Source organism: Dermacentor andersoni, chromosome 3 (assembly GCF_023375885.2).
Source record: "Dermacentor andersoni chromosome 3, qqDerAnde1_hic_scaffold, whole genome shotgun sequence".
Lineage (NCBI taxonomy): Eukaryota > Metazoa > Arthropoda > Arachnida > Ixodida > Ixodidae > Dermacentor > Dermacentor andersoni.
The window spans coordinates 148,436,108-148,508,196 of NC_092816.1; the positions used below are offsets into that span (position 1 = coordinate 148,436,108).

General features: G+C 46.9%; 1 protein-coding gene and 1 pseudogene across 1 annotated transcript; both read right to left on the reverse strand.

Moving 5' to 3' along the window:
* Positions 1-846: 846 nt before the first annotated feature.
* Positions 847-50,047, reverse strand: LOC129383112 (uncharacterized). Its single transcript, XM_055067415.2, has 4 exons — positions 49,976-50,047; positions 39,420-40,121; positions 7,161-7,877; positions 847-1,595 (listed from the first exon to the last, which is right to left on the reverse strand). The coding sequence occupies exons 1-4, from the start codon at positions 50,028-50,030 to the stop codon at positions 1,105-1,107; spliced, it is 1,965 nt and encodes a 654-aa protein (XP_054923390.1). The 5' UTR covers positions 50,031-50,047; the 3' UTR covers positions 847-1,104.
* Positions 50,048-64,506: 14,459 nt separating this feature from the next.
* LOC129382893 (uncharacterized) lies at positions 64,507-66,652 on the reverse strand (annotated as a pseudogene).
* Between the last annotated feature and the right edge of the window lie 5,437 nt (positions 66,653-72,089).

Genomic DNA, 72,089 nt, shown 5'->3' on the forward strand with positions numbered 1-72,089 from the left:
TTGTTGGGCTAGTCGGTTCATATTACTGAGTAGCCCATAAATATGATTGTTTTGGTGCAAACAAGGAAGCACGGAAGGGAACAGGGGGTGCGCCAACTGTAGATGAAATGTAATCCAGAAGTACGTGTTGTGGCCTAGTCGGTTGATATTGCTGAGTAGACGATAGCTATGATCTCTTTGGCGCAAACACGGAAGGATTGAAGGGAACAAAGGGAGCGCCAACTATAGGTCAAATGTAATCCAGAAGTACATGTTGCTGGTCTAGTCGGGTCATATTGCTGAGAAGACCATAAATATGATTGCTTTGGCGCAAACAAGGAAGGACGGAAGGTAACAAGGGGTGCGCCAACTGCAGAAGAAATGTAATCCAGAAGTATGTGTTGCTGGTTTAGTCGGTTCATATTGCTTAGTAGACCATAAATAAGATCTATTTGGCGCAAACAAGCAAGGACGTGAAGGAACAAGGGGAGCGCCAACTGTAGGAGAAATGTAATCCAGAAGTACGTGCTGTGGCCTAGTCGGTTGATATTGCTGAGTAGACCATAACTATGATCTCTTTGGCGCAAACAAGGAAGGGTGGAAGGGAACAAAGGGAGCGCCAACTGTAGGACAAATGTAATCCAGAAGTACATGTTGCTGGGTAATCGGTTCATATTGCTGAGAAGACCATAAATATGATGGCTTTGGCGCAAACAAGGAAGGATGGATGGGAACAAGGGAAGCGCCCCTTGTTCGTTTCTGTCCCTCCTTGTTTACGCTAAAGTGATCATGTTTATGGTTGACTCAGGAACTTTTCTTGTATTTTAAGGCCACGTCATTTATTGTAGTTCCCTGTAAAAGACACAATAAAAAGCAGAAAAGCTTTAGTTTATTATTTACATGATATGAAATACTTGAAAGCAATTTGAAAGGTGGAATCTATATAAATCGCCAAGGTATTCCCATGCTTCCGTTTTCCTGAAATAGGCGGAAATAAGCGCGTGTTGTTTATGCAACAAATGTAAATGAGTGCGTTACTCGCACATTTACGCTTTTAGAGCTCCATGAAAGTTTCCGTGAGGGCTTCTTATAGTAAATACGTTTTACCTTTCCAGTTTTACAATTCTATTTGGAATAATGTTTTACGCCAGACACTTCTTCTTTATCTTGAGATGGCGGCGAAATTTGACCCACACCGCCTTGACTTCCCAGTGGTCTAGTTGATTGTGATGCACCTGCTTGTGCATTCAGAAGAGGTAGCGCAGGTCCTGATGGCTTGACTTGCGTTGATTGGCTTTGACTTCCAGATGTGGTTTGTCCTTGCAAAGTTGTTGTTGCCCCTCCATATGTATGTCCTGCTGAGGAGGTTCGCAATATGCCAACTTCATGTGATCCAGCACTGAGTGCTCCTGATACCAAGGTACCACCCGCCGTACCTCCACCTCCACCTAGTGCACTGCTTCCCTGTGGGACCATTCCTTCAATACCCAGACCTGTCTGCACTGGTAGACCTGCTCTGATACTGGTCGAGGCAGCAGAGGAACCAAGGCCTGGACCTGTCTGTCGCGTGCCTAACGACGCTTCGCCTTGTGTGCTCGCCGCAGATGCTGCCCCTCCTAGGAAATATAAATGACCCCTTTGTCATTAAGCATGCTTTGAAACATAGGCAGAAACTATGTGCGTTAGATTTATAAAAGAACATGTCGCAGTTTTACTCACTGACTACCTAACACAATATTTTGTATTTCAACACCATTGACCATTTTCAGACGCGTAATACCACAGCTTATTTACAGAGACGTCTCTCTAATGACTCATATTTCTTGGTATATACATTTCTTATAGAAAACTTATCTGAATAGTCGAATTTCATTTACCAAAGTACTCACTGCACATAACTGCGCATATTCCGTGTAAGACATTTGTATGAAACTGAGCATAGCCCTAATTTATCTAATTATAATCTAAAACGGGCAATTCATCTCATAAGCACTGCAGATTACTAAAGGAAAAATACTAGACAATATATACAAAACCTAAATTTCTACAAGAAACCAGGAACAAAAATTTTCATGAACTTCCAATTTATCATCAGCTACGCTTGAGCAATATCGCCCTTTGTTCTGTTCCGCATCTTCAAATTTGACTTCATGCGCAGCTTTTCACCATAGCATCAGTGCTCCAGGGATATCTGTTACGCCGCTAGATTTCTACGTCAATCTTGACATCGCTGCAGTTCAGGGTCGCTGTAGTTCAAATCATTTATATATTTGGGGGGGGGGGGGGGGGGACTAACAGCCATATCTTGCGAGTGCTAGACCGTTTATTTTTTGTGCCATCCCGAAAACTGCATTGTGGTACGGTGGTAAGGGGAGCGTTCTCGCAATATTTTGTGACACCTAGAGGCTGGAGACGCTGTCGTAGAGACGGCGCCTACGGTCACAGTGTCTACCATCAGAGGCAGTCGCAGATAGTGCGCGTTAGTGTGCCTGGATTTACTCCTCGCCCACCGCTCCGTACTGGGTAGATACCATGAAGGAACGTGAAAATTTAGAGAGAACATTCCGTCACACATCCAGCCTTGGCAAGCGAACGTCGCGTGACGCCAGTCTCTTCGTTCAGTGTTGGGACAACACTTGATTCATGCGTCAAGATCACGGAGCAAGAGTCGAGATTTCCCGACCCGGAACAACTCTTTGCTTCCTCTATGCGAATGGGCATCGAAAAAAATCAAATGGGAGTGCTAAAAGTTACAGCGCACTCTGACGTACCCTTCGTGCTCTGACGTTTTCAACCGTGCCAGGACGACACTCTTGGCTTCAGTTGCGTTCCGGTATGCTGCCTCCTTTTTCCTTCCTTCATGATGTTGTATCTCTGACGGGGCGGTCGCCGCCAACGCCGCCATTGCAATGCCGAGCTCGCGTGCCGACACGGGAAAGCTTGCCGTGGTTCGATTTGCCTCACCGAGGTGCAGTTAGAAGACAGACTATAGTTTGTGCTGGAAGGAACGCGGGAAAAACGCAAGCAACTAGAGAACTTCTTCTACAAAAGGGAAAATCCTCTGAGCAGGACGCCTTGGAATGCAGGTGAGCGTGTCGGGTAAATAATGCCAGGAGAAAAGCGCAATATTTGCTTCATTTATAAAACACAATATTGGTGCTAAAAATAGCTTACTAGGGTGATTGCCATCGTGCGCGTGGAATTCTTTAGAGTTGCTGATCTCTTAAAATATGGCAGATTTAGTTTCAGGGGCAGAGTATAGGCTTTATAAGTAATGATTACAAAAAATGCCTCACGGCATATGAGAGTTCCGCACTGGAGAGATTAACTTAAATGCTGGAGTTTTACTTGCAAAAACCACGATATTATTCTGAGGCACGCTGCAGTGGTGGACTGCGCATTAACTTGGGCCACCTGGGCTTCTTTAACGAGCCCCGAATGCACAGGACACGGAAATGTTTCAGTGGAATGATTGTGCCCTAAAGCGGTGCTTCGGCACGGCGGTTGGTTAATTAAAAGAAAAAAATTCTGGTTCTGTACTTGACCCAGGGCCCCCTAACGTAAAACTATTCCCATATGTTTTTATTCCAATCTCCTGACGTCACATCTGCGTAAGAGCAGACGCAACCATCGGACAGTCACCCACACGGTCGTCTGAACAGACCATTCAAAAACGGTATCCTCGTTCATAGCAGGTAACTTTTGTTTGCTTGAAAAACAGTTACCATTGCCCACACTGAGCGGCTTGTCTTATCTAATTGGCTGGCAAGAGGTGAGGAGCACGGTGAAGTGGAGAGGGATTCGATGGGGCCGAGCCACTGCACTGAATATCGATAACCGGATGAAGAGGGTGGTGCCCGCGTCTGCGATTGGTCCGCTTTCCCTTACTTAGCTTGCAATGGTTCGTCGAAAATCGCGGTGGCGCATGCAACAGAAGCATAAGAATGACGCCAAAACCGATCCCCAGAAAGTAGAGTTGGCAAAACGAGGTCGTAAACGTGCCGAAAGTGCTCGAAAACGTTACAAGGCCACGAAAAAGTTTTATCACACGCAAATAAACTCATGCTCTGCGGTAGGTGCGAGTAGCCAGTGCCTGAGCGTTCGGCGGCAGCCAATTTTCATTCCTTTCGGAACAGGGCAGCCTGCGGCTATTCAGAAAATAGCTCAGTTTTGTTCGGCATAATAATGCATCTTTAACGCGTACACGTCACTTTGATGCGGTGAATTTCGTGGTTTTGTGACGTCTCGCGACAGGCAGGTGAATTTGGTGCAGCCCGAAAGCTCTTGATCAATAGCCGAGGGCTAATGGCGAAAAGGCGTCTAATCAGAAATAACTATATTTCTTTTATTCGGTCAAATCATGCATATTTAGTGTGTACCCCTCATATTAGATTGGGAGCTATCGCGGTTTTCGTGTCGTCGCGTGATAGACAGGTGAAATGGCGGTGGTCCAAAAAACTTTTCGACCAATCACGGAGGGCTGATTGCAGAATTGGAATAGAAACGTTTGGAATAGTTTTACGTTATAGCGCCCCAAGTACACATTTTTCTCGTCAGGTTCCCCTAAAAAGTGGTGTTTCGCGATGTTTCCAGTTCCTAACTTCAACACGCTACGTCGTAACGACAGTTTTGTATTAGGTAGTAAACAGGTAGCAAAAAGCTAGTAACAGTCCGAGAAACAGACGCCAGCGGGGTCGGTCTTGGAGCTGTCCTCGTGCAACGAAAGCCCGGCTACTCTGAATACGTGGTTGCCTATGCGAGCCGCACGCTGTCAGAGGCAGAAACCAATTAAAGCGTGACTGCAAAGGAGTGCTTGGCGTTGGTATGAGCGCTTGAAAAATTCCGCGCATACTTATACGGCTGCCCATCTGACCTTACAACGGATCACCACACTCCTTGCTGGCTTGCCACGTTGAAATATCCACCTGGCCACCTAGCACGCTGGGCACTCCGAATCCAGTAGTACCATATTCGCGTCATCTACCGCTGGGGCCGGAAGCAGTCTTACGCAGACGCCCTATCCCGTTCACCTCTACCTCCAGACTCGCCCTACGAAACCACTTGCACATACTCCATGTTATCTCTGGATTAAAGCGAACAACGCCGTGATCATTGGATCACTTCTCTTTTTGCCTGCCTTTACAGATCATCGGCCATCCCTTTATCTCGATGCCTCAGATGCCAAGTTGCTCATTTCCCCATGCGTGATCGGCTACTACGCTCCCGAAGACCGCACATAGTTACTGGTCATTGCCGCAGCTTAAGACCTCAAATATGTGCCCCCTTTTCGCCATCGCTTCTACTGGCGCGGAATGTACACTTTTGTACAAAAGTTTGTTCAGTGCTGCGCTAACTGGCAACGCCGCAAGTCGCCACATTCACACGCATCTGGCGCCTTGCGGCCGATTCCGTCCGTTGTCAAACCATTCGATCGCATTGGCGCTGACGTCCACGACCCGCTTCCAATAACAACGGATGTCAATCAATTGATCATAGTTGCTGTGGACAATTTTACACGCTACGCCACAACTGCTGCTTCACCAAATTCGACAGTGAGGTATGTGGCCTCTTTCGTCCTACACCGTTTCATCCTTCGTCATGGCGCATCTCGAGAACCCCTTAGCGATAGTGGTCACGCCTTCCTGTTTGAGGTCGCCGAGGCTCTGCTTTTGGAATGCCACGTTGTTCAGCAAATGACTACTGACTACCACCCGCATACTGGCAGGCTCACAGAACTGTTTACCCGCACGCTCAGTGATGTGCTCGCGATATGTGTGGCATCTGATTATGGTAAATGAGACCGCGTACTTTCATTTGTAACGTAACACAGCGTAGCACCGTCTTGCATGCTACTACGGGATCTTCAACTTTTTTCCTCCTGTACGGAATGGAGCCTTCGTATACGATCGACACTCCACTTCCATACCATCCTGTCGCTTCCAAGTGCCCACCTGTGTACGGAGGTCCACGACAAACCAAAGAGTGGCACCAGCTTGTGCGTACCCTCACAAGACAAGAAAAAGAGCGCTAGAAGGAACGCCGTTCCGTCTCACCTCCTATTCCCACCTATGCTTCATGGTCTTTTGTATGGCTGGCTGTTCCTTGCCAAATTCTCGGCTTTCCTCGAAGCTGGTCGTACGAAGGGCATTGCCGCGTCTTAGAGCCAACGCCGCCGTAGTGAACTTTCTCATGGAATCACTTTTTCCTTCTGACGACATGCGCCGGCGTGGACGTGACCTCGTTCACCTGACGCGTCTCAAGCCCTACTACGACCATATCCCTCAAACCTCTTAGGTAGCTAGGCTGGCTCTTTTTCCGCGGGGGCCGGTTGTGAAGAAGGCTCGCCTCGGTCCAGCAGCCTGACAAACGCTTGGCTCGCTCTGCTAGAGCTGCTGGCGGGTGGTATCTTTCGAGACAGTGCCTCTCACTCCCTCGCCGTTCGTACTCGTAGCGTCTCTGGACCGCAGGAACCACCTGCCAGTAAACCTCTTATCACCATAAACATCTTAGTGGAATGATCGCGACAGTTGCTGCGGAGAAATATTCCTTCTGTTATATTACTGGATGAAGAGTCTAAAATATTCTGGTCTCTTGCGTGCCGAAACCACGATCTGATTAGGAGGCATGCCAGTGTGAACGATTCCGGAATAATTTTAAGAATCCAGAGTTTTTTAACGTGCGTCTAAATCTAAATAGTAGGGTGTTTTTGCATTCGACCCGCTCAAAATGAAAGCGCCGTGGTCGGGATTACAGCCCGGACCTCGTGCTTGGCCCTGCAACAAAACCACTAAGCAACCGCGGCGGGTGGATGAAGAGTTTGTTTATCTCGCTGTTAAGTTTACATTACTTTTCTTTTCCACACAGCCCGCCGATTATTTGACGGATATTTTTTATGTACGTATCTTCCTCCGCTTTTTCTAATAGACATAGGTCACAGTCGTTTCTTTTATTCATCTTTATATTCTGCCCGTATTCCCGTATTCTGCCAATGCAGGCGTAACTCAACGCCTGCATTGTCTTACTTGTTCTAATTTATGCTCTTTGTTAGTGTTCCTGTGTTTTTTTCCTTCTTTGCAGTAAACCATACTTGGCGGTACACATGCACCGGTCTAGTGAATTCTACATGGATTACGTCAATTGTATTACGTGCAATTGTCACAGACAGGCTTCCGAGTATTTACCTTGAGTTCCTTGGCTTGTCTGTTGGAGCGTCTGCGATCCTTGGCCTTGTTGCAGCACGATCCCGACGGCACCGTTATGTTGGCCATGTTCTTGTTGGCCGTCTGACGGACCTACGGCTAAGTCATGTCCTGCGCTTCCTACCGTGACGTGTCTTGGGCCATTGGAACCACTGCCCGCTGATATCGCTGGTACTGATTGCAAGCCAGTCTCTGAGGACTGTCCGAGGACAGCTCCTTGTGCACGTGCTCCGTTGCCTACTTGTCTTGTTACTCCTGCTTGTAGACCTGCACCTACTGCCCCGCCTCTTGCTAGACCCCCTGCTTGTAGGTTTCCGCCTCCTGCGCCGCCGGTTCGTGTGTTTCCTACTCCTAGACGTGCGGCTCCAAAGCTACCTCCTCCTAAGCTTCCTGCTGCTTGGCCTGCTGCTCCCAGGCTACTTGCTACTCCTACGCCACCTCCTCTTGTGCCTCCTGCTACTAGGTTTCCTGATGCTGGCCCCGCGGCTCTTAAGCCTCCGGTGCTTAGGCTACCTGTTCTTGTAATTGAGCTTCCTGCTTCTTGACCGCTCGCTCCAGGCCTTCCTACTCCCGAGACTCCTGTTCCTACGAATACTGTACCGGGGCCTGCTGTTCCTGTCAATACTGTGTCTGGCGATCCTCCCAACTTGTTTCCGGTTTTAACTTCGCTCGGTAACTGTCCACTTGGTGCTGCATTAGCTGTAAAATGTGTGCAAAATGAATAAAGTATCAAGAATGCTTCGTATTACTAAGCATTTCATGCAAATAAGCTCACAGTACAGTATTGTCTTACTGTGTCACTCGCCAGCAAGTAAGTAACCGAGATCAGCACAGTGTATTTGGTGTTTTTCCGAAGTCTAAACTGGTTGCTTATCACAGTCGTGTTGTCCAACCACTCCTCCATTTCACTTTGTTTAATTTATTTATTGCATATTAAAGCATGGCGTGCATTGCATAAAGGGAGGCGTGCGATTGTGTTCACCGTGGCTTAAAAGCAAGAAAAAGAGGGCGGAAATGTTCCACGCTGCAAAGAAAACAAAAAGAAGCATTGGAGGCGAAATCATATTTCGCAGTGCCCGCAAATAGGCGGGAATCCGCCGTGGTTGCTCATTGGCTATGGTGTTGGGCTGCTGAGCACGAGGTCGCGGGATAGAATCGCGGCCACGGCGGCCGCATTTCGATGGGGCGAAATGCGAAAACACCCATGTACTTAGATTTAGGTGCATGTTAAAGAACCCCAGGTGGTGAAAATTTCCGGAGTCCTCCACTACGGCGTGCCTCATAATCAGAAAGTGGTTCTTGCACGTAAAACCCCATAATTAAAAAAAAAACACCGGCAGGATTTCGGAGGCTAGAATGGAGCGAATGCATCTTTATGAAAAATCATGGGTTCATTTTTGGATGAAGGCTACGTAATCAGTGAATAAAGCTACTTCATCTGGCTAGCAAATTCAAGTGCTTTGTTGCATACGAAAAATTGCAGATCTTAGTGCTAAATTGTGACAATTTATTCTTGCAATGGGATCAGTTTGACGCATGTGGGTTGCCTGTGTGGAACGTTTAGCAATGCTTTGCTGATACTGATGATTGCACCATGATACTGGATGACTGCAGGAAATCGAGGCGTGATAGGACACGGCGAGACAAGTAGAACTGACAGTTAGGTGAGTTTCTAAGGGTTAATTTTGTTAAAACGGCGCCACAGAAAAACAGGAACACGGAATGACATTTCTTTAAAATAGCGCGCCACAGAAACACGGGCGCTCTTATGTCGCCTTTGGGTTTTTCGGTGGCACCATTTCAAAGAAATCAAAATGCCTAGATGGAAACGTTAAGACGAATACGTGGATTGGATTAATTGGATGACGCTTACTTGGTTTGAAAACTGCGATGTGATAAAGCACACGGTGCGACTTTGGATTCCTTCAATATCCTGAGCAAGACGTGCTTGCGAAGGATATGAGACAGATGCACGTGCTCAAGTTTTGTTATAAACCATGCCTGACACACAAGGTTATTTGTGTCGGATAAGGCACATTTTAGAAGGCGTTGAAATTGCCCAAGTGTTTGTGAGGCCCCTGAACAAACGGTTTCAATATAGGTGGCCATGAAAGCGAGGTCTTAGGAAGCAAACAGGGGTATTTCTTTTGAGTTCTTCCATTTATAGTGAAATTTATTCAGTATGAGTGGCGAATAATGGGGTGTTTTTGGTAAATCGGAGATGCTTGCATTCGGTGAGGTTAAGAGGCACGTGTGCTTTCATACACCATTTGGCGACAAGGTTGACGCCATTCTCTAGGGTTTTGCAGTCCTCAGGAATTATGGGGTTACAGGCATCGCAATGGTAGGCAAGAAGTGTTAGTTTAGCTTTAGTTTTACAAAGCGAGGTATTCTAGAAGTAAAAATAGCAGGGGCGACAAGCCAGCCCCCTGGGGAACGACCTATAGCAGCTGCTTGGATTTAACTTTGGTATCACGGCGCTCTTGCACTTGCACATATCGCTCTTGCACATATGGAGAACGGTTAGGGGTCTTCGCTCATCTCCGCATCAAAGGAAGCCCTTTGCTGCTCTGGCCCTATACCAACTCCGCTCGGAACTTCAAGTGGCTGAAGAGTTCTGTGCAAGGGTTGCGGGGTCCGTGGCCATCATTACTGACGCAGCATTTAATGACATCCCTGAGGCACGTGTACCAGAAATGAATGTGCCCTTTTCACTCGAAGAGCTCCATGCTGCGTTGGCAACCTGCAGGCGTTCTTCGTCACCAGGGCCTGATGGCATCAAGTATGCTGCCCTATGCCACCTTGGACATGACGCACGTGATGAGCCGCTCAGCTACTACAATGAGTCTTGGCAGAACGGCTCCGTGCCTAGACAATGGAAAACGAGCCGCTTGATCCCCATTCTGAAACCTGGAAAGTCTCCGCTTGAGCTCTCATCATATCGTCCGATTGCGCTTTCGAGCTGCGTCGGTAAAGTAATGGAAAGAATGATTCTTGCTCGCTTGAAATGGTACCTAGAGCGATTCAACATCTATCCGGACGCCATGACGGGCTTTCGTCGAGGTCACTCGTCCATTGACAACGTCATTGACATCGTAACTTGGGTCCAGAATCAAAAACGCCTCAAGCGCCTATCAGTGGCTCTTTTTCTAGATATACAAGGAGCATACGACAACGTCGCCCATGAGGCCATACTGAACTCACTTGAGGCTCTTTGAGTTGGTGGCCGGATGTATCAATGAATTCGGGACTACTTGACTGAGAGGTGCTTTTTCTTACAGATTGAAGACGGCCCAACTTCGGAACATAACATCTGCCGTGGTGTGCCGCAGGGTGGAGTGTTGAGCCCCATTCTGTTCAACCTCGTCTTGGTAGGACTAGCGGAGTACCTACCTATGTCAGTCCACGTCTCAGTATACACCGACGACCTTTGCATCTGGGCTTCTGCGGTGACTCGCCCTCAGGTACGAGCCATGCTTCAGCGGGCGGCAACCATGACGGCGTCTTATCTCCGAGAACAAGGCCTCAGCTTTTCTACTGAAAAGTGCGCATTGGTTGGCTTTACGCGCAAACAAATGTCATCGTATCCTGTTTCAATCAATGAACAAGCTGTATCCTATGCTAAGACATCGCTTTCTGGGTGTAATCATTGACCGCAACCTCTCGTGGAGGCGTCACTGCGTCTATCTAAAGAAGAAATTAGTTGCAATTGCTCAGGTCTTTAAATTTTTCTGCGGGAAAAACTGGGCTACACCAGTTCGTTCTATGATGCAGCTCTACAGGGTACTGTTTCTCGGACTCCTACGTTACAGTCTACCAGTGTTGTCAAATGCATGCAAGACGAACTTTCGCGCTTTGGAGAGCATACAAGGTTAAGCCCTACGCATGTGTTTAGGGCTGCCTCGGTGCACGTCAACAGCAGCAACAATTGCCATCGCTGGGGACCATATGATCAAAACACACGTAGCTGTCGACTCTCAGAGAGCACATTCGCCATCTGTCAAGGACCCCCGACCATCATTTGGCCTCCCTACCAGCCGAGAGACCTCAAGCGACCTTTTCAAGAGTGATTAACGCTCATAAAGAGTGCATACCGTCATATTTTACACCGGCGACGAAGCCTTCATCACCCTTGTGGTGCCTACGACAGCCTCAAGTGAATTTTGCTATTCCTGGAATTACAAAGAAAGTCCGATCATCCATCGCCGGCTCTGAAGCAACTTACACTCCTATTACTGCAACAGACGTATCATGACCACATACATATATATACCGATGGTTCGACCGCCCGTACCAGCATCAGTCGTTCCAGACAAGAATGTTACAGTTAAATTCAAATTGTCGCATACGACTACATCTACATCGGCAGAGCTCTCCATGCCGGTATGATGTACGTCAGCGAATAGGCAACAGAGAAATGGGTCGTATTTTGTGACTCTAAGGCAGCTCTTCACAGCATCAAGTCTGCATTACGTCACAGGACTTACGAGCAGATGACATCTGACATCAGGGAAGTGCACCACCATGCTCTGGAAAGAGGGCACACCATCATATTTCAATGGATTCCTGCTCACTGTGGCATCGTCGGCAACAACCTTGCTGACAACGCTACCCGATCTACGCACGGAGATACCCAGACGCGTTCGATACCTTTGGAGAGGTCGGACGCTGCCAGGGAACTACGCCTACATGCACGCAGAAAGTCGCAAGATTTCTGTAGTTCAAGTGCCTTCAATCGCCGATTATATAAACTGGACGCCACGCTACGGCTACAACTGCCATCTAGCCTTTCCTGCGACGAAGCACCCTTGCTGTACCGCTTGTGGCTGGGAGTAGCGTTCACGAACTCATACTCCCATCGTTTGAGAATGGCCGAGAGCCCCATGTGCGATTCCTGTGGGTGCGAGGAGACCATCGAGCACCTATTGTGTACCTGCCCTCGCTACGATGTACAACGCCTTTCTCTGCGGGAAACTTTATACCGACTGGACTTAAGACCGTTCACCGAGTCAAAGATACTCGGACCGGGGCCACACCCGTCACTGGCACGAAATGCGAATCGTGCATTAGTGCAATACTTGAAGTGCACCGGCTTAGGAGACCGTTTATAGTGTCCCTGTGCATAGCGTCCCGCCCACACGCACTGTGCTCACGTTCTCCTCTTTTTTCTCTTTCTATTCCCCTTTCCTCCACCCCCATTGTAGGGTAGCAAACCGGATGCTCTTCTGGTTGACCTCGCTGCCTTTCCTGTCCTTGCTTTCTCTCTCTCTCTCTCGAAGCCTGAGGCTAGATCTGTGGTTGGTAATAGAAGTGAACAGCGCAGGCCCTGTAAAAATGTTCCAGCTGACTGATAAACAACGCGAAAGAGCGAATAGTGACATATTTAATAGCAGGTGAGCATGTAATGCGTGATTGATTGCACCTTGCAAATTATAAAAACATATCATCAATCTGATTAGCCTCCTTGCACATTAATCCTTGTCCTGAGTGAGTTCCGCTGGTTGGCTCACGGGCAAAAGGCATTCGCGAAAGCCATTTTGGTTGGTATAGAAGTTATTTGATTTCAGAAGTATCGATATGTTCGCTGTTATATTGTATTAAAGTATCTTGAAAGGAATTCTGATGAATGAGGTAAAATGATAGACACAAGTACCGCATTAGCCGATTTAAATATGGGACTAACATGAATATTTTTTCAAATCATTAGGAGTGTTTTCTATTTCCAAGGTAGTGCGTGAATCTTAGCTGACATATTGTGCTTCGTGGGGAGACGGTACTTTTTATTAGTTTAGCACCAATTGTGTCGCAACGATCTGATAGCGCATTTCTAAGGAAGCTAAATAAATAAATATATGTTCGTTGTTTATTTAAATTTCGAGCGTTATCTTTGCGCAGACTTTTGTTAAAGCACCAGCATCGCAATCGTTATTGGGAGAAAAGTCTGATATAGAGTAGTACATTCCTCAAAAAGGGTTGCTTTGCGTCGGGTATAGAAAGCTCTACATGACTCTATTGTGACTGTGTGGAGAGTTTCCCAGAATCGCCGGGGTTGGTTTGAAAGATTCCTTGTATACCAAACGAAAAGCATTTACCTTTCTCTTCTGCTCGTTCTTTTAGGTGTTCTCTTACACAAGCGCAATATTTTTCCTGCCTTACAGGGTTGCTATTTACCATCATTTCCTGTATGGGCGCTTTTGTTTTTGTTGTTCAAAAAAGATTTAAGCTCTTTGTTGAACAGTTCGGTATTGGAATCAGAATTGACGATGATATGGGAAACGTACTCAGGAATACACTTTCTTTTATAATTTCCAGCTTCTGTTCACTGAACAGCTAGGACATTTAAAGTTTTCGTCGAAACGCGCAAGTTTGTTAAAGTTGTCGAAGTCTGCTCTTCTGTTCTCTGTGATCTATTTTGTGGTCAGTGACCTCTTTCGTTAAGTTAAGTAAATGTCTCTATGATGTAAGAAATGATCGGTAAGCTACAATTGTGTAATTACGTTCCTAATGCCACCGCGACACGATGTGTATAGTCACCTCATGTTCTGCGTTTTATTACTTCGCAGAAGGTGAAATACAGTAACAAATTGAAGAATTGTTTTGAATTATCAGTTGCATTGGTCCTCACTTTCCGTAGGGGCAACTGTAGAGTATTCTAAAGGTTTTTATGCCTTCCTGACTACATCAAAATTCGGAACACTACACTTTTCTTATTTCCATGTTACATACAGGGTATTTCAGCGAATACTTTCAAGCATTTTAAAATTTACCTGTGTCCGACAGCACAATTCCCGTCCACGATATGGCGTACTCGAAGAGGCGGATTTTACTTGAACAAACATTGCAGATTCATAATCAACCAATTAGGAAAAACACATCAATTAATTCTAATCGATTTCTCTTTTAGTACATATCGAAAATCAAGAATGAGGCTGACAGAGGCCATAGCACACTGTGGTGTGAAAGCTATAAACAGAGATAAGGTGCCTCAGAAAGACCAGCCTTTCTGAGGCATCTTATCTTTTCTTAAAACTTTTATACCACTATGGCACATATTGCACTTCGAAAACTCTAGCCTCGGAGTTGCCCAGGTGTATCAGCTTGGAATGAGTTCTAAGGATCACACGAATTTCTAGACATTATTTGCCGAACTTCGTGAAAAAATTAATTGGCTGTCGAGTAACCTTTGTGCTTCAATGAATAAAATTGTGTTTCTTTAAGAAAGGAAGTGGAACAACAGTGCATTTTTACCACAACTTTCAGGTCTGATATCTAGTAAAGCGATCATCCAGCCAAAATTATTTCAGGTGGATATACCTCGTAGTCTCAACCACTAGAATTTGTACATACAATGTCTGTCATCGTAAGGTAATATGTCAAAAACTTAATTAGTAAATTTAGGTTAAGTAGTCGGTTAGGTTAAGACCGGAAAACTTACCCGGCGCGGACACTGGGAGGATTGACAGATTGAGAGCTCTTCCTTGATTCGGTGGATGGTGGTGCATGGCCGTTCTTAGTTGGTGGAGCGATTTGTCTGGTTAATTCCGATAACGAACGAGACTCTAGCCTATCAAATAGGTGCGGGGTTCCCAGCACCTTACAACCTTCTTAGAGGGACAAGCGGCTCCTAGCCGCACGAAACAGAGCAATAACAGGTCTGTGATGCTCTTAGATGTCCGGGGCCGCACGCGCGCTACACTGAAGGAAGCAGCGTGTCTTTATCCCTGTCTGAAAAGACTGGGTAACCCGTGGAACTTCTTTTGTGATTGGGATAGGGGCTTGCAATTGTTCCCCTTGAACGAGGAATTCCCAGTAAGCGCGAGTCATAAGCTCGTGTTGATTACGTCCCTGCCCTTTGTACACACCGCCCGTCGCTACTACCGATTCAATGATTTAGTGAGGTCTTCGGACCGATGTCCGGCGCGGCCTTTCGGTTGCGCCGGTCTGTTGGAAAGATGACCAAACTTGATCATTTAGAGGAAGTAAAAGTCGTATATATAACAATATATATATATATATATATTATAATACCGAGACCGATCAAGTTGTCCAGCGCTGTTTATTCCAAAAAAGGCAACGCCCGCAGCTCACGCGCGAAGAAGTCGAAGAAGAGGGAAGATGATGATGGCTATGTACAAATGAAAACGACGAAGTACGTTAATAGTGCTTACACTAACTTCCCCCCGTCATGGAAGCGGCCAGCCTGGCCGCAGATTAGAGATTATCTAAACGGGGAGTGAAGGGCTTCATCCGCGACACGTGAACAATTTCGGCATTCCGGCGGCGCCGGTCAGTGACGGAGTGTACTGGGCGGACGAGATAGTTCACTGCAGATGTTTGCTGCACAACGGTGTATGGACCAATGTAGCGTGGAAGGAACTTCTCACAGAGGCCTGGGGTGCGGACTGGAGTCCAAAGCAGGACTTGGTCTCCTGGGTGAAAACGTAGGTCACGGCGTTTGTTGTCGCAGTAACGCTTGCGCTCAGCTTGGGTAGCTTCTGTGCTTTGCTGGGCGATTTGACGGCAATGCGCAACTCGGGCAGCAAAATCTTCTGGAAGCGACGCGTCAGGCGAAGAAGGTGCGAAAAATAGTTCTCTGTCGAATATGGTGGAAGGAGATCGTCCATACACAAGGAAGAAAGGGCTGTAGCCGGTAGTCCGTTGAATAGCAGTATTATATGCGAATGTCACAAAAGGAAGAATTTTATCCCAGTCAGTGTGGTCAGGACGGATGTACATGGCAATCATGTCAGACAGCGTACGGTGGAAGCGCTCAGTAAGGCCATTGGTTTGCGGATGATAAGTAGAAGTAGATTTGTGGACGGTATTAGTGGCTCGAAGAACTTCCTCGAGAACTTGTGAAATGAAAGCCTTGCCGCGGTCACTGAGAAGAACGCGAGGAGCCCCGTGGCGCAAGACGATGGCGCGCAAGAAAAAGTCGGCGACCTCAGAAGCGGTGCCGGATCGCAGAGGGGCAGTCTCGGCATATCTTGTTAAATGGTCGACCGAAGTGACAATCCAACGGTGACCGGAGGGTGTCAACGGCAAGGGACCATATAAATCAATGCCAACAAATTCAAAAGGTGCGTCCGGGCAAGGGAGAGGTTGTAGTAAACCGGCAGGAGGGGATGTCGAGCGTTTGCGGTGCTGACATGATGCACAAGAGGCAATGTATTTGGCCACCGTTGTGGATAGGCCAGGCCAGAAGCAGCGGGTCTTTATGCGGTCGTAAGTCTTGTGGAAGCCTAAGTGGCCAGCCGATACATCGTCGTGAAGTGCCTCTAATACCCGCAAGCGAAGGCAGCGAGGTAGAACTGGGACCCACCGGTGACCTGTTGGGTGGTAAACGTAGCGGTGTAGCACGCCACTTTGAAGGCGGAATTGTCGAAGTTGGCGTCGCAAGCGGCTGTTGGGTGGTTCGGTGAAACCACTAAGGCGATCCATGAGAGCTCGACAGTAGGAGTCGGCCCGCTGAAGCGAGACGAAATCAGAGCGTGATGAAAGCGTAACTTGGTCCAGGGGCGTTATCGAGAGCTGGTGGGAGGCAAGCGTAGCATCGGAACGACGTGGTTGGGAAGACGACGGCGCGTTACCGGGAGAGAGTGAGAGTGGGCAGCGAGACAATGCGTCTGCATCATGATGGCGTTTTCCAGACTTGTATGTTATAGTGAAGTCATATTCCTGCAATCGCAGTATCCAGCGTCCTAAGCGTCCTGACATGTTTTTCATTGATGACAGCCAACACAGAGCATGATGGTCGGTGACGATGGTGAAGTGGCGGCCGTAAAGGTATGGGCGAAATTTCTGAATCGACCAAACGATAGCCAGGCACTCTTGCTCTGTAATGGTGTAGTTCCGCTCAGCTGGAGAAAGTGTTCGGCTGGCATATGCTATGACTTGCTCTTTAGATTCTGTATTACGTTGCAGAAGTACTGCGCCAATACCTTGTGCGCTTGCGTCAGTATGGAGTATGGTGGGGGCACGATTATCGAAGTGGCGAAGCACTGGTCCAGAAGTAAGATGCCGCTTAAGAGCTTGAAAAGCCGACTCGCAGTCGCTAGTCCACGTGAAAGAGGCACCGGTAACCAGTAGCTTGTGTAGAGGAGCTGCTATTGCTGCGAAGTTGCGTATAAATCTACGAAAATATGACGCCAAGCCGAGGAAACTACGTAGATCTTTCTGTTGCTGGGGGCGAGGAAACTGAAGAACGGCACTAATCTTTTCGGGGTCAGGCTGGATGCCAGCTTTTGAGACGACGTGACCCAATACTTTTATTGTTTTGCTTGCAAATTTGCATTTTTTTGTATTGATTTGGAGACCAGCATTCGCAAGGCACTTGAGAACTTCGTCTAATCGATGAAGATGTTGGCTGAAGTCAGACGAAAAGATGACAATATCGTCCAGATAACAGAGGCATGTCTTCCATTTTAGACCACGAAGGACGTTGTCTATCATGCGCTCAAATGTGGCAGGAGCATTACAAAGGCCAAAAGGCATCACGTTAAATTCATAAAGGCCATCCGGTGTAGCGAATGCGGTCTTTTCTTTGTCAGTCTCGTTCATCGGAATTTGCCAATATCCTGACCGAAGATCAAGGCTGGAGAAATACTCCGCCCCTTGTAGTGTGTCCAAAGCGTCGTCAATTCGAGGTATTGGATATACGTCCTTGCGTGTGATCTTATTGAGCGCTCGATAATCCACGCAAAAGCGAACTGAGCCATCTTTTTTCTTTACCAGGACCACGGGAGACGCCCATGGGCTAGATGAAGGTCGTATTATCTTCCGCGCAAGCATGTCAGCAACCTGTTGTTCAATGACCTTTCGTTCGGACGGCGATACACGATAGGGGCGTCGTCGTATAATAGCGGAACCATCGGTTTCGATGCGGTGTGTAGCCGCAGGAGTTTGGCTCAACACAGGGGAACAGCTATCGAAACAGGCTTTGTGTTTTGCCAAGACCACCATTAGGGCTTCGGACTGCGCGGCTGTTAGGTCAGAACCAAGGACGGCTGGAGGAGGGAAAGAATCATCCAAACCTGAGGTTGGGGCTGGCGATGAAGAAGGGCAAAGCGCGACTAGAGAGATAGGTTGAGTGTCGGCGAGGGTTGCCACAGTCATCCCTTTGGGCAGCATCACAGGATCTGGGGTCGTGTTGCAAGCAGACAGAAGGGCGCGGCCGCGTGAAAACCGGACGAGACAGGTGGCAATGAGAAATCCGCGAGAAGTACAGCGGGAAGAAGGGGCGACTAGGGCGTCTCCGTCGGCGATCTGACTGGACGTTACGGCTACAACGTCTTCGTGACCAGGACGCAGGACGTAGTCGGCAGCGATGGTCAAGTTCACGCATGAAAGTGAAGAGTCCGCAACAGGTTCAAGCTCTGTATCCGTGATGTGGACAACTTCCTCTCTACATGAAATGACGGCTGAAGCAGAATGTAGGAAGTCCCAACCCAGTATAAGTTCATGGATACACGTTGGAAGGATGATAAACTCGATGTGGTGGCGTATGCCGTCGATGAGAACACGAGCAGTACACTGTCCGTCAGGGTGAATGAATGCATTATTAGCACCACGCAAAATAGGTCCAAGATAAGGCGTTTTTACTTTACGGAGCCGCGAACACAGATCACTCCGAAGAACAGAAACGGCGGCACCGGTATCGATGAGAGCTGACGCGGGAGCACCTTCGACAGTCACAGAAAGCATGTTGGCCGGGCGAACAGGAGGAATTTTTGAAGACCGATAAGAAGCAGTTTCCCCTCCAAAAACTGCAACAGTTAGTTTTCCGAGTGCTGGTCGACAAAATGGGAAGTGTTGCGAAGCGGTGATGTAGAGCGCCGGTAAGGGGATGGGGAACGACGTCTGGCCGAACGGGAACTATGAGGCAGATTGGGAGCAGCTGGTGGAGACGGAGAACGCTGTTGCGGGGACGAGTACGGTCCGGGATAGTAGTCGTCTGATCGGCGAGTGCGGTCTCTTTCGTGCTCAGCATAGCCTCGCCTTTCATCCTGCTGGCGCCGGCGACAGAAGCGAGATATATGGCCGCGTATACCGCAGTAAAAACAAACTGGACGAGGTGGACGCCACTGAGGGTACGATGGCGCAGCAAGTGCTCTGGTTCCCATCGAAGCCAAATGGTCATAGGAAGCGCCAGTAGGCACGGAAGGCACGGTAGGGGTGGGTAGCGAAACAACATCCGCGTAGGTAGGTGTGGAGCGCGCTACCGGAGCAAGATGCGTCATGGGTGTAGTCATCGCTGTCAACTCCTGCTTTACGACCTCGCGCAAGTCGAAGGCGGGGGTTGGGGCGCAGGCAGCAGGTGGACGCCTGAGGTCTTGTAGTTGAAGCTCTTCGCGGATGATGGTGCGGATAAGAGCACGTAGATCTGGAGAATGGGGAACCTGAGGATCGCTGCAGTCATGTGGGAGACGAATAGACTGCAGCTCGTCGAGGCGTTGACACGTTGAAGTGATGTCTTGGACAGAAGCCGGATTTTGCACGATTAAGGCGTTGAATGCGACAGGCCCAATGCCTTTTAAGATGTGGCGAACGCGTTCGGCTTCCGTCATGCTAGGATTCGCACGGCGGCACAGAGCCAAGACATCCTCTATGTATGAGGTGTAAGACTCTTGGGGAAGTTGGCGCCGCGTTCCCAGCTTCTGTTTGGCGACTTCTGCACGGCCAGACGAGGAAGCGAAGATTTGCCGCAGCTTCGAGGTAAACGTGGACCAATCCGCGATGTCGGATTCGTGGTTGAAATACCACGTCTTTGCAACACCGGTCAAGTAGAAGGCGACGTGCCTCAATTTCTGGGTGTCGTTCCACTTGTTGCAAGAACTCACGCGGTCGTAGTGGTCGATCCAATCGTCTACGTCATCACCGCGGAGTCCCGCGAAGACAGGGGGATCGCGCTGAGGGCTCGTCACAGTCCAAGAGGGCGCCGCAGGTGGGGTCGTCGGTGTGGTAGGGTTAGAGGCGCCGGAAGGGCCGGGGTTGGAAGTGTCCATTGTTGTAGGGGTAGCTGGGTGCAGGCGGCGACCGGAACGGAGCTCCAGGGAGGACGGGAACGCGAGAGGACGTCGGGATCTTGACGTACCTCCACCACTTTATAATACCGAGACCGATCAAGTTGTCCAGCGCTGTTTATTCCAAAAAAGGCAACGCCCGCAGCTCACGCGCGAAGAAGTCGAAGAAGAGGGAAGATGATGATGGCTATGTACAAATGAAAACGACGAAGTACGTTAATAGTGCTTACAATATATATATATATCGGATTACGAGAATTTAATTGCCGTAAAAAGGAGTGCTTCAAAGAATACCCCCCGATAAATTCATTTGAGGATGACTACTATCTGGGCGAGTTGGTGTTTACTTAACGTAACGCTTTTTAGCGCGAAACCCTGATAAAAAAGAAAAGAGAAAAATGCCTTCCTCCGTTTTCTTTTTTTTTTTTTTCGTGTTATTGTGCTATAAAGAATCATCTTATGATAAATTAAGGTTAATCGACACTACAGGGACATAAAGGAAAGATGTACCTTTCGTCATTTATTCTATGAGACCACATATATTCGATATTGCACAGGATCCGCATTTACCACGCGAAGCTGAATATTTAAACGAGTTCTTTGGGGTTCTCAGCCTCCAATTCGGACCTTTCTACCCAAGAAATCACGCGAACTCACGGGTGCATGTTTCTTATCTGTATTTTATCAACAAAGTGTTTATTTCCGAGGCACACCCCAGGATCAGCACTGCGCCACAGTCATTTGTGTACAAAGTTTTTCTACCGTGCACTATATATATCCTGTGCTTACATAGGGCCAAAGTCATAGATCTCCCCTTGATGTAGTGTTGTCTCAGAGGGGCCCGTGCTCTTCCCCAAAGCGATTTCTAGCAGAAGACTTCATATGGCTAGGGAACAATCAATTCATTCACGGACTTATGCGCAGAGCAGCAGCCTCTTCTATTGTTCCTCAAGCTAATGCACCAGAGCAGTCAGCCAGCTCTGTTGCGTCCGTACGGAGACATTCCGGTGCAGAGATTCTATCACCACTCTTATTGTAACTGGTTATGGAAAACTGAAGGATCCTTATGGTAATTTTATTGAAGATATATTCATTTTAGAGTATACCGTTTATTACGCAAATTCACATGTGTTTGCATACCTGCAATTTTTGTTATCGAGAGACTTTTCCTTTTTTTGAAACCAGCATTCTCGAAAGATTATTCCCCACTCCCTCGCAAAAAAGAAATAACACACTTTTCGGTCACTTCGAAAGATTGCGGTAAACCTTTTTTGAGGAAGAACTTTGTCATAATTTGGCAGTTTTCCAGAAGGTCGCAACTAAGGACTATAATATGTGTAATTAGATATTGTGCAATCTAAGTTACAATATTATTGCATACTCCAATGCCATACACCTGCAACTATATTTCTGACTACTTGATTCCTACGGCACTCAGCAGCCCCAAGTAGCGGGATAACCTACTTTCGTTGAGAACTAGAATAGTCGCTTTCCTTTATGTATAAGGTAAATATGACGAAATTGGTGCAACTTTGAAAATTGGTGTCAAAAATATTGTCACGTAAGAAAAACTTCGAAGTGCTTTTACGAAGGGCTCATCTCTAATGAGAACTATCTGATCACATTTTATTTGCACCTTCATATTGCGCACAGGCTCTCAATAGAAACCTGAATTTACAACAAAAGGAATTTTTATCCTCGCCTTGGAGATTAGCAACCGATTGAAGCGCTCCATAAAAACACGCGGCGGAACGCAGGCACCGTAAAGACTGCAATAACTCTTCTACAGTAGTCTCAAAATAATTTTTTGTGTGCGTCAAGAAAAAAAAATATTCAAGTTGCGCCGCGCCACTGCAATATTTCGTGCCATCGTTCGACTACCTCTCACAGCTATTTAGCGGGATATACAAAAATGGCGGCTGAATGTTGAAATTCGGTCGCTGGATTTGCTCCGCAATATCAAAAGAGGGAGTTGTGCAGCTTGTGGTCCATGATTCTTGTTTTAAACATAATTACATGTATTTGATTGATGAATTCGACAGCACAGACCAATACCGTATTAACAAATAACATCTGTAAGCAGGCATAGGATTTATTTTGCTGGTATAATAAAAACAGGTAGTCGTGCGGCCCGTGGTTGATGGCTCTGTTTCGACTATGAATTCTCAAATAGAAACTTTTATTATACATATAACTAAGTTGCTTATCGTACATATGAAGAAGTTGCCATGAATTCAGCTGGAAACAAGAATGGTAACGTATGCATTGCATAACAGCTTCTTTGGTATTACGCACTGAATCCAGCTCCCAAGTTTTATAACTTCTATCAAAATTTTTAAATTCTATCAAACGAAGTCAAACTGTGAACCGAAATGTTTTACAACATAGAGCTATATAAAAAAAAGATTCGATGGCACCTAAATACTTCGTACGAGTTGTGAATGCGAGAGAATTAATATCCACTTGAACGCCGCTCAACGGTCCTTCGATGTGTCGCGCTGCGAGTAATGTACCGCAGCGGTACGTGCTACCCGAGCCAGCAAGCAGCAGCCTGTTTTGCCAACGCCGCATGTCACCGATGCCCTGCGCGACAAGAGATAAAGGGAGCAGCAGCGGCCAGCAAGGCCGGCACGAGCACCCAGCCGTTAATCCCAGTGGAGGGGTTGAGAAAGAAAGGCATAGAGACCTCGAGGCCGTCTTCCGAGAGCGAGACGGCGGCACCCGCACGCGTGCGTTACGCGACTGCCTCGCCGACAACCCTTCTTGGCCGGAGACGTCGCGTCGCCGTATCTGCTGTGTCGAGACGCACTGGCGAGGCGGCGTCGCGACGATGCACTCTCCATTCACGCAACACTGTTTCACATGCTCTGCTACGTCGAGGTGCGCTCGCGTCGTGCGTCGCAGCCAATGGGAATTTAGGAGCCGTTTCGCTGCTAGAGACGCCGGCTTTCTTGCCCAACGTGCCATTTGATGCAGTCTCATCAAAAACTTTACAGCGAAGCTAGTAGCCTCTTCTTGGTTTGTGTTTGAGTTTGTGTTTGAGTTTGGGTTTGTGTTTGAGTTTTGGCATAGCATAAATGTGTTTCTTTGGTGCAATCGGATTACAATACGATGTTATCATGTATAGTTGTATGTAAGTTGTACTTTACGATATTTCTGGCACATTTTACTTTGAGAAGTTCAAATCCTGCAATAGCGCACTTGTACCAGGCAGCGGGCGTAGAAGATGTATGCTGCCCTTCCGGGGGCAGACCTGTGTGCTAGAGTGACGAACGTGTGCACACAGTGTATCTGTCCTTAATTCGTGGGCACTCTGCCAGGTGCATCTGACGCACAACGTGTGCTGTTACGGTAATCGGCATTATGGTACTGTCCAACAATACTACAACTATGGCAGGTTTATAGAAGTTTGTGCTTGAGTTTTGGCGTAACAGAAGTGTGTTTTCTCGTCGAGTCGAATTACACTCCTATACTATCATGTATAATTGTGTGTAGTTGTGCTTTACGATTTTTATAGTAAGTTTTGCTTCAAAAAATTGAATTCGTTCAATAACGCACTTGCACCAGGAGCAGGGTGTACGAGAATGAATTAGGATAGACCTCATAGGACAGCATGCGGCGCCTTTAAACAATGGCTTTGTCTTTCAATTTCTGCGTAATATATTATTTTTTCTAGTGTACTCGTTTACAATCCAACGCTATCAGGTCTGCATCATTGTGTAAATCGTACTTACCGCATTTTCTGACGCAATTTGCTTTTAAAATTGATTTAGTTGAATAGGGTCTTTCGCCTGGCGAACAGCCTAGAAGAACGAGGACGTATGCTGCGCTTACGTACACTTGCGTGGGTACGTTCGTGACGTATATCGCTTGTGGTGGTGGCATTTGCCTATCGTTCTCTAATGTCAGGTAGTGCGGTGGTACTTGTCGAACGCCCGCACCAGCTTCGCTGTACATCGCTTTACAGAGGGTGGAAAGGAGGCGCATTTGTTTTCCTTGACTCTATATTATCTGACATATATCATAGGAAGCCAACAAACACTGACACCAAGGAACAAGGACACCAACGATGTTTCCTAGTGAAACCCTGGGAGTGTTAGCCAGCCCTACCGCTGAAGGACCCTGGCGGCGGATGTGGAACGCCCTTTCTGCCACAGGCGTCACAAGACCGTGATCTTATTGGCTGAAGGCAACCGGTCAATAAACCCACACATGCTACCTGAAGGCATCAATGTTGCTGGATTCGAGACCCTCGTTATGCAATAAACGCGAAGAGAGGGGTTAACCGATTTTTATTAGTCATATCATAAGAAGCCAACAAACTCTGAAACCATGGGCAACATAGAGGAAATTACTTGTGATTAATAAATGAAATAAACGATAAATTATTGGAAACGAAAGTGGATGAAAAAGCAACGTGCCGCAGGTGAGGAACGATGCCACAACCTTCGCATTTCGCGTGCGGTGCTCTACCAATTGAGCTACCACGGCGCCGTTTCCTCATCCACTTTCTTGGGTATTGATGTTTCCTTGTAGAACCCTGGGAGTGTTAGCTAGCGGCACCACTCACAGACCTTCGTGGCGGATCTGCCACCGCCGTTCGCACCTGCTTTACGGTCATGGGGAGGAGTACCATCTGGGTGGCGTCTCACAGGATAAGTCGGAGGCAGACTGACAGACGTGTAATAACCTGACTCCTGAGAGACGGAGAGACGTAGCGTGTACCAATTGTCATCGGGAACGGCAGCGGTGCGCGCTCAGACGCCCGCGTTACGCCAGCAGGCGTCGCTGAATTAGTCGTGTTATCTACGTAGAGTCGCATAGCGGAAACTCACTGAACTAAGGCGCAACAACGGCTCCCATTGGGGAGCGAGCGATTGCACTGGCATTGAAAAAATGGAGGAGGCATTATGCCGGAACATGACAGGAGTGTGGCACAAAGGAAAGACGACTCGAGAAACTCATGTCAAGAATTACGCTGCGTCGCATGTCCACAATGCCCTCTGGACGCCGTAACTAGGCGTGACCCCCAAAAATTTCAGTGCAGAAGCTGCCGCGCTTACTCCGTACTCACCCGCACCAGTAACGACATTAGATGGAGCAGGTGGGGAGAATGTTAGCGAGGGAATACAGAGAGAGAGATAGAGGAGACAACTTTGTGAGCTACCGCGCTAGAACCCAGAATGGCACTGAAGCATGCACTTAGGGCCAAGGAGACGAAGACTCGCGTAAAACGTCGAGCGGAGCAAGAACAACAAACACAAGCGGAGCAGGGAAGGTAACATTTCACATCACGTCACGAATGTCATATGCCGTCAATATATCATTGCCAAATAACGTCAATGAACGTGAACAGCAAGAATTCGCTTATATCGATTGCTACAGTGCGTGCGATCTGTACCCTTTTTCATAATGCTGTTTGACTGTAAACTATAGGAAATATTCCCTGCTTAATCGTGACCACCCATTAACCCATAAGGTGTGGTAGCGCCGATGTGCACGAAGCCGTTCAATTTATACAGGTTAAAAAACAACCTCGCTCAACTTGCGTCAAAGTGCCTTTCGAGAGCTTAACATACAGCTTATACACACCAGTTGGCGCAGGTTGCCTGTGTTTATTTCGGAGCAGCTCAAAAAGGCGAGAAATACTGATTTGCAGTTCGGTACATTGAGATAGAACGCTATCGTGGGCAAGAGCTTTTTTTTTGTATTCACTTCAGCAGTAGCATCATCCACAAGTATTTGTATACCACATGCAACATGTGACATGCAGTGATAATTTGTGAAAGGTTGATGTTTGTTTACTTTGTGTACGATTGTGTAATTTATTGTGCGTGTTGCCATATGGTCACGCTGGGCGTTGGTCATTCCTAAATTGTACAACGCCAGGCCTCTGAGTACGAAGAGCCCGTGCTTTCGGAGGACGGGATAATTGTTTAACGCTGGCTCCACTACTCTGTTGTAACAATTGCAAGCACCATAGACGGCGTGGAGACTATATTTCACCTGCATACAGGTATTCCCCTGCACAGAAGAGGACCAAAGTGCCTCGTCCAGATCTAATTGCCCAATATAGTTGCTTTATGGGAGGCACAGATCCCATCGGTGCAAGCATAGAGGCCTATCGGATTGCAATTCGTGGCAAGGAATGATGGTGGACAATATTCACTTGACTTTGCCATGTGACAACAAGCAACGATTAGGCGCTTATTCGCTGGATACGGTCCAACATCACTCAACTTCAATTCCGGAGGAAGATAGCAGAAAGCTACATAACAAAATGAGAAAACAAGCCGAAACGACCTCGTCGTTGAATAATGTCAAATCCTCGTGACGTTGCTTTTCGCATTGTGTAAGGTGACATAGTGATCCATTTGGAGCCGTATCTAACGGCAAAAGACGCAAGTGTATTGGAGAATGTCCAAACAGCATGGTGCTCACACAGTTAACTAAATGAGACATCGGCATGTGCATTCCAGGTTTCCAATCATTGGATACTAAATATGAGTCACACAAATCCCTAATTATATCTGTGGCGAATCATCAAGGCCTCAAATGAAATTTGTCATATTGTGCTTTTCGCTGTAGCCTGATACGGGTACCATATGTTGTTACGGGGACGGATGTTTGGCTACCTTTAACAGCGTCTGCTTGGAGCACGACGCAGGCTGACCATTGAGGAGGGTTCGGCACGGAAGACGAGGTGATGTAAAAACAACAACTGAAGTTTAATAAATCATTACGGGTGAACGGTAGGCTCCAAAACAAAAAGTAGAGAAACGTTCTACGGTCGTGCTCCTGCACGCAAGGGCATAAAAGATATGTTTGCACATGGCGTCTCACTGGCCTTTTAATACCCTCCACTATCCGGGAACCTTCATACTCTCTTGATTCCTAGTAGCGGGCCCTGTCAGGGCCCAATTTGTCAACCCACACATAGGAATAGGAGAGAAACCACTCCCTGGAGATGAGGTGGTGAAGGTAGGTCGCATCGGGTCAGCCCATGCAGAACAACACGGACAGAAACCACTTCGTGGCGTTGTGGGGGTAAACGTAGGACAAAGGAGAGCACGATTTGCACTGTTGCATAATCCAGTTGGACACACCCGACGGACAAGACTTTTCATGTTGACGAGCGTGACGATTATCCACATTGTCATTCAGGCGTTTCGCATCGATTTCATTAATTCATTCCCACACAAAATCAACCGTAACAAGCTTAGGGGCCCTGCGTGATGATACGGTCCGTATGGTCACAGTCCATATTTTCTAAACTAAGAGCACATTCATAATGAAAGTTTTAAGCATGAAATGCGTTTAGCTCCCGTTGTCGGCGACCTTCAAGCAACCGTGAGCCAAAAGCCAGAGCAGTTACCTGGGCACTCAAACGAGAGCAGCTGGCAAGTTGAGAAGGAAATTGATTCACCCGTAGGCACGCTTACAACCGTGGTATGAAAGTAAAGTACAATATAAGGTATAGTAGATGTCATACATCATACTTGATGTAAACAAAACAGATTACCAAATGAGATAATAAATGGTGTCTACTTGACACTGGCTTTGCCACACACAACAACAACAACAAAACATCATTACAGCGTCCACACAAAAGCCTTATTGCCAGCCTCGAAGTTATCAAAGACACTCGGGGCACATACAAATACAAACTCTCAACTCAGGCAAACAGAATGGGGCATTATTCAGGCTGTAGATAGACTTTGCCTCGGGAGACGGTTAGGTACCGCGTAGACCAGATGCGAAGAAACTCGGCTTCACCGAGTCTGGACGACTGTTCAAGATGACCCCATACTATCACCCGTAGTTTGCGCATTGTGGGGTACATTGCTCTATTTGACTGCCGCGATCGTTCTGCAATGTTGTGGAAGCACCACACAACGTAGCTAGGGCTGTATTAGACGAAACTCGCAAACCGATCTTGGCGCTGTGGTGTCCGCACGATGGATATTCCAAACATACCTTCGACTAGCTCGCAGAAGGTGCGTGCTACAACGCACTCCTTTACTACATGCGCGTTGGTCTCTGTGCGCAATGCATGGATTTATCATTTGCTACCATATGCCAGCGTTCAAGACTGTCTCTTGCACATAGAACGCCCCTCTGATATTGCCAATGAAAATCCTTCACTTCAGAGGGCAAATCAGGTGAAAGCATGGCTGTCCATGTTTGTGTTGTAGCTGTCCGTGGAGGTGAAGCTGTCCCACACATTTCACAAAGCCTGGAAACTGGTGTCGCAAGCCAGTTTGTAATTCTTAGTTGTACAGGCTGGCTTTGCAAACGCGCAGCCACCACATACCGGAGTGCTGGCGTTACTGCTGTCGGAAGCAAGTTGCCTGTACTCTGCGGCATAAACGTTCGACGGTAATGGCCCAGCCAATAAAGGAGCAGTGGCCTACCTGGGTACTGATCATCATCAAGTAGATCACATCTACTCTTAGTGCAAAACAGCCTACTAAATGTAACTAAGCACGGCAAGCTCCATCCTCAGCTGGATTTCGGCAGACTAAAGAATTGCTGCGCTACGTATTGCGACTTGTTTAGCCAGGACCACGAGAAAATAAGTGTGTTTACTACGCGTACTGTTGGTGACGGAGGGAGAGCTACCCCTGCAGCAAACCAGTTTACTGCACAATACGTTCTTAATAAAGAAAGCCCTTTCTGCTTGCCGTAATGGTGACGGAGTCACTGCTTCCGACTGCTCTTTAATGGAGCTGACAATGCTTCACCACGTGTGACGGGAAACACCACTTGTACAAAATTTGATGCCTAATACTTGCATATGCTCGGTTTGTTTAATGTTTCCTGATAGTGTTATCTCAGCGCGACCTAAATTTATTGCTTCATATTTCCTCATATTTATTTTGCCCCCTGACATTGAAGCATATTGATTACAAATATGAAATACCTCTACAAGAATGTCCCCATCCCGTAAAAACAAAGTGATGTCATCCGGATACGCTGATACTTTTCTGCATCCCGTTCCAGGCATAGGAAGACCTCTTACGAGCGGGGTCTCACTAAAACCCCTTAACAATAGGTCAATGGCAAGCACAAACAATATCGGTGACAAAGGACAGCCCTGTCGCACTTCCCCTTGTCACATCAAATCTACGTGTCAAAATGCTGTTAAGTAGTAGCTCAGCTGTTGTTCCCGAATACAACATCCGCAGGATGTCTACAAACCCTTCAGGGAAGTTATAGCATCGTAGAACCTCAATTAAGTACTGGTATTCTAAGCTTCCTAATACTCCTGAAGCTTCACGTGCTGCTGTGTACTGTCTGATATCACGTGTTAAGTTGAGAGACGAAAATACACTCCGACCAGGCACGGAACATGTTTGATGTACACTGACTATTTTGGGCAATAATATCTTCGTGGGATTTACAAGAATGGGTGTCAATATTTTCTAGTCTGTATTCAGCAGCGTCATAGGCCTCGAGGATGAGGGTTCCGCAAGGATGGAGTCTGACTTTGGCAACAGCATTACGCGGCCCGATTAAGCGATTTAGGAATACCTTCCCGTGCAAGAATGCCATTAATGAGCGGTACTAAGGCAGTGCCTACTTCCTCTCAGTAAGACTGGTAAAATTCGCCTGTTAAGCTATCTGGACCGGGTGTTGATCCGCTGTTCATAGATTGTATACCATCAAAAACTTCTTGTAGATTTGTTGGAGGCAATAAATTCCGACTTCCTGTATCTTCCACTTCAGGTAGGTTAGAGCAAAAAATCCGAAATTTCTTCACCCAAGAGTTTTACATTGTAAATCTTTTCCAATAAAAATGCATCTGAGAACCTCTTCCAAAAATATATTTCGATATCTCGCCTCGCACCACTCTCTGTGCCATCTTCTTTTATAGTCTTTCCGATAAAAGAGCTGCCATTTTGCCTTCTGCTGGATGTACGAGCTAGCCGCAGTACCTCAGGATCAGAAATTGGCCTATTCGTCATCCACGCCTTTGCAGAGGTGCGAGAGTACCAGCTGATAAGTTTATGGTATCATTCACGCTGATGGTCTAGGTACTCGCCTATTAACTGTGTTTGGGAGCCACCGTCTCGTACAGTTCTTATCCATCTCAGGCACTCACAAAGTTGTTCAGTCTCTTTTCTTATTCGTTTCGTGCTAGCTGCTATGCATACTTACCTACACCTTTCCTTTGAAGCATCCCATGCTTCGATATTGCATTCATAATCGCATACTGTTGTAGCTACTGACGCTTTTAGTTCGGTTAGGGTCACCTGGTCACGCAAAGAAGCAATGTCTAGTTTCCACATATCAGTGTGTTCACTTGGCCTCCCTTGGAAGTTCAACACGACGGAGAAAGCTGGATGATCTGAAATGTAACCGGCGTCCGCGGGAGATCGAGGATGCTGCACTGGACAATTTGAGTTGTTATTTCAGGGGAGAAATACATTCGATCTAGGCGATATTGCGATTGCCTTTGCTGCCATGTGACGCCAAAACATCCACCATGCATATGAACCCTGGCATCCAATAAGTTGTATTTTTTAACTATACGAGATAATTCAGCTGCATGCGCGTTAGAAGCGTTTTGTCTTGGCCCTCGTGAGTCGTGCATGGGGTCGAGCACACAGGTAAAATCGCCAATGATAAAGAATGGGTGGTTGTCTAATAAAAATGGGGAGAGTCTAGCAAAGACGCAATCGCGGTCTGAACGTACCGCGGATCCATAGACGTTCAATGGCCGCACTTTCCTCTCGCCCCAGGAAAAATCAAAAGCTATTACACGACCTTCCAAATCAAACAGGCGGTGACTTCCATGTAGAAGCACCCCACGAAAAACCACCCCTCCTACACCGCGGCATCTCCCGGGGCTATATGAAAAATAAGCTTTATACAGAAAATTCAACCCAAAAACTATTAAATTCCTTCTTGTTTCTCAAGTTGCACTCCTGAAGAAAGAGGATGTCGACTTTGTTCTCGCGGGTGAAATGAATTACTACTTCTCTCTGCTTATCTTTGGTACGAAGTCCTTGTGCGTTAAGTGTCATTATGTGCAAATACATGGTGAGTTAGTTGCATACAGAAATAGACTAAGGCAAGTGGCTTACTACAGGTTATTTGCGAACTGAATCGGCATCCTGCATCAGTGGAATAGCCAGAACACGGGAGAGTAAGCAATGACATAGGACTACCACAGCAGCGAACGCGAACTGGGCACTGCTCATGTTCTTCACACAAGTTAGGGGGAAGCAAGCTAATTCCTAAAATACCGAGGTTGCAGAGGCTCGCACAGGGACGGGAACGCGATGTCTGCGCGAAACATCGTTCGGTCAACGCTGCCTGAGCTTCGTAGCGGGGAGTAGAGGAAAAGCAGCCCTTACGGGCAGCAGAAGTAGTGTAAGGCGCCATTGTTGGTACGTCTCCGAATCGGAGACAACGTCCATGGTAGGGGTGTCTCGTGGCATTTTCTTGCATTTCTTGGAAGGTGTCGCCATTGGTTCTGATGAAGTAGAGCTCTCTGAAGAGAGCATTCTCTTGGCTTCTTCAGACGCTGTTTGCGAGCGTGTGCGTCTCTCATTCACCGCTGTACTACTACCACTCGGAAGCGCGGCCGTTGTCTTGGCAACCGGCGTGAACCTCAGCGGACTGGCCGAGACTTCGGGGAGGCCGCGATAGCGTCGATCCGCGTCCTCGCTAGCGTTCGGTGTTGTAGCACATGCAAGGAGCCGTTCCCGCAGTGATAGCGTAGACTGGGCGTCTAACGTAGGCTCCTCGTCGTCTTTGGTAGCAGACGACGCCATTGTTGCAGGTGGGATCTAGGTGCTGTATTCGTCAGTAGTGGATGAAGACGCAACGTCGCTGGCATCGGGGAGCGCTGGCGTTGGCGCCTCTGGGGCACTTTTTTTTTCCTGGTTGACCAGTGGCTTGCGTCTGTGCTGCCTCTTCAGATGTATGCTCTCCCAGAGGTGGCTGGGCAGGCGTCACTGGTGTCATCGTAGCAGCATACGAACGTGGCAACACACATTCAACAGTAGCGCACACGCCATTGCAACGTCTGCATGACGCGTTGCACGTTGCAGTCGTATGGCCGAAAATGGCACATCGGGCGCATCGAGCTGATGTGCAGGTGCCACCAAAATGACCTGCTCCGCACTTGGAGCACGCTCTCTTCATTCTTTGTATTCCAGCATTACCTGAAAGCCAGTCACTATGATGACATTCGATGGAGGTTTTACAATCTCGAGCATGACCACTCCGCTGCCATTGCTGATGTCCGTCCTGTCCTTGAAAACAACGTCGGAAATGCCTCGGCACTTCCCATACGGTGCAAAGGCAGAAATCAGGGCGTCGTCACTGACACAGGGTGGAAGACGATAGACCGTCACATAAACTACTGGAGTGCCCATGCGTTCCAGCGGTACGACCTTGTTGGCGAGCAGCAAAGAGCCTTTTCCCGCCATCTTGGCTGCCTGAGCCGCGGAGCGGACAGCTGCCAAGAACTTGCCGCCGTCATGTTGCAGATACTGCAACCATCCGGCACCTACCACTTCTTCAATGGAGTCAATGATGGCGTCAACTGGCGTCGAAACCGGTACATTGAAGATAAAGCACTGGGCTTTCGTTGGGCGTTGAGCAGGCGCTAGTTTGTCCATACCTGATTCACCTAATCAACCACGACGCAATGCTTGGTGCCCAGGCTGATGATACGCACGAAAAAGCCCCAGCGAAGTTGCGAGAACAAAACGAGATTTAAGAAAAGAAACAAAACGAATCTTAAGAAAATGCGGTCTTTGACCCCCAATCGTTTGTACAAGAACGCATTACATACGCTAGTTACTGCCCAAACAAGTTGCAAAAAATATTGCTCCGGAGTTCTTGCTAGTGTTTGTTCGCAATATCACTCAATATCTAGCTTCTAGTGCTAGCGTATTATTTTTCATTTCCAATAGCGACCTTAAAAACGCAGATAAAGGGCACCATACAATCCACTGTAATCCTTTGGCGCTGAAAGAGGGTAGCCTGTGCTCTTTTGAACGCCAGTGGTCCGTGAGTTAAGGGCACGGGCTTCCCGGTGCCTCGAGAGGTGACGCAATGCAGCGTAGCGCCGCCTTCAGGTGCGTTTCTTCTAGTTGGGCAGTGCTCTTCGTCTCCCTGACGTCTTTAACTATCTTCTAGCTGGGCAGCGTCCCTATGGTCCGTTGCACAGTATGACGTCTTGCGGTGTTGTGTGATAGGGTGGGCCTTTGCGAACGAGCACTACACCCATTTTAGGATTGTGGCTAGTACCATCTCCAACCAATCTGCTTTGCTAGGTGCCTTTGCATGGTTACATCTACTCTCGATTATGGGAGAGCCAGCGATTTTCATGTAACTATTTTAGAGGCAGATACGATACAAAATTACATTTATTGTTACATAACAAGAAAAAAACAAGGAATTGTTTATTAATAGGTAACGCCCTTCCACAGTATCTTTGTGCACATGAACTCCCCGTGCTGCTTACAATTCACTCATACACACGCGCGTACGCAACGCGTCCCTCAGATTAGGCGGATGGCGGACGCCGTAGCAGACGATGCGGTTGTCTGCACTCGTATGTGGAGGAGTGAGCGAGGAGGACATCGAGGCACCCTACTTCATGCGGTTTCGGAATGCAGCTATAAATGCAGTTTTATTCCCGAGTGACGGCTCACATGAGGTAGTAAGGGAAATACAGCCTACAACGCATAGTACAACAGGAGCCCTATAACGTAAAACAATAACATCATGTTTTTATTCAAATCTGCTGACGTCAAATTTGCGTAACCGCCAACGCAAGCATCGGGCGGTGACCCACAGGGCTATCTAAACAGACTAATCAAACGCTCTCCTCGTTTCGGTCACTTTTGTTTGCATAAAAACGAATAACATAGCTGAAACTGAGAGGCTTGTTTTATTTAAATTGGCTGATAAGAGGCGAGGAGCACGCTTAATTGGAGAGTGATTCGATGGGGCCGAGCCAGTGCACTCAAAATGGACAACGGGACGAAGGGGATGGTGCGATTGGTAAGTTTTCCCTTACTTAGCTTGCGGTGGCTGGTCGAAAACCGCGGCGGCACGCAGCGGATGGTAAAGAATGCCACTAAAAAGGATCCTCAGCAAAGAAAAGCTGCTGAGCGAGGTTGAAAACGTGCCGAAGGTGCTCGAAAACGTCACATGGTCACGCAAAAGGCTTTATTGTACGCAAATAAACCCACGCTCTCCGGCAGGTGAGAGTAGCCAGTGCCTGAGCGATCAGTGGCAGCTATCTTTTATTCCTTTCGGAACGAAGCAGCCTGCCGCTATCTATAGAAAAAAATCACTTTTGTTTGGCATATTAATGTATATTTACCACATACACATCACTTTGACGCGGTGAGTTCACACGAATTTGTGACGTCGCGTCACAGGCAGGTGAAGTGGGAGTAGCCGAAAACCTTTTGACCAATAGCCGAGGGCTAATGCAGAAAAGCTGTCCAATCAGAAATAACAATTTTTCTTTCGTTCAGTCCACTAATGCAAAATCAGTGTACACGTCAGATCAGATTAGGAGCTATCGCGATTAGCATGACGTCGCGTGACGGACAGGCGAAGTGGGTGTGGCCCAATAAAGTTCTCACCAATCGCGAAGGGCTGATTGCAGAATTGGAAAAGAAAAGTTTGGAATATCTTTACGTGATAGCACCCCAAATTTCTTCATATATTTATAGATAACATCTGCAGTAAAAGTTGTTTCAAATAATACAGTCAGTCATTGCTTGCAATAGTAATTATACGGTTGCTTGCAGCGCGTTTTCACCACCACCGTCTGCGCTGCTGTCATGTCCTGGTATCGAAAGTGCAGGTGCGACCTGCACTTGGTGGGTGAGCTCTTCAGAGACTCGAGCACGCAAGCGCTGTGCGTTTCCATACAGAAATCACGGTAGTCAAGATAGAATTATTTATGTCAAAAAACGCCACACAAATCAAATCGGCGACTTCTTCATTTGCAGCACCCCGATGCTATCAAAACGAGCTGCCCAGTTATTTTTCAGCTCATGCATGATGCTGAGGATCTCCGAAGGAGATGTTACCAGAGATAAAGAAGCAGAGTACTGGTCATATTGAAGTTTATTTATGTTCAGGCTGGCATTAAGATCTCTAGGCTAATCAAACTGACCAGATGTCACAAAAAGTCGGCTAAATTCACTAGCGAGATCTTCGCCACCTACAGTCTTATCGCCTAGGCTGATTTGAGTAACTATGTTAGAAATCGTTCTTTTCAGAAGATCTTTCACGGTGCACCTTGTTTTTCGGGGGTAAAAGTAGGTTTTGGCAAATTTGTCGGAATAGTACAGATTTTTAGCATGTTTAATATACGCAGTTACACGATTTCTAATTTTGTTTTTCTCTTTAAACATCTATACCTCTGCTAATTAAGAACATACTGAAAAGTTTGTAACGTGTATAAAAACGTTTTAAAGGAGAACAGGTAATCCAGAGCTTAGCTTTTCTTCCCTTGTGTCTTATTCTCACTGGGAACGCACGATCACAGAGTTCTATTATTTCATTTAGGAAGGTCTCATATAACGAACTAGGGCCAGTACTTGTCCCTGTCAAGAGATGCTTCCAATCCGCGCAAGATACTAACTCACGAAGATGTTAAATTTCACCCTGTTTTATAGCACGCAAGGTTGTGGTAATGCAAGAAATACATTCTGGATTGGTTGATGCTTTTGGCATCATGCAAAGAAAGAGACAAGTGATCAGTTAAGTAGCAGGTTAGAACCCCCGCAGTAGTAGCACTTTCTTCCGATAATGTTAAATATAAATCAATGAGAGATTCGCAAGAGGGTGTGACGCGAATCAAAAGGCCAATAAGATTAGAAAAACTGCTTCAATGCAATTTGTTATTGACCTTGACTACTGGCGGAAAGGTTTGTAGTAGGTGAATCTTAAAGCTACTTAAGATTGCAACCGGCATTTGAACGAAAACAATATCATTCAGTATGAATTCTGGGAAACTAAAGAAATCTGCAATAAACTCAGACGGGGGACGATAGACAAAGAAAGCCCAAAAGAAAATTTCTTGTTTTAATTATTAACGTTTCATGGCTCGGCAGCATAGCACGGAAGTGCGGCATAGTGTCATACACAACAGATTTATTTATGTAGATCGCAACGCGAACTATTTCTTTATCTTCGCGATACAATGCCTGGCATTTATATCCAGAGAGCGATACTACGTCATAACTGCTACGTTACCAGGTTTCACATAACGCAAGCACGTCGAATTCATGATTTTAGGAGGACAGGGACGTATCCAGTTTGTCGACGTAGTCTCTTTATTATGCGGCGTGCGTTTGAATAAAAAAATCTTTTAAATTTTGATGGTTTCTTATCTTTGAAGCCGGCATTGAGAAATGATTGGGAATCCAGATAGAGTGAGTTAGCCATTATGTGCGACTGATCAGTTCCACTGTACACTGTAGCAACACTTGAAACATAGGAATTACGTAGTTTTGTCAAGCTTGCTCTCATCACGAATCCATTTTCCTCTCTCGATTTCAGCTTTCCGTACAAAAAACGGCTCCCTTTTTCGGCCATACTAGCGCGAATTTTTTTCGGAACTTTTTGACCCCGCACGTAAGCGAAGCCGATTGTTTATGGGCGTTAAGTTATCATAAATCTTCATCCTCGATTCCTTGTTCCTGAGGCAAGAGCGATTCCTCAGCCACATTTCTTGCAACAAGATGAAAATCGGGCATCTACAACAGCTTCATTGCGGACGCAAGGTAGTAGTCTGTGAATTACATCATAGTCGCAATGCTCAAAAGCAGGTAGCTCAAGTTGGCAGGCCAGACTGCTCATTATCGATAGAAGGCTTTCCTTCTCTTTCTGAACCAAGCCCTGTACTTTAATGTTCAGACACCGGCTGTACTGTTCTAGCTGATTAAGCTGGAGCTTCATTCCATTGCTTAATATCACAAATATGTGCCCCTTTTTCGCCATCGATTCTACTGTTGCGGAATGAATACTTTTTTTCCGAAAGTTTGTTCAGTGCTGCACTGACTGCCAACATCGCAAGTCGCCACACTCACGCGCATCTGGCGCCTTGCAGCCGCTTCCGTCCCTTGACAAATAATTCGATCGCGCTGGCGTTGACGTCTACAGCTCGCTTCCAATAACACCTAATCGCAATTGGTTGATCATAGTTGTTGTGGACCATTTTACACGCTACACCGAAACTGCTGCTTTACCAAATGCGATAGCGAGGGATGTGGCCTCTTTCGTCCTACATCGCTTCATACTTCGTCATGGCGCACCTCGAGAACTCCTTAGCGATAGTGGTCACGCCTTCCTCTTTGAGGTCGTCGAGGCTCTGCTTTTTGAATGCCACATGGTTCATCGAACGAGCACGGACTACTACCCCCGACTAACAGGCTCACAGAACTGTTTACCCGCACTCTCGGTGATGTGCTCGCGATGTATGTGGCATCTGATCATGGTAAATGGGACCGCGTAGTTCCATTTGAAACGTTCGCATACAACAGCACGGTACATGCCACTACGGGATATTTGCATTTCTTCCTCCTGTACGGAAAGGAGCCTTCGTATACCATAGACACTCTACATCCATACCGTCCTGTCGCTTCCAAGTGCCCACCTGTGTACGGAGCTGCCCGACAAAAAGGAGAGGGGCGCAAGCTCGTCCGCACCTTCACAACACAAGAACATGAGCGCTAGAAGGAAAGCCGCCCCCTGTCACCTCCTAATCCCACCTATGCCCCATGGCCTTTTGTAGGGCTGGCTGTTCCTTGCCAAACTCATGGGCGTCCCTCGAAGCAGGTCCCGAAGTACCAAGGGCCTTGCCGTGCCTTAGAGCGAACGCCGCCCCTGCCGGTAAGCTTTCCGATCAAGCCAGTTACTCCATTGGTCGACATGCGCCAGCGCGGACGCGACCTCGCCCACGTGACGCGTCTCAAACCCTACCCCGACCCTCTCCCTCCAACCTCTTAGGTAGCCAGGATGGCTCTTTGTATACGGGGGCCGATTGGGAAGAAGATGCGCCCGCGACCAGCAGCAACGCCAACGCTTGGCTTAGTATACGGCTGGCCGCAAGTATCTTTTGAGACTGCCCCTCGCTGCTTCACTGTTCGTACTCGTAGCGCCGTTTGGACCGCAGGAACACGCTGCCAATAAACATCTTATCAGCATAAAGATATCAGTCAAATGATCGCAGCAGACGCTACGAAGAAATAGTCCTCCTGGTATATCACTCGATGAAGAGACTAAAGCATTCTGACGTTTTGGGTGCGAAAAGCGTGATCTGATTATGAGGCACGCCATAGTGCAGGACACCGAATTAATACTAAAACCTGGAGTTTCTTAACGTACACCTAAATCTAAGTACAAGGGTGTTTTATTCTATTACGCCCGCCCCGACCAAAATGAAGCCGCCGTGTCCGTGATTCCAGCCCGCGACCTGGTGCTGAGCAACACGACAACAAAACGAATAAGCAACTAAGGCGGGTGGATGAAGAATTTGATTATCTAGCTGTTAAGTTAACGTTACTTTTATTCTGTGCTCAGGCCATCGATTATATGACCGATATCTTTATGTATGTATCTTCTCCCGCTTTTTCTAATAAACGTAGTAGACAGTCATCGCTTTTATTCATCTTCAAATTCTGCCCGTATTTCGTCATATTACGCTGAGTATCACTTACGTGATACGCAGGTAGGTGCATTCTGAAGGGCACTCATATTAGGAGACTGTAGGCGAATATCTATGCGTGGGAAGCAGGGAAGCATCTAACATTGCTTCAGATCACACGCGAATAATGGAGCCAGCTCTCTTACTGGCGCAGAGCATCGACAGCAAATCTGCATGTAGCAGCATTGCAACGCCCAGAAAATGAGAGCCCGATGCTTCCACCTATCCTTTGACAATGGACTTACCTGTGCATACGAAGTTCGTATCAAGGTGACTGATAGAGCACCAAAAAAGGCAGGTAAGCTAAACACATAAACAGCTCAGCTGCAAATGCAAGTGAACTCAACGCCTGCAATCTCTCACTGATTGTATATTATGCTCTTTGTTATTGTTCCAGTGTTTGTCTCCTTCTTTGCAGTAAACCGAACTAGGCGGTACACATGCACCGGTCTAGTGCATTCTGCGTGTATTACTTCAAATGTGTTATGTGCCATTGTCATCGACAGGCTTCCGAGTATTTACCATTTGCTTGAGATCCTTGGCTCGTCTGGTGGAGCATCTGGGACCCTTGGCCTTGCTGCAGCAGGCTCCCGACGGCACCGTTATGCTGGCCATGATGTTGTTGTCCAGCTGACAGGCCAACGGCTAAGCCATGTCCTGTGTTCCCTACAGTGACGTCTCTTGGGCCATTGGAACCACTGCCAGCTGCTGTCGATGGTACTGATTGCAAGCCAGTCCCTGAGGATTGTCCGAGGACAGCTCTTTGTGCACGTGCTCCATAGCCTGCTTGCCCTGTTCCTCCTGATTGTAGGCCTCCGGCTACTCCCCCGCTATTTGCATGGCCTCCTCCTTGTAGTCTGCTTCCTCCTGTGTCGCCTGTTCCTCTGTTGTCTACTCCTAGACCTGCTACTCCAAAGCTACCTCCTGCTGAGCTTCCTGCTGCGTGGCCTGCTGCTCCTAGGCTACCTGCTAATCCTAACTCAACTCCTCCTGCGCCTCCAGCTGCTAGGTTTCCTGTTCCTCGCCCGGCTGCTCCCAAAACTCCGGCGCTTAGGCTACCTGCTCTTGAACTTGAAATACCTACTTTTGGACTTCTTGCTCCAGGCACTATTGCTTCTTTTCCTGTCCCTAGGGTTTCTGTTAGGCCTGCTGTTCCTGGAAATCCTCCTAACTTGTATCCGGTTTTAACTTCGCTCGGTGAAGGTCCACTTGGTGCTGCATTAGCTGTAAAATGTGTGCAAAATGAATAAAGCACTAAGAATGGTTTGAAGTACATAGCATTTCTTGCAAATGAGGTCACTGCACAGTATTGTTTTACTGTGTCACTCGATAGCAAATCACCGGGATCAGCACAGTCTATTTGGTGTTTTTCCGCTGCCGAAACTGGAAAAAGAAGCATTGGAGGCGAAATCGCATTTCACAGTGCCCGTCAAATCGCAGGCTAGAAAGAAGCAAACGCATGTTTACGAAAAATCACGCTTTAATATTTGAAGGAAGGCTACGTGATCGCTGAATAAGGCTACTTCATCTGGCTTGTAAATTCGAGTGCATCATTGCATGCCAAAATATTGAAGACCTTAGTGGTCGAGTGTTACAATCTATTCTTGCAATCGCATGACATTGGTTCATGTGGGTTGCCTGTGTGGTACGCTTAGCAGTGCTTTGTCGTGATACTGATTGATTGTACGAATGCAGGAAATTAAGGCCTGATATGACATGGCGAGCTAAAGTTTTGTTCTCAAGCATGTCTGATACACTAGACACGTCGGATAATGCACATTTTAGAAGGCGTTGAAAGTGCCCAAGTGATTGTGAGGCCTTTGAAGAAACGGTTTCATTATGGGTGGCCCATGAAAGCGAGGTCTTAAGGGGCGAACAGATGTATTTATTTGGAGTTCTTCTAATTGAAGTTGAATCTATGCTGTAAGTGTGAGGAATAATGGGTTGTTTTTTGGTAAATTGGAGATACTTGCATTTGGTGAGGTTCAGACGCATGTGTGCTTTTATACACCATGTGGCGACAGGGTTGATACCACTCTCTAGGGTTTTGCAGTCCTCAGGAATTATGGGGTTACAAGCAACGCAATCGTCGGCAAGAAGTGTTTGTTTATTTTTAGTGTTACACAGCAGCTTATTATATGAATAAGAATAGCAGGGGGCAACAAGCAAGCACATTGGAGAAGTCCAAATGCTCCACGGGTGAGGCTAGATCTGTGGTTGGTAACAAAAGTGAACAGCGCAGACCCTGTAAAAATGTTTGAGCTTACTGATAAAACTACGCGAGAGAGGGAGTAATGACAATTTTAATAGCAGGGGGCTGAGCACGTAATGCCTGAGTGAGTGCACTTGAAAATAATAACACATCATCAATCTCATTAGCCTCCTTGTACATTAATCCGTGTCACATGAATTCCGCTGGTTGGGTCACGCGCGGAAGACTTTCGCGAAAGCAATGTTGGTGGGTATAGAAGTTATATGATTTTAGATGTATCGATATTTTCGTTGTTATAATGTGTTCGAGTAGCTCGGAAGCCATTCTGATGACTGAGGTAAAATGATAGACACAAGTGCCCGTTTCGGCGATTTAAATGTGGGGAAAACATGACAACTATTCTACAGGAACTGGAGTCTGAACTGGAGTCTGAGCAGGAGTCTGGCTACGGCGACTGCTGCTAATCGCGCCCATGCGTCACCCACGCGCTGCTTCTCGTAATTTCCCGATAAGCGAGACCGTCGCACCACGCTTCTCTCCGTTTGCAATGTTCTGCACGAGGTAGATTGTCCGCGCCACGTACAGAGCTGTGCTCAAATTTCCTATTAGGGAGTATCGTAATCTTCGGGGAATTCTTTATGAGTTTACAACGTAAAAATTTGGCCATAATACGAACTGGGTGGTTCTTGAGTGCTGCAGGTTTCCTGCCCCGTTCATACATGTGGAAAAGAAATGCAACACACTTTCATTGCGAAGTTGCCACAGTAAGGAAGTCTTGTGAACACGGCTACATGGTTCAGCTTTGCTGATTTTTTTCGTTGCACTTTAGCGTCCCCGTTTATGGCATTAACACAGATAGTTCCTAGTTGGCTCGTAAATAAATGTCGCTTATGCTTATTATTTATCACTGGCAAGGTGTATGTCTACTTTTTTCTCGGGGGCAAGGAAACTCTAATTGAACTTCCAGAAATTTACTGTTGAAATAGACGGCAGATTCTTGGTAGCTGAGTCTAAAAGAGCACGGGATGAAAATTAGGCACTAAGGTTGAGGGTTAATGAGGGGAAGGGGGGGTTATTTGACACGATAAAGAAGAGGTTGAGGGTCACGTTGAGTGTTGTGGCCTATGGGTGAGGAAGGAAAACAAGAATTCCAATTGTCAACTTCTCGCTGTTAGGCAAGCTGCTCTTTTCTGAAGCTAACAAGATGGTCCGGAAATGTACCAGCAATCCGGCTTACTGAAATACTGAATAATGGATGACCACAATTTCTTCCGACGAATCTACCTTCACGAAAGTACAGGACCAAAGCAAATCATTTGGCTCACCTCAAAAAAAAAAAAAAAACGATGAAGAACACCCGGTACGACCCACACTATGTGCTAGACATTGCAACTAGCTTCAGGGGAATAATAATGTGTGTCGTACTGTCTGAAAACATAGGTCTTGGTGTCTTGCACAGTGTAAAATGTAGTCTTACAGCAGAAAAATATTGTGCGATTCTTGGACATGCTACCATTCATTACGCCTCCAGTGGCGCGTCTCCTGCTGAAAAGTGCTTTTCAGCATTATCTCTCAACACTGTACACTGCTCGTAAAGTCGAGGCATCTCAATTAAAATGGTGCTAGCTGGTTGTAGGGGCTACTAAAATCGCGGATCTGAACGTTATAGAAAGGATCTGGGGAAAAATATAAGGGAGGACGCTTTAAAACAACATCTTGGACAACACGCCTGCCCAGTGGCAGCCAGTTGAAAAGGAAGGGCTGCTAGTGAAAGCAGGTAAAAATTTATTAATACGTTCCATGGGTCGTTGAAAATTGGCGACATAACTGCTTGCTCAAGGTCCATGACTCTTTCCCACAGAGATGAGTATTAGTTTGCTAAATACCGTATAAATTTTAAAGTAAGGTAGTTATCATTGTGATTTATTTCCTTTATGTTTTGGTTAACAAATGTTAACAAATGGCGCACTCACTATCAGCGTTGTTAGTCTTATAAGACGTCACCAAAGAACGGATATAACTCTACAATGCTAAGAACTGTTCTGTGAAACAATGTTTTATTTCGATTCAGGTCACCTGGGGCGCTATAACGTAAAACTATTCCAAACTTTTCTATTCCAATTCTGCAATCAGCCCTCCGCGATTGGTCAAAAAGTTTTTGGGCCACCCCCAGTTCACCTGTCTGTCACGCGACGTGACGAAAACCGCAATAGCTCCGCATCTAATATGACGGGTACACACTGATTATGCATGATTTGACCAAACAAAAGAAAAATAGTTATTCCTCATACGACGCCTTTTCGCCATTAGCCCTCGGCTATTGGTCAAAAGCTTTCGGGCTGCACCCACTTCACCTACCTGTCGCGTGACGTCACGAAACCTCACCGCGTCAAAGTGACGTGAACGCGTTAAAGATGCATTAATATGCCGAATAAAACTGAATTTTCTTCGGAATAGCCGCAGGCTGCGCCGTTCCGAAAGGAATAAAAATGACTGCCGCCGATCGCTCAGGCACGTGCTATTCGTACCTGCCGGAGAGCATGGTTTTATTTGCGTATAATAAATCATTTTGCTTCGCCGTGCAACGTTTTCGAGAACTTTCGGCCCATTTACGATCTCGCTATGCCAATATTCTTAGCTGAGGATCCGTTTCAGCGTCATTCTTAAGCTTCCGTTGCATGCCGCCGCAATTTTCGACCAGCCACCGCAAGTTAAGTAAGGGGAAGCGGACCAGTCAAAGACCCCGGCACCACCCTCTTCATCCGGTTATAAATTTTCAGTGCAATGGCTCGGCCCCATCGAATCCCTCTCCACTTGAACGTGCTCCTCGCCTCTTGTGAGCCAATTAGATAAGGCAAGCCGCTCAGTGTAGGCAATGTTATTTGTTTTTCAAGCAAACAAAAGTGACCTCCTATGAACGAGGAGAGCGTTTGATTGGTCTGTTCAGACAACCCTGCGGGTGACCGCCCGATGCTTGCGTCGGCGGTTACGCCAATTTGACGTCAGGAGATTGTAATAGACACATATTGGAATAGCTTAACGTTATAGGGCCCCTGTTCGGGATGATCACAATGTTTTCGGTGGTTCACGCAGTACATACATATTCGCACTTACATATTTCTGAGCAATTTATGGTAGTATAAGTGCAGTGATTCAGAGAAGCAGTGGTGAATATGTCGGTATGGCGAATTGGATTAAAAAAAAGCGGGCCACGTTTTAAGTATCGGCATGGCTCTTAACAGATATGTGAAAACAATGAACCTTTAATAACCACGCAGAATTGTTTAGCTGTTATTGTGCAGGTAGCAAAAGCGTCCTTCTATGACTCTGTACTACTCTCTTCATAAATTAATTCAAGCATATATTGTGATATCACAGAAGTTACCTCTTCAGAAATATAACTTGCATAGCTTGCAGAAAACATTGTCACCGCTTTTCCTTTTCAGTTACCTGGGACCAAGATTTCGTGTACAAGACTGGAACTGAGGACGAAAGTGGGCATCAAGCGGTGAGGGCCGATGGAGAGACCACTGAAACCTCTTCTTTTGTGTTGGAAGTTCTCTCCAACCTAACAGCGTGCAAGAGTTCGCGCTGGTCATTATGGTATATGATTTGGTGAGGGCTGGGCGTTTGTTGCTGCGTGATATTGTAGCGCCATGTAGCCTGCATTCAGCAAATGCTGGCTATTAACTTTGTTATTTCGTTGGGTGTTAATGCTCTCTCATGTCACCTTCCATTTATGTTTTTCCAGGTGACTAAAATATGACATAGAAAAGGCCTAAGAATAGATCATGAGGACTTTTAGTATGAAGCATAACTAGCTATTGCAAATGAAACAGTAAACTAGAGTGACAAGAATATACTGAACACACTGGCAGTTCAAACACAGTAACACAACCGCGAGTTGACAACAAAAGGCGGGAATGCGGGTCGCAACGACACCGCTGGTTTACTTTTGTCACTAAAAGCATGCCTGCCTTCGTACCGTACTGGGTGATAACGTGAGGCCTAATGCAGCAAAGAGAAAAGCTGAACGTCAATTAAGATTTAGCATTGGCTTCTCAGACAAACATCTCCTTCAACCTTCGCTGTGTGAAAATGTGTTTGTGGGTACACTGCACATACAGAGCCCCCAGGAAAGCTGTCAGGGAATACATTTCGAGAAGTTGAATTTTCTCGCATGTTCACCTCTGAATCTGTAATTCGAGCTTCAATGTTTAAAAGCCAACGTACACATTACATTGTTGTAGGGATTTGGGTCGGTTGGTTCAACATATTGGCAAAATAAAATTTCTGTCAGTGTGTTTTTCCGCTGTACATTTTGTGCACTGTATTTCCTTGCTTCCAGTGAAAATAGTGTGAACACTGAGATATATTTTTTTGCTTATGTCACGCCCATGAAACGTCTGCCTTGGGGACACAGTTCCTCATGCACAGTATCAGTTAAACCATGAAAACAAGAATCCAAAGCAAAGCAGAACGACCATTGCTCCCATTATTTTGTGTACACGGACTACTGTGTTAAGCATCTACTGACACCTTTAGCGGCACTGCTTCAATTTAGTATTTGCAAGTGACGTATTCGCATCCGCAAGGATTCTGGAATACTGCAGACAAGGAAACATGTTGTTTTAGGTGCTTGACGCGCAAATATCAATTCGAGAATATCCCCAAGAGTTTCCAAAGAAAACCCCCCAGAAGTACAGCAGGTACTGTTTTCACTTTTAAAGTGACATATAATTTACAACTTATGTACGGACCTATATTATGCCCTCACGAAAAGCTGCCAGCATTCTGTAATGATTCGTTCTCCGGTAATCCCTTCAACACACGATCACTCTATAAATTTGGAAGATATAAGAGCACCTGGTGCTTTTATATATTTATATAGGCATTATGGTTGCCAGCAATGTTGTGGATGAGGCATTACTTGGCGGCGATCTTGACTCGGGTGGCACTGCCGAAAGTGTGACAATTGCGGCGCAATCAGTGTCAGCAGCGCAAGTGACAGTTGATGCACGAGGCAACAGTTGGGGTTCGGGAGTTTGGTTTAAGGTGGTAAGCACTGCAGACCCCTGAGAGAAGCGAATAAGGCCAGGGTTAATCAGAATCCCTCGAGAAAGGGCATGGCCGTAGGGTAGAATGAGTATGTCGCCATGTGCAATGTTGCAGGAGCTGACACTTATAATAGCTTCTCTAGATGGCCAAAGAACGTAATCAGAGGAGGTGACGACATGGATGCGTTCTTTATGGTTAGGAAGAGGATTTCCTGCGGTATCCAGTTGTATGAGGCACTGACGACAAGAGATAGAAGCGAACGCGGAAATATGAAGTCCTACCCCAAGACGAGTTCATGGGTACACTCCCGAAATACCGCAAAAACAATGTGGTGACGAATTCCGTCTATGGACACTACAAACAGTACACTGCGTGATTGGCTGAATAATGAGCATTGGTCGCTGCACGAAGAGAAGGGCCGCAGTAAGGCATGGTCACTTTTCGGAGGTGGGAAAAAAAGTCAGTACGAATAGTTGAAACGGCAGCGCCTGTATCAACGAGAGCTTCGACGTATACACCTTCTACAAACACTGACAACAAATTGGACGGTCGCTCCGGAGAAACTGTAGGCTGTCCAGTGGATGCCGTTTCTCCTCCTAAAACTGCCTTGGGTGATTTTCCGAGCGCTGTTCGCGACATGAGAAGTGGGTCGGAGAGGCGACACTGAACGATGACGTGGAGACAGCGAACTGTTGCGATATTCACGAGAATTACCGGGCATATCAGTAGGGTAGGAAGGAGAAGGCGACTGGTGATAAAAGCAGCGGTAAGCCGTGAGCGGACTGCCCAATGCTGGATGGACGCTTGTGAATTCTTCGGGAACGTAGCCAAGTTGCTCATCCTGTTGACACCTACGACAAGCTTGGGAGAAGTACTCTCGATAGCCACAGTAGTAGCAAATGGGCCTGGCGGGACGCGGAGCGTAGTAACGCTGTAAATGCACTGGCCGTGATAGCGAAGTCATTGGAGGGTGGTCTCGTGGTGTAGGCGAAGGGGCGGTGATAACTGTAGAGAGCGCTGCATCATTGGCATACCTTGGTACCTGATTAGAGCAGTGGCCATCGGAGCGGGGTAGACGCGATACGGAAGTGATCTCTTGCCGAGTGACGTCGCGCAAGCCGGTTGGTGGAGAAGGGACGATACTTTGCGGAGCGCAGGAAGAGCACCGCCCGTGAAGGTCTTCACGGACGATGTCGCGAATAAGAGTGTGCAAGTCCATGGTTAAAGGGAGACGAATGCCGGAGGTATTGGTGCATAGCCGAAGGGACTGTAGTTCCTCGAGTCGCTGGCAAGTAGTTATCAGATCCTGGAAGGTAGCAGAATTTCGCACATTAAGGGCATTGAAAGCAACGGTGTTTCTGCCTTTAATAGTGTGTTGTATTCATTCGGTCGCTCTGGGCCATAGTGGCGTTCATACGCTTGCACAATGCCAGCAGCACATCCTCAATGTATGAGGTGTACGATTTCCCAGCGAATTGGATGCGCTCCCCGAGCTTCATCTTCGCGGCCTCAGCGCGAAGGGCTGGGGCACCAAAAGTCTGCCAAAGCTGTAGCGTGAACGTCGCCCAGTCAGGAAGCTCGGGCTCATGGTTCCCAAACCAGGTTTTCACAACATTAGACAGATAGAGCGGGATGTTCCGTAAGTTCTGTGAACTGTCCCATTTATTGAAGTAGCTTATGAGGTCGTAGTTTTGGAGCCAGTCCTCTACGTCATCCCCGCGTAGACCAGTGAAGACTTAGGAGTCGCGCTGGCGGCTGTTGATGGTCACGGCGGAAGGGGAAGACTGCAGTGGAGCAGCTCTTTCGGACGTGCCTGGATTCGATGAAGCCAGCATGGCCCGTGGTTTTATGCGGCGACGTGAGCAGAGCTCCAGTGAGAACGTGCGAGAGGTCTTGGGGAACGAAAATCACCGCCTACTGCTTGTAAGAAACCAATTTATTCCCGGCGAGCTCGTGCTACTACCACGAGAATGAAGCTGTGCTGCTGGTGATGATATATACAGATGAAGAAGATGTACAATTGATGGTGATATGTGGAGATGATGAAGCTGAAAGGCAGGCATTTGTTGCGCTCACACTACGATAAATCCATTCTATCTGTCTGCGCTCCAGTTGTAGGCTTTCGTCCTTGAGAATAACTCATAACAACACGCTGTCTACGTTTTCATAGCCTCCCTAATATCTGGAAATGCTATGCTTAATAGTCTATTCACTGCTACTCATATCTATATGCACTGCATTCGAACAAAAATATTATACACGCCGCCTGGTTCAGCAACACCTCAAAAGCTCGATGAAAACCAAACCGAGGGCCAGAAGCCTGTATTAGAAGCTACGTCTGCATTGGGTTCAGCTACCGCTGAAGGCCCTCCAGAACCTCTGCCACGGCAACGCACGAGCATGCGATCACCACCTGATAGACATGGATATGAAACAAAAGGGAGTTGTGTCGTAGCCAATAAATGTTGCAAGCGTACTGACGTCGTATCCGACGCACCGCAAGCAATGTGTACATATTGCCAAGCAAGACGCTGTCTTGCTGCAAATTCACGGCGCCGTAGCGTACGGTCTGATCACATTTAAGCTTTTCAAAATTTTTAAGATCACCTGTGGCAGATAACTTATTGCTTGACCTCGAGCTGCATTATTGGAAGAGACAGATATTACAATGTTCAGTAGAAATAGCAACACATATTCGACTAATTAACAAGAATGGAGTCATCAACTCGGTTGTTTACTTTACGGCCCATATTGCAATTTACCAATTCTAGACGGCGAGTTAGCCAGCCGTATCCACTACGAATGAAGTTCCAGAGCGAGGCCAATTGGGAGATGTGCGCCAAGAATGCATATGTCTCGCAAACTCACCGGCTACTAAAATTTTAAATTGAAATATGTGCAGTAAAGTAAATAATTGAGCAGTTAATTGGTAATTTTAATAAATTAGGTAAATATGTGTTTTATAATCTCGTCCAACAAGAAATAAGTTATCTGCCAAAGGCGATTTTAAAAATTCCGAGAAACACAAAATAATCACGCCCCGATAATATCGGTCAAACTTTTGGTGTGGCCATAGTTCTGCACTTCACATGAACATTTATTTCAGTACATTGCATGTTCACAAATAACGCACTTACACAGACGGTTTAATTATTGCTTTTCTGCAGTGTTTCCTCACTTGTTTTCGGTTTTCTTTAACCCATGGCGAAGATGAAAGAAGTCATTTCTTGGCAAAGTTTGTTTCCAGAACTAGAGCAATGATTACAGGAAACGTAGGAGCCCACTGTAGGCAACCCACACTCATTCAGTATACTTGTAGACAGGTGTCCTTCGCAGCCCTGTGTTTTTTGAGTTTCGTGTCATCAAGCATTGCAGTTTACCCCCTAAATTACGTTAAATGGAGATTAACCGTTTAGAAGCCCCACCATACACGACAGTGCTATGAGGTACACATGTAACCTATGGAGATTTTCAAGAAACACCTGTTTTCCTTGCAACTTGCTTGGTATGTAATGGCCCTGGAAGACAATGTTCGGGAAAAGGACTGTCAGTAAACATCACGGAAGCATGCACAACATGTATTGGTTGATTGTATAGTGTAGTAGTGTATACAGGCTGCTTGCGCGCATTCTACAGTTAGCTATGACGAAGTACAAGAGCGCAACGAAGACTCATGTGTTTGGTTCTGTGAAAGTCACCTTCGTATATAAGGCACATAAGTTCCACTTTCTTCATCTAGACATTACATTATTCACCTAGACGATAGAAGGGTTCATTTCCCTTTTAAAAACTCCAGCAGTAGTCTTACCATAGAAATCAAGGACACAGGTGGTTAGAAAAAAGAACAGGCACGTCGACTTCATTGCTCGTCCCAAACCGTCAAACCTGCGAAATTTCGCGTTTGGTTAGTTAACTATTTCATATCCTAAATATATGAAAAGTAAATTGGTACTTGGGATGTATAGTGAACTGTAGTAAACTGTAGTTTACTTTCAACTCCGTTATCGCGGGTTGTGGTTTACACTTCATCCGGTATGGTTTGCACTCCGAAGAGTAGAACTTCATAGTCACTGCTTCACTTACAAGTTATATTTGATGGAACAGACACAAATTTATAAAATCCCAGCTTCAGGGCACAGTTTTATTTTTGTTTCTTTGCTCTACACTATTATTCTACTCGAGATAATTACAAGGTGTTGAACCTCCCCAACAACAAAAGCCATTTGCATGCATGGTTTTAGGAAGTATGTGGCTCCAGTGGCACAGAGCATTTCGCAATAAGGACGTAAATGCGAATTTGCAACGTATACACACTGATTGTGTAAACAGAAGGTATTCACTGTGCAACGCTTGTTTTGAACGCTCACGTATGAAAAACAAGCTATATTTTCAGATGTCATGAAACGTTATACATTCATCAAGTGCAGTGGGATAGAACAGTTTCTTAGGAACTGATACAAAAAGAACGCTTTACAAGTCATGTAAAACCGTTATAATCACTATTCGAGTTATCAAATTGGTAGTCTCTCAATAACAAATCCGAGGACACCTAATCACTTCTCATGATCTGGGAATGCTACAGCGTTAATGTACACTTGAACGCCGCTGAACGGTCCCTCGAGTTATGAACTCGCGAGCAAGCGAATGTATTCAGACGCTTGGCCAGTTGGCTTCGTAGTTTTGATATGGCCTTACTGAGGCACAGTTAGAACCCTGGAGAGAGCTTGCGGGTGCAAGGATAGTGCGGATAACTCAGGCTTCAGAAGGCGAGAGCCAGCCCGAAGCGGTGTCGCAGCGATGCCCTTTCTTCTCACGCAACACCTGGCGCGTTATCACCCCAGAAGGCGGCGACGGGCTCCGTCGAGGTGCTCTCGTGAGGTGGCGTCACAGCCAATGTTAATTTAGGTTCTCTTTTTCTCTTGTCGAGACGACAGACGCTCGCTTTGTCTCTGAATGGGCCATTTGACGCTTTACCGTCAAAAGTAATTTCTGCAGTAACCCATATGATAAGAGAGTGGAGGTAATTCGGCTTGTATTTATTGATTGTAATTGGCTAATTTATTCCACCTGTTGGGAGAAATATAGACAACCCCTGAAAGTTTGAATAGGCCAGCGGTTGTAACAGAAACCTGTACATTTATTAAAGCTTCACAGTCTTGCTTAGAGCGAAGAACTTGACTCAAAAACGGCAGCCTGTGACGTTGATCTTCCGCTTACGACGGTGATCTCCTTGCTTCAGTGATTTCCTACCTCGCGGGTACAAAACCATGACAGAGATTTCTAGACGCGGTCAGCGTTTAACGCCTCTTTCATAGACCTGTTCGACTGCCCTGCTGTTCGGAAGCTGTGCGCAGAGGAGTGCTTGCAGGAACGAGTTCAGCAGCTGGATTAATTATTCACGGCCTACACCGAATACATTCTAGACCTGTGCAAAAAAGTCCACGCGACCATGCCAGACACGATCTGTCAGACAGAATCAAGTCTATTTTGAAGGGAATAGAGAACGACGTTTTAAACATGCTGTTTGCGAAGAAGCCGCGCACTGTGGCAGAAATTACTCTGAATAAAGGGAAAATCAGACATCCACCCATTCGTAGCAATTGCTACACAGGAACCCTTACGGGTTCCTCGAAAGGAAAGCCTCATAGTGGAAGAAAAATTCGTCCTGGTCCGGGACTCGAACCCGGGACCACCGCCTTTCCGGGGCAGCGGCTCGACCATCTGAGCTAACCAGGCGGCTAGCAGATGGCAGGGCGAAGTCGAATTTGCCGACAACACGAAGCAAAGGCAAGTGTTTGACGTAGTAGTTCTGCGGAAACCCGCGGGTTTCCGCAGAACTAGTACGTCAAATAACTGCTCTGCGCCAACGCTACGACGAGCTGCAAAAGCAGCGTTGACACGCCGACCTTCTTAGCACGATCAACATCCGGCTGGATCAGCTGCCGTTTCTAACCAGTCAACGCTGCTCGCTGAGATAATACTGTCATTATTGCGGCTCCTGGCTATGAGCTCGAGCACCACCACTCCGACATTAGGTGAATGAGATTCTTGCAGACAAAGTAGAGGATATTAAAAATTTACGCAACAGCATTATGCACTTTTCCGGTTTTCTAGCACAATGACATGCCTTATGCCCCGTTATTCCTAAGAGTACAATAGTAAATTGGTATGAAATGTATAAGATTCATCGGATAAGATCATTCCAAGCACCAATATTTAATAGGTAAACACCCTGACGCATTTTGTGGGCTTAGGAACACCCGCGACGATCTGTCATGCTTACATTGTCATTAAATGACGTCGAAACTATCCTTGCGCCACTGCTGCCAAGCTTTGTCTAACGCTTTCATACTTTTGTCGAAATAAATATGTACAATGTAGCCGCTCAACCACACGCCAAAAATATAACGCATTATGTTTCACGATTTCGCTAACAGAAGCTTAAGTTCGTTTTTCCTCATTGCAATACACCACACACATTTTTGCGAAGGGTGCGCTTCACTGGTGAACTGCTCGATGACTGAGGACCGTCACACTTCCTCGGCAGCATGTGCCAGCTTTATGAGTGAGAGCGACATCAGTACGCAAGGGTACTTGCTCAAGTTGTTCCTCAAGCACATTGCCCAGTCTGTCCTCGCCATTGCTACTGCGCACGAGTTGTCTCTCGGTCGTCTTGCGGCGTTGGTTGACGATGTCTATGACGTGGTCTCTCAAACTGAAGATGCTCTTTCCAAGACGCCAGACACTTCGGCTGATTCATGGTTAGAGGAGCACATAGAGCAACTGAATGCGCCCAACGCCGCTTTCCAGACGCCGTCACGTTCTCAGCAATCTCCGGGCCCGTGGTGTAGTTCTTCTTCGTTTAACGACTCCTTACGTCATTCTAATACCTCACCAATCTACTGGTACCATAGGATATTCCGGCACCATCCCAGGAAATGTACTCCGCCTCCCATCTGGTCGGGAAATAGCCAAGGTAAGTCGTCCGCTAGCTCCTCTTGGTCCCCTACGCTACGCAGCAGCATGTTCAAGAGCCTAATCCAGATTTTGGGTCCTCACTCTGCCGTGCAATTGAACAAAAAATTGCCGGGGTCTTGTTTCTCCACCGCTAACAGATCCCTGCAGTGGCTCCTCTTACTTATGCTGAAATCGTCACCAGGCCCCGACCATGCCCTGAAGCTGCAGCTCCGCCCCTCAGTTAGGCCGATGTGGTACCTAGGCCGAAGTCACCGTTCCATTGTTTCGCCAGACGCCACGTCCACCGCGTCTTGCGACCTGGCCGGGACCTGCCATCGCGAACTCATGGCGTACGTCCGACGATCGGCCAATATCAGTTACCTGTGGCTACGCAAGTCAGATCACCCACTTTTCTTGACGCACTCAATCGACAGGTGCCGCATCGCCCGTGACGTCCCGTGACACAGGTGTACCAGGCCATCTTGCAGCTCATACGACTCATCTTTGGCCGCCCCGTCCGCTGTTAGAGCGGACGGGGCGGCCCGTTAAGTGCTGTTCATCTTCTCCGTGGCACTGCTCACTATCACCGAAGCAACCTCGTTCTGTGGCTCGAGAAGAGGAAAACTGATTGTCGCAGTCAGCGAGGCAAAAACTGCGGCACCGTCGAGCAACAAATGTCCTCCCCGTTGCCCATCACATGTTATAGAAATTTGTGTTGAAGGTGTATGCACATTTGCTCTCGTCAACACTGGAACCGCCGTTTCTGTTGTAGATGCAAAACTCTACCGCTCACTTCGGAAAGTTACGACACCACCTTCGGAATTGTCCCTTCGCACAGCAAGAGCTCAGCATATTCACTCTCTCGCGGCCTGCATAGCGCGTGTGATAATTGAGGATGCCCTGTATACTATTCAGTTTAGTACTTCTTCGTGCTCTCATGACCTTAACTTCGGTTCTGACTCTTTCGTACCATAACGCCGTCAGTAATTGCGCATGTGCTGAAGTTCAGCTATCACCGATGGTAAATGTGATCTTAGCCGATGGTCGATTCATTCCTTGCTCGTGAAGGAAGATACGAACATTCCCCCCCACGCCACAGCATGTCTGCCCTTGTGCTCCAGCAGCTACTCCGACGCAGCCACACAGTTTTCTCCTTAGCCTGTTCCTTAAAGGAAAACCTGCTTTTCTACTTTTCGCTGCAGTTGACATGGTGGAAGGCAGCAGCTGTCTCTTTGTTTCGAACCCGCTTCCGTATCCTTTCACACTGCTTGAAGGAGAATGCCTGGGCAGTGTGGAAGACATTGACTACAAGCAAGTCAATGAGGTAACAGATGACGTAGCCTGTGCCAGCCACCATACCCTCAGTGCTTTATGTACGTCTACAGCATTGTCCACATATGTGTTTGGTCCCTCCAGCGCCAACGATCTTACACCGGTTTAGCGTTCAGTGCTTCTATGCGTGTTGAAGGAATTTGGTTCTTCTTTCGATGTCATGCAAACTTTTTTGGGCAGCACGTCCACCGCTATGCATGCCATTGACAACGACTACCACCCGCCATTGCGAAAACGCCCGTATTGCGTATCTACTTTAGAACGTAATTTCATCAAAGAGCAAGACGACGACATGCTCGCCGCCAGGTGATTCGACCTTCATATAGTCTGTGGGCATGTTCCGTTGCCCTTGTTACGAAGAAGGGTGGCTCTGTTAGCATTTGTGTTAGAGAACTGACGCATTAACAAGCTCACTCGCAGAGTTGTTTATCCCCTATCGTGCTTGCAAGATGCCACTGACTGTCTGCCAAGCGCGGAACTCTTTCCTTCATTACGTTTGCGGTCGGGATATTGGCAAGTGTCAGTGACAGAAGTCGACCGGCCAAAGATATCATCCGTTACGCCTGTGGCTTGCACAAATTTAACGTAATGCCTGTTGGACTTCGTGATATACCCGCAACATTTCAGCACGTGATGGACACAGTTTTGCGTGGCTTGAAGTGGCACACATGCCTATACTATCTCGATGATGTTGTGTTTGCTCCGGACTTCACAACGCATCTTCTTAGGCTCAAATGTGGCCTGACATGCTGAACGAATCCCGGCCTATAGCTGAACTTGGAATAGTACCGCTTTGCAGCATAACACCTTACAATACTCGGATATGTTGTACAAAAAAAAAACGTCGTCCTCCACGATCCGACGAAACTTCACGCGGTGGCTGCATTCCTTCTGGCAATGTCGATAAGATAACTATGTAGATTCGTTAGATTCCGTTCCTCCTTCAGACATTTCGTTCTACATTTTGCCGCCATTTTGACGAAGCTGTTCGGAAGCAATTCCACTCTCTCCTCATGGTCATCGGATTGCGAGGACGCTTTCACGAAGCTGCGCCGACTTCCTACTTCACCACAGATTTTGCACCATTACAACCCAACAGCCCCTACGGAATTGCACATGGACGGCAACGGTGTCGGCCTCGGCACTGTCTTTCTGGAACGTAAACACACATTCGGTGAATACGTCGCTGCATGCGCAAGTCGAACACTGACAAAAGCCGAGACCAACTACAGCGTGACGGAGGAAGAATGTTTAGCCATCATCTGGGCCATTACTATGTTCCGCCCTTATTTGCATGGACACCCATTCGATGTCGTCCCAGACCATCATGCGCTCTTTTGGCTCTCGTCATTGAAACATCATTCAAGCCACCTTGCTCACTGGGCACTTGAGCTGCAAGGCTTTGACAACGGTGTCGTGCACGGAAATGTACGGCAGCATTCTCATGACGACGTCTTGTTACCTTGTCCCTTGCCCGGCAACATTTGCCATTCCTCAGCATCTCAATATACCATTTCGTACACTGACATTGTAACCATCGCTTCCGAGGAGCGCAAGGGCCTCTGGATTGCCTCCCTTACAGACTTTCTCTCAGATTCGCGAGCACAACCGACAAATCTAAGGCTGCGTCGTCAAGCCCGCCAGTTGTGGCGACCTGCTTCGCCGACGTAATTATTTCTCAGACAGCTTCTTGTGGTTACTGGTAATACCTGGAAGCTTGCGCTCCCAAATCTGCGGCTCCTTCTATGCGGATCCGCACTGTGGGCACTCGGGAGTTTTCTAAACGTACCAACGTCTTGGACAGTGGTACTACTGGAGATGAACGCGCAGCTATGTTCGTATGTTAGTTCGCTTTTGCCCCAATTGCCAACACCGCCAATCTAGTGCTCCCCAGTCGCGAAATGTCCTACTGGTTCTTCCTTGCAGTGGGTAGCTATTTGGTCGTGTCGGCAGTAATTTGTATGGGCCACATCCCCTAACAACTGCTGGTAAGCGTTGCGATATCGTCGCAGTTTATCAGCTCACGCAATAAGCCGTAATCGTCGCCCTACCAGCCGCTACAGCACTCGACGTAGCCTGGTTCCTCTTTCGCGGTTTTATTCTCCACCACGGTGCCCCCCAGGTACTGCTCAGAGATCGCGGCTGCACCTTTTTGTCCCAATTTGTTGAGGCCGTCCTCGATCAGTACACTGTTCATCAAACAACTACCACCTGTGAGGCTCAAACCAACGGAGTCACTGAACGCTTCAACCATACGCTTGGTGACATGCTGGCAAACTATGTCGCCTCTGATCACAGAAATTGGGACTTCATTCTAGCCTTGTCACCTATGCGTACCACAACGCCATGTCTCGCAAGATAATTTATCACGTTGCAGTGACTTTGAGCCGCTGGGGTGCAAGTGTGGCAAGTGTGAAGTCATGTCAAGTGATCCACTGCGGAGACGCGTCGCAGCTGCGCTCGCTCGGAGCCTCGCCGCTGTGGTACCACGTGACGACTAGGCAGAGGTTTAGCACCTGCTTCACCGGCGCTTGGTCGCTGTCTCGCCATGAAACGTGCGCTTAAGCGCAAGCGAAAGGCTGAATCGAATCGTCCAGTAGATATAGCTAGACGGCAGTCTGCGAAATCTCAAACAAAGTTAAAGTTGCCTGCTGAAACACCGGAGTAAAGAAAGGCGGGATTAGCACGCTATAGAGAAGCTTGCCAAGCGCGGAGACGTGCCAAGACTGAAGCAACTGCAACCGCCTCCTTCATTCAGCAACACAAAGAACAACATGGAGAAGGAGACAAAAAAAATTAAATTATAGGGTTTTACGTGCCAAAACCACTTTCTGATTATGAGGCACGCCCTAGTGGAGGACTCCGGAAATTTCGACCACCTGGGGTTCTTTAACGTGGACCTAAATTTAAGTACACGGGTGTTTTCGCATTTCGCCCCATCGAAATGCGGCCGCCGTGGCTGGGATTCGATCCCGCGACCTCGTGCTCAGCAGCCTAACACCATAGCCACTGAGCAACCATGGCGGGTAGAGAAGGAGACAAAGCCGTGGATGCAAGCAACGGCACCCACAAATAACATTTGACGAGCCAAACCCTTCCACAGGCGGCAAGCTGGACTGTGGTGGCCACGCTTCACAGCGCCTTCACGGGCAAGCCGTTCGGCAGCGTGTGTAACGTGTGTGCAGTTAGGTGGCCTAACAAACACTGTGCGCCTAGCCTTTTCAAAACCAAGCCATACAGACCTTTCGCTGGTGATAACCCGGTTTACAACAATTAAACCTCAGCCAAGATTTTCGCCATTTTTTCTAATTGTACGGCTGCCATTCTTCGCACACTATCGACACAATTACCCCGTACATGTCTGATACGTCCGAATGTGCGCTCGTTTCGGCAGCGGCGAGACATGCTGAGGAGTGCCGCGAACTCGCACAGCCCTTAACTTCATCTGACCAGGAAAACTAGAAGAGCAGCCGCCCCGACAACAGCGCCTACTTTACTTCCTGGCGCGCTTGTGTGGCTGTCACTTCCTACCAGTGAAGCTGGTCTCTCTTGGAAAGTACTGTCAAAGTACGAACGCCCTTACCGCATCATCAAGTGAACATCTACCGCGAATTATGCCATCGAACCAGTCAGGCAGGTTTCGGACTTACGACGCCGAGGACAAGATATTGTCCATGTACAGCGCAGAAGACCTACTACGACCCACTTATCATATCGGACTTTTAGGTCGCCAGGACAGCTCCTTTTCGCTCCCGGGGGTAATTGTAGTGAAGGCGACAAACGCCGGTGAATCATCGTCACCAGCGCTGGGCGCGGGGTTCACCGCTCATGCTGGGACTCTTGCTGCTGCTTGACTTCTGTGTTAGCCGCTCTCAGTCCGCAGCCAATAAACCTCTTCACAATGGCGATTTTCACTCACGTGAAACCAAAGCGAGCGCCGGCGTCGTATGTATATGTATATTCATACATATTTATGTATGTGTATATGCCACGCCTTGCCATATGAAATATAGAAGCTTGCTTTCATTTCATTTTTTTCGAATAATTACTTTTGTAAGCACAATGTACTTGATTGTGCACTCTTAAACTTTATTATAATATTGATGTTTTTGTTTGAAAAGCTGCTTAGACCACATTTATTGCTTTAATTGCTACCCTGGAAAATGTGTTGCGGTATTTTCTTGTCGATTCTTTTCTGCCTGTTCTTTTTGTAAACATGATTGTCTTTGTAATGCCCACCTGATATGCTGTCAACTGGTTGTGGCGGTATTGAAATAAATAAATACTTTTATGAATTAATTAATAGATATAATATATGTGGGTTATGTTCCCACGCTATTCTATCACTAAAGCTGCTCACACCTTGTCTTGCATTCTTGACAAAGGTATTGATCGGAATTTTGTGATTGACAGCACACAAAATAATGCAGTGAAACAAAACACCAACAGCGGATGCTGTTTGTGTGAAATGTTCTCAGTCTTAAATATTCAAAGTGCGAAAGAATAACAGAAATATAATAATGACGTAATGGTATTGGTGTGGCTTGGATTGCCTCCGTGGTCGGCCCACGTAAGAGGCCACGCTTCTATCAGCAGGCTGATATTGGTACATAGCGTTCGCCGCCAGCGTTTCCCGGTAAACATTATGGCTATATAAGCTGCTATTGCCGGGAAGCAGGACAAACAGTCAGGGATCTTTGAATGCTAGCGTGTTTGACTCTTCAAAGCGATGTTTAAGCGTTCTCCAATTTTTTCCATTCTTCTTCTGCTTACTCCTTCCCCTTCTTACTCTTCGAGCTTCCTCTTCTGCTTACTCAATGCCTGACCACACGCATAAGCTTGGCAGGAAGAGCTAAGGGAAAGGAATTAGCGAAAATATATGGTACAGGTAGCTGATGTGTTCTAAACGGCATCCGGAGCAAAGTAGTTTCTGATAGTTTAAATTTTCTGTTCCACCTTATCTACTCATTGTTCTGTCAGTTTCCTTGAGCGGAGAAAAACCTGTTCTTAGTTTTCATCAACAAAAGAACGAACGCATTCACTATCCCATATGCTGGCCTTGTTTCTTCTTCTTTCTTCAATGAACGACTGAACCAGAAATGCGTGTACACGAAGAATAAATATTTTACGCAGTATTGCGGCTTTGCAGAGCCTTGGCTTACTGGACACCGGTCTGTTTAGTCGTGTCCGCTTCCCTATCTACGCCCTTTATTTTCTTTGTTTCTCGTATGGAAGTGAAACTAAAGAAACCCTGCCAAGACACATTTCCCGAAACAGATGCGCTGGTAAGATGCTCTAAGGGAGCTGTTAATGCAGCTGTAAAGTATATTACGTTATTAACTGGATCAGCAAAAAGAACCTAATAATTAACAAAAGGGGCCTTCATAACTGCTTCTAAATGGTGAAAAATGCTTTGCCAGGTTGTCAGAGATATTAGCAATAACGAGTGAGTTTTAGTGGTAGCTAGTAGGATTTATAGCTCGCAAAAAGCATCAGGGCTCTGAGAAACGCAGAATTTGGCCAACTACATACTGAATGCGACGGCATGTGATTGTTACCGTGAGCCGTAATCACTGTAGACCGACTTCTTTCGCCTACCGTGTCTACAATATGAGGTTGTAGCGGCCTTACAATTGAAATTTCACTCGTAGTACAGGATACATTGTCAAGTTCACACGAATAAATGCGCCAATGGCGTTATCCTAGTGCAGTTGCACGCTCAGAGAATCCGCACCGTGTCGCACGCAGTTCCATGCCACGTAGGGCATTTCTCGCGAAGCGTCATTGTGGTTTTCTCATGGCTGGATTTCTCAAGTTCTTTGTTCGTGAGAGCCTTTGCCATATAAAAACAATGAACATTCATAGAAAGTCGCATACAATACACGAAGGGTGGTCAATAAAATTCTGAAAAATTAACGGTACGATCAACAGACTGCACGAAATCCACCGTTTCGTTCCGATCGAAAACTTTATGAAGGACAATTTGCTGTGGTTTGGCGATGACATACTTACTCAATAGTCAGGAATATTGATGTTTGGCGCGAAGTCTGAAATTATTAGAGCACTCTGTCGTGGTAGTTAAATTAACTGATGCAAACTAATTGGAAAGCGAGCTGCATCACAATAGAAGGTTATCGAGCGCCTCTCACATAATAAACTTGTGTAATTTAAATTAAATTTGGTATCAGCCTCAGATTGTAGAGTTGCTTAAGCATTAATGACAGATTAAAGGGTCGAGCTAACTTCAGAGACATGGTTTGCGGTTACATCGACTGGAAATCGAAACTCGGTGAAGAGAAATTCTCAGTTTTTGCATTATCGATCATGTCCGCCGGTCCCTGCACATTACTGCCAATAGTTGCTATTTTTATTTCTTCCCAACAGCACCGCAAGGAAAACCATCTTTCATTCAAAGGCGTGCTTGTTTCATTGTCTTTTTTATCATATAGGCTGTAGTTCTTTCAAAAACCGGCACTTAAAGTTATTGCTCAAGCACTAAGAAGGCGTATAAAAGTCAATCAGTGTATTGGCGTTTTTCTGAAGGTCTGTGACTCTAATAAATTTTCAATATATTACTAGAAAAGTATTTTTGTGAAGTATTTTTATTTTAACGCTAGGAAGAAATGAGAAAATATAGGCTCTCAATACTAGATCACGTTGACTATCAGCTTCTGAGAAAACGCCTCAAGAGGAAGGGAGGAGACATTAAAGGCTCCTGTTGGTCAGCTGGCGAAAGAAAAAAACTTACCCTTACATTCAGGAAGCTTCAGACCCGAGTGAGCTCGGCTCGGCAGCACTGTAAGCCTTTTATATTGCGGCACGCCTTCGCAAAACGTACACATAAAAAGAGATATTTGCAGAAATTCCTTCCCCTAAAAGCAGACTATAAAAATAGCCACTCCGTAAAGAAGAACCCTAAGATAGGTTATTTGTTTATGAAAGAGCAGCTGTATGCTGCAAGCGTCCAATGGTTCACAATCACTTTCGTCGACACAGTTGTTCCACGGTAAAGCCACAACATAAAATCCGCTCTCAAGCAACAATGAACAATACATTTTCAATTGTCGCCCATCTGAGTCGCTTGCCGAAGTGCTTAGATATGCCAAATTCACTGAAGGGAACAATTTGTGTAGCTCTGGTGACCTCACATGGACATGAAAGGCAATAATATCTTGAGTAACAGCATCCGTTTCTCCTATGCCTAAATAGTGTAATTATTGCTGCTCAAGCACCACCATTCCGACATTACGTAAATTGGTTTCTTGTACAGAAAGTAGCGATTATTAAAATGTTGCACAACAACTGCATTATGCACTGCTCCGGTTTTCTAGCGTAAAGACGCGCTATAACCCGTTATTCTTAATAATACATTAATGAATTGGTCTCAAATGTATCTCGTTCATCGGATAAGATAATCTTGTGCACCATTATTTAATAGGTAAACATCTCTGGCGCATTTAGTGTGCTTGTAAAGACCTGCGACGATCTATCCTACTTACATTGTCATGAAATGACGTCAGAACAATCCTTGCGTCGTTGCTGCCAAGCTTTGTCTAACACTTTCATTACTTTTGTCGAAATCAAGTATGTGCACTTAGGTCGACCAAAAAACCCCCCAAAGATATAAATTACATTATGGCTTGGGAGCTTAACTGTGGAGCTTAGGTGCGTTTGTGCTGGTTGTAATACAGCACACAGATTCTTACGAAAGGTACACTGCACTGGTGAACAGCTCGACGACTGAAGGCCTTCGCACTTCCTCGGCAGCATGCGGCAGCTTTTTCGGTGAGAGTGACATCAGCACGTACGGCCTTCTTGTTGAAGTTTTTCCTGCAGCACATTTGCCTGTCTGTCCTCGCTCTGGCTACTGTGAACGAGTTGTTTCTCGATCGTCTTGCTGCGTTGGGAGACAGTGGCTATGATCTGGTCTCTCAAGCTGGTATTTATATTTTCAAGATTCCAGACATTTCGGCTGACTCATGGTCAGAGGAGCACATACACCAACTCTATGCCTTCAACGTCGCTCTAAAGACACTATGACTTTCTCAGCAATCTTCGCGCCTGTAATAACCGATGTGGACGCAGCAGCAGCTTTTGCAAGATCCCTTTATTGCACAAAAAACAAGGGTTTATGTAAGCGCGATGTATCGCTTATCGGCACACGTGCGACGGGTTTAACACGGAAGACATGCGCACAAGATAGCCAACTCAGTCACGTCGCTCTGTTATCACATCCCCTCCCACCTAGTAGTCAATGCCATAACGAAGCACTGGGCGACGTACACGAGTAGACCTACGGCATGCTTGCGGATCTTCTGGACTAGGCGATCTCTGCACTGCAGTTGGCGTCGCTGGAAGGATAGGCGATCTCTGCACTGCAGTTTCAGTCGCTGGAAGCTTGAAGCTGGGGTTAGCGTGAGAGACTATCGGTATAGCAACCCATGCTCTCCGCACGTGGTTGCGATGACGTCGGTGTACTGAGCCATCGGAAGTCTGTACTTTGTACATGACGTGGCCCAAGCGACGCAGTATCCGTGCGGCCAGCCACTTCGGACCACGAGAGAAGTTCCGCACATACACAGAGTCACCTTGCAGAAACTTCCTCGAGGATGGCGGCTTCGTACATCCAGGGCCTTTTGCGTCAGGGTGAAGACTCGACAAGACAGAGCGGAAGCTCCTGCCCAGCATGAATTCTGCTGGCGTCCTTCCGGTTTCCGAGTGGGGCGTGGAGTGCTGCTTGAATAAAAAACGAGAAACTTTACATGCCACTGTGCCCTCGCTTTGCTTTCGAAGCGCACACTTTAGCTCGCGAACCATGCGTTCAGCCCTTCCGTTGCTTGCGGGATGGTAGGGAGCGGTATACATGTAGCGCACGCCATTTTTCTTCAAGAAGGATTGCATTTCGCTGCTCGAGAAGGCTGTGCCGTTATCAGAAACAACCAACTCCGGCAATCCGTATGAAGCAAACATTCTTCGCAGTTTTTCGATCACAGCTGAGGAATGAAGCGATGGCATTATCTCGATCTCGGCCCAGTTTGATAGCGCGTCCATGACAACAAGAAAGAAAACGCCCTTAACCGGCCCTGCAAAATCTATGTGAATTCTGCTCCACGGGCTTTCGGGTTTCGTCCAAAAATGCACAGGCGTTTTAGGTTCGCTTTGCCTGTTATCTTGACAGGGTTTGCAATGACGCACGAAATCTTCAATCTGGGCATCGATCTTCGGCCACCACACATATGATCTTGCCAGAGCTTTCATGGCCGTTATCCCAGGGTGATTTGCATGCAGAATGGAGAGGACTTTTTCTCTCAGCTCTTCCGGCAGTATGACCCTGTTACCCCACAGAAGGCATTCACGGTGAAAAGACAGCTCTCCGCGCCTCACCTGATAGGCAGCATATTCTGGGGGCACACCTTGTTCTGGCCAGCCAGTTGCAACCCATTTCTTCACCCGCGACAGGCAAGGATCACGCATAGTGGCTGATGAGACGTCTGCTGCACTCACAGGAGGGTACTCCACTGCTTCCAACAAAAGCACGTCGCCAGGAGGCTCGATGTCCCTCCTGTCACCGGGTATCGGTAGCCTGCTTAGACAGGCAGCGTTTGCGTGACCTTGCGTCCTTTTATACTCCAGTTTGTATTCGTAAGCAGATAACAACAAAGACCATCGCAACATGCGCGGTGACAAAACAACGGGAATCTGCTTGTCTCGTTGAAAGATACCGAGTAGGGGCTTATGATCTGTAAAGATGCGGAATTCTCGCCCACATAGGTACTAATGAAATTGACGGACGCCATAGACAATAGCTAGAGCCTCGCGGTCAATCTGGGCGTAATTACGTTCCGCCTTAGTGAGTGTTCTTGACGCATAAGCAACAGGTTGCTCGCGTCCTTGAGCATCGCGGTGAGCTAATACAGCTCCCACACCCACGGGTGATGCGTCACAAGACAGAATTAGGGGTGCATCAGGGTTAAAATGCACTAAAAGTGACTCGGACGTCAGCAACGTCTTTAGTCTTTCGAAAGCTAGTTGCTGTTCTTCACCCCAGTTCTACGTACTCTCGCTGTCCAGTAGGCGGTAGAGCACTTCTGCAACTTCGGACCGACCCTTTAGGAAACGATTGTAGAAATTCACCATACCTAGAAAAGCTTGGAGCTCCTTGTTCTTTGGTACAAGTGCTTTGTGAATCGCCTCGACTTTAGCCTTTGACGGGTAGATGCCGGTGCCGTCTATCCGGTGTCCCAAGTACTCCAGGCTCTCTTTGAAGAACTGACACTTGGCGCCTTGTATACGCAGTCCCGCTTTTGACAGTCTGTTGAGAACCTCCATGAGGATTTCATGGTGCTCCTCTGCTGTTTCGCTGGCCACAAGGATGTCGTCGAGGTATGCCGCCACCTGGCATAGACCTGCAAGCACTGTATCAATTGCTCTTTGAAATAATCCGGGTGCTACCGAGACACCAAACGGCAAACGTCGCTCTTTGTACAGGCCCTTTACTGTATTTACTGTGAGAGCACTTCTGCTGTAGCGTCATCAACTGCAAGTTGCTGGTACGCTTGCGTCAAGTCAATTTTAGAAAAAATACGGCCTTTCCCCAACTTTGCGACAAGTTCCTTGCTAGTAGGTAAAGGATAAACGTTGTTCCTTACCGCTTGGTTTACTGTACTTCGATAGTCGCCGCATATTCTTAATGAGCCATCCTTTTTACGGACGATGACCGCAGGGGTGGCCCATTCCGAGTACTGCGTCGGTTGCAGAACACCTTGACGTTCCAGTTTTTCCAGTTCTGTGATGACGTCATCCTTCAGTGCGAACGGAATGCTGCGGCATTTTAGAAACTTGGGCCGGGCGTCTTCCTTCAGCTCGATGTGTAGGGGTGGCAGAGCAGCGCCTGGAAATGTTTCGTCAAAAACATCCGGAAACCTTTTGATAAGGGCTTCTGCGTTTTGTTCGATGCTGTGAAGCCCAGTGACATTAATGTTCAATACCTTGAACCAATCGCGACCCAAAAGCGTGCTACCTTCGTTTCTTACAACGAGTATTGGCAGCTCGAAGTCTTGTTCCTTGAATTTGACCGGAAGTGTGGCTTTTCCGACGACGTCCAATCCTTCCTTAGTCCAAGTTACGAGCTTGGTGTCCGATTCTTCAAGCTTTATGCGCCTTGCCACTTTCAGTTTGCTGAACATGTTTTCACTGATAATCGACCTAGCTGCTCCTGAGTCGACTTCCATGGACACATTTCACCGCCTATACTTACGGCTTGGGACAACCGCTAGTCACTTGACTAATATTTAGCATGTCATCATACTCAGTTTGCTCCGAGTTTGACATATCTTCTAACTGGTGGTTAACCTGACCTCTTTGTTTCTTGCGACACGCTTTGGCCAAGTGCCCTTTCACAGAACAGTTGAAGCATACTGCGGTTTTAAACCTGCAACGGTATGCAGCGTGGTTGCCGAAATACCGGAAACACTGCCGTTTCAACTGCTCGCTTGAAGTTTCTACATCTTGCCCATTCTTATGCTGCTTCATGGTTTGCCTGTCCACTTTAGCTGTCAAATCTGGGACGTCCTGACGTAGGCCGCCCATAACCCTTTGATGTTTTGCAGCAGCCTCTGCCGTTACTGCTAGATCGTAGGCAGTCTTAAAGGTTAAGTCTTTCTCGGCCAACAAACGTTGCTGCACAATGCTGTCAGAGATTCCAAAAACCAACCGGTCCCTTAGCATTACGTCAAGAGGAAGCTGGTTGTCGTTGAAACCGCAGTTCTCGGCTAGCTTACGTAAAGCTGTAACATAGTCTGCGACAGATTCCGCGTCGTGCTGATCTCGCTTCGAGAAACACGTACCTTGAATATAACTCGGATGGCTTCGGGTTGATGTGGTTCTTCACGGCATTTACGATGGACTGGTAGTCAGCGTTCGGTGGTCGGAGAGGCTTGACGAGGGTAGCTATCAGGGAGTATGTATCCTCCCCACAGCAGCTCAGCAATACTGCCCTCTTGTCGGAGTCTTCCTTGAGCTTGTTTGCAGTGCAGCATAGTTCTATACGCTCGACGTATTCCTCCCAAGAAGAGTTACCATTTAAGTGAAATTCGCCGATACGGACGCCGAAGGCCATCTTGCTGGAAACGCCCTCCCCGCATGGGCACAACCGTGCCTCGTCGCCAGTGTAATAACCGATGTGGACGCAGCAGCAGCTTTTGCAAGATCCCTTTATTGCACAAAAAACAAGGGTTTATGTAAGCGCGATGTACCGCTTATCGGCACACGTGCGACGGGTTTAACACGGAAGACATGCGCACAAGATAGCCAACTCAGTCACGTCGCTCTGTTATCACAGCGCCCAAGGCGTCGTTCTTCTTTGCTTACCGACTCCTCACGTCACTCGAGTACCTCACCAATCTGCTGGTACAGCAGGATATTCAGGCACAACCCCAGGAAATGTACTGCGCCTCGCAGCTGGTCGGAATATGCAACCTTGCAACCTTACCCAGACACCTAAACATAACGTGACCCATCCCATCTATACACATGGTTCACTTCCCCTGCCCGTTCATTGTTCCCTATTGGCGAACGCATGCAAGAAACCAAGCGAAAATTAAACGAAATGCTACAACTGCTACTAACACACCCATTATCCAGCTGTTGGGCCTCGTCACTGCATCTCCTAAGATAAAAGGACCTTGGATACTGGCTCCCGTACGGGGACTACATCGACCTCAGCGCCTACACGTGCTTTTAGTAGACTCGCAAGTCTACTGCTCAGAGATGTTTCCATTTTCATCGACTGCAGGAAGCTTGGTCAAACCACTACCCAAATATTTGAGAAAAGATTGCTTGTCTTAACATTAAAGGCGAGCGCATTCGTGCCATCGAGAAGCTTCTAAAACCCTCGGAAAGCTGCGATATCGTCGCCAACGTTCATTTAACAAAGTCAATGCGCCTACAGCGTCCGTACCATGCCCTGCTTCTCCAAGTCCCTTTCCACTGAGACCAGTCCCAGCTAATGGGAACAAGAATACCTAACAAAGCAAGGCTGTGACTGAGACTGGACTACCTATAGTTGCATTGATGCCGCCATTGGGCGGCATACACAACATCTTTGTCGCAAGCGCTGGGAAGCCTTGTGTAGGTTGTTGCCCACTGGAAGTGGTTTTGGAAATGTATGGCGCATACTGAAGGCTCTCCGCGCTTCTTAAATCTGCAAGAATCCTACGGCTGCATTGTGCATAGTGACTGGCCAGTCACCAAAAGATATAGCGGAACGCTGAATCGAATCAAGTGTTGCTCCTTGATCGTCTCATTGAACGCCCGTTACCTCACATGAGGAAAATGGCGGCATTACTTATGAATTTCCCTGACATTTCACAACATGCTGCTTCAGTGTCGTCTCCGCCTCCAAAAGATATCATGAAATCTGACAGAATATTCTTGCACCTAGAAAATCAACATTGATGTATGATGTTCCACTACCTGCCAAGGAATGTAACCCATTTGTATGTTCTTTCTTCCCTTGTTCCACTCCTGTAATGACCCATTGTGGGTTGGCAGTATAAATAAATAAATAAATAAATAAATAAATAAATAAATAAATAAATAAATAAACACGGATTCCCCATTTAACTCAAAATCCCTGACATGCACAATAAGTCTGATATGCCTCTTTCGGCAATATTCCAATGGCTCATTCTCATATGTTGGAAAAGTTTCCAGATTATCTTCAAACATTCACGTATGCATCTGTACATAGCGACGGTCAAGGTGCCTCTGCAACTTTTTTCTGCCTTTCGACTCAAGTACGGTGCATCTTTCAAATACGTCATCCAACATCGTCAACAACTGCGGAGCTAGCAGAAATTAATGTTGCGCTGAAATACTTGCAAGAGGAGTTAACTACATCGAAGATTGCCATCGTTACGGTCATCATTGCCATCGTTATTCATCATCATCATCATCATCATCATCGGCCTGGCGTAGCCAGGCCGATAATGATGATGACAGCAAAGGCGCAGTTGTGCGCAGCATTACTGACCCTGCTAGCAAACTTTCATCTGGTGGGGTATCGTTGCTCAATGGATACCTTCACACGTAGGAATCGCCGGAAATAAAGGGGCTAATCGTCCGCTTCAACTTGAGCTCACAACAACTGTGACTGCCCAGAAATTTTGTGCAAGCTTGACGCTCGTCTGCTCATTTGTCGCCATCTGCTCAAACAGCGTTTGATTCAGTCTAAAGCTCAGCAGTCATGGAGGCATTACAGAATCAGGGTGTACACGAGCCATATGTAAAAATACTGAGATATGTCTAGCGGCTTCACAGCCACCGTAGTCCTCCATAAAGAAAGCAACAAAATCCCAATAAAGAAAGGCGTCAGGCAGGGAGATACGATCTCTCCAGTGCTATTCACAGCGTGTTTACAGGAAATATTCAGAGACCTGTATTGGGAAGAATCGGGGATAAGATTTAATGGAGAATACATTAGTAACTTGCGATTCACTGATGATATTGCCTTGCTTAGTAACTCTGGTGGCCAACTCCAATGCATGCTCACTGACCTGGAGAGGCAAAGCGGAAGAGTGGGTCTAAAAATTAATCTGCAGAAAACTAAAGTAATGTTTAACAGTCTCGGAAGAGAACAGCAGTTTACGATAGGTAGCGAGGCAATGGAAAAGGTTTGGGAATACATCTACTTAGGACAGGTAGTGACTGCGGATCCGGATCATGAGACTGAAATAATGAGAAGAAAAAGATTGGGCTGGGGTGCGTTTGGCAGGAATTCTCAGATCATGAACAGCAGGTTGCCATTATTCCTCAAAAGAAAAGTGTGTAACAGCTCTCTCTTACCAGTACTCACGTACAGGGCAGAAACCTGGAGGCTTACGAAAAGAGTTCTACTTAAATTGAGGACGACGCAATGAGCAATGGAAAGAAGAATGATAGGTGTAACGTTAAGGGATAAGAAAAGACAAGATTGGGTGAGGGAACAAACGCGAGTTAATGACATCTTAGTTGAAATCAAGAAAAAGATATGGGCATGGGCAAGACATGTAATGAGGAGGGAAGATAACCGATGGTCATTAAGGGTTACGGACTGGATTCCAAGGGAAAGGAAGCGGAGCAGGGGGTGGCTAATGAATACCTTAGCCGAAAGTGGACGTGGAGGAGCACGAACGGCGAGACTAGAAATGAAATAGACTTCATACTCTGCGCTAACCCTGGCATCATACAAGATGCGGACGTGCTCAGCAAGATGCGCTACAGTGACAATAGGATGGTAAGAACTCGAATTAGCCTAGACCTGAGGAGGGAACGGAAGCAACTGGTACATAAGTCGATCAATGATTAGCGGTAAGAGGAAAAATAGAGGAATTCCAGATCAAGCTACAGAACAGGTATTCGGCTTTAACTCAGGAAGAGGACCTTAGTTTTGAAGCAATGAACGATAATCTTGTGGGCATCATTAAGGAGTGTGCAATAGAAGTCGGTGGTAACTCCGTTAGACAGGATACCAGTAAGCTATCGCAGGAGACGAAAGATCTGATCAAGAAACGCCAATGTATGAAAGCCTCTAACCCTACAGCTAGAATAGAACTGGCAGAACTTTCGAACTTAATCAACAAGCGTAAGACAGCTGACATAAGGAAGTATAATATGGATACAATTGAACATGCTTTCAGGAACGGAGGAAGCCTAAAAGCAGTGAAGAGGAAACTAGGAATTGGCAAGAATCAGATGTATGCGTTAAGAGACAAAGCCGGCAATATCATTACTAATATGGATGAGATAGTTCAAGTGGCTGAGGAGTTCTATAGAGATTTATACAGTACCAATGGCACCCACGACGATACTGGAAGAGAGAATAGTCTAGAGGAATTCGAAATCCCACAGGTAACACCGGAAGAAGTAAAGAAAGCCTTGGGAGCTATGCAAAGGGGGAAGGCGGCTGGGAAGGATCAGGTAACAGCATATTTGTTGAAGGATGGTGGGCTGATTGTTCTAGAGAAACTGGCCACCCTCGATACGCAATGCCTCATGACTTCGAGCGTACCGGAATCTTGGAAAAACACTAACATAATCCTAATCTATAAGAAAGGGGACGCCAATGACTTGAAAAGTTATAGACCGATCAGTTTACTGTCCGTTGCCTACAAAGTATTTACTAAGGTAATTGCAAATAGAATCAGGAACACCTTAGACTTCCGTCAACCAAAGGACCAGGCAGGATTCCGTAAAGGCTACTCAACTATAGACCATATTCACACTATCACTCAGGTGATAGAAAAATGTGCGGAATATAACCAACCTTTATATATAGCTTTCGTTGATTACGAGAAAGCGTCTGATTCAGTCGAAACCTCAGCAGTCATGGAGGCATTGCGAAATCAGGGTGTAGACGAGCCGTATGTAAAAATACTGAAAGATATCTATAGCGGCTCCACAGCCACCATAGTCCTCCATAAAGAAAGCAACAAAATCCCAATAAAGAAAGGCGTCAGGCAGGGAGATACGATCTCTCCGATGCTATTCACAGCGTGTTTACAGGAGGTATTCAGAGACCTGGATTGGGAAGAATTGGGGATAAGAGTTAATGGTGAATACCTTAGTAACTTGCGATTCGCTGATGATATTGCCTTGCTTAGTAACTCAGGGGACCAACTGCAATGCATGCTCACTGACCTGGGGAGGCAAAGCCGAAGGGTGGGTCTAAAAATTAATCTGCAGAAAACTAAAGTAATGTTTAACAGTCTCAGTAGGGAACAGCAGTTTACAATAGGTAGTGTGGCACTGGAAGTGGTAAGGGAATACATCTACTTAGGACAGGTAGTGACTGCGGATACGGATCATGAGACTGAAATAATCAGAAGAATAAGAATGGGCTGGGGAGCGTTTGGCAGGCATGCTCAGATCATGAAGAGCAGGTTGCCATTATCCCTCAAGAGAAAAGTTTATAACAGCTGTGGCTTACCAGTACTCACGTACGGGGCTGAAACCTGGAGGCTTACGAAAAGTGTTCTACTGAAATTGAGGACAACCCAACGAGCTATGGAAAGAAAAATGATAGGTGTGACGTTAAGGGATAAGAAAAGAGCAGATTGGGTGAGGGAACAAACGCGAGGTAATGATATCATAGTTGAAATCAAGAAAAAAAAATGGGCATGGGCAGGACACGCAATGAGGAGGGAAGATACCCGATGGTCATTAAGGGTTACGGAATGGATTCCAAGGGAAGGAAAGCGTAGCAGAGGGCGGCAGAAAGTTAGGTGGGCGGATGAAATTAAGAAGTCTGCAGGGACAACATGGCCACAATTAGTACATGACCGCGGTAGTTGGAGATGTATGGGAGAGGCCTTTGCCCTACAGTGGGCGTAACCAGGCTGATGATGATGATGATGATGATGATGATGATGATGATGATGATGATGATGACTCAAACAGTATCCAGCCCAGCGCGTTGCAAATGCAACGTCCCCCCCCCCCCCCCCCCCCGTGTTCGCGGTCGAGGATTGCCCCGTCGTGCCGGAGCACATCTAGTCAAGCTGAGGGTTGGCTGCGTGAACGCGCATGAACGTATATACAGACAAGGACGTGTGGCAAGTCCATCGTGTACGTCTTGTGGCTGCTGCGAGACATTT

Bases quoted from the DNA above. Each gene is read 5' to 3' on its own strand.
- LOC129383112 (XM_055067415.2), bottom strand. From the start codon at position 50,030: ATGAAGTCGACGTGCCTGTTCTTTTTTCTAACCACCTGTGTCCTTGAT. The intron at 7,878-39,419 runs GTAAATACTCGG...CACATTTTACAG, and splicing joins CCAAGGATCTCAAGCAAATG to CTAATGCAGCACCAAGTGGA. The intron at 1,596-7,160 runs GTAAATACTCGG...TATATTTCCTAG, and splicing joins GACAAGCCAAGGAACTCAAG to GAGGGGCAGCATCTGCGGCG.